Source organism: Miscanthus floridulus, chromosome 1 (genome assembly GCF_019320115.1).
Source record: "Miscanthus floridulus cultivar M001 chromosome 1, ASM1932011v1, whole genome shotgun sequence".
Taxonomy (NCBI): domain Eukaryota; kingdom Viridiplantae; phylum Streptophyta; class Magnoliopsida; order Poales; family Poaceae; genus Miscanthus; species Miscanthus floridulus.
This window is the reverse complement of record NC_089580.1, coordinates 141,476,294-141,548,382: the sequence shown is the minus strand read 5'-3', so window position 1 is coordinate 141,548,382 and position 72,089 is coordinate 141,476,294. Positions and strand designations below refer to the sequence as shown.

Here is a 72,089-nt window from a genome sequence, read left to right as displayed (position 1 = left end):
CTAGGCTACGGTGGAGATGAGGAGGAGAATCCGGTTGCCGATGGTGAGTGCAATCATGATAGTTATGAAGAGGATGATGATTATGTAATTGGGATGCAGAAGAAGGTTTGGACGATGCTAGCGGAGACTTTTCTATTGAGGATGAGCTTAGCGACGAAGATGATCTTAGTGGTGAAGAAGACTTTGGTGATGCTAGGGCTACGAACTGTTTTGACATGGAGATAGCTGGAGATGATGAATCCTTCGTAGAGGAGATAGCCGAAGACTCTGATGACGATCGCCCTGTTGGTCGTCTCAATTTTAGGGAAATAGAGATATTGTCTAGGGTCTTGCCTTGGAGAGATCCACGAGTTGGTGATTTCGAGGACCTTAGCCATGGTCACAGGGCAGTAGCTGATGATGGGCCAAATGATACAACAGTGCCTGATGTTAGCGGTTGCCTCATCATACGGAAGGGCATATTGCTCCACAAGTATGTAACATGCAATATTTTGTTCGTTTCACATGAATGAATCATTGAGTAGGCCTTCATATTGCCGCTACGGTGTAAAATTTGCAGGTTCAGCAGATGAAGGCAGGTTCACCATGAATGCTACTTGACAAAAAAACTTGTGTGCGTACTCATTTATTGAATCTGCAAAGGCTAGATGCTTCATCTGAAAAGCCTACAACCATGACTGGTCATTTCATCTAAAAAGGCTACACCTGTGTTTTGTCACTTCATCTAAATGCAGTACATCACTCTGAAATTAATTCATTGCATATACGGATACAACAGTAAACGAATCTAGGCTTTTCAGTGAGTTTTCAAATAGACTTTTCATTGACTGCAACAGTACTTGTAGCCCTTTCAGTGACTGCAACAGCACAAGTAGCCTTTTCAGTGATACAAACAGTAGCACTACAGTCTAGGATAGTTAACGAAGTACAGGGCATAAGACCATCTGAAATAAAAGCATAGTACAGTACAACATAATAAAAAAAGTCCAGGGAATAAGTTCATCTGAAATAAAAGCAGAGTGCATTACAACATAGTAAAAAAAGTCTAGGGCTACACGACATCACTCATGAATAAACCAAATACCTACTGAGTGCAACGAGGCCACTTTCCCTTCCTCTGGGCATCGGGATTCTCCTCCATCGCTGCCTTCGCTCGGCGCACACGCTCAAGCTTCTTCTCCCTCTCCGCCCTATACGCAGCAACACGCCTCCTTTCCTCCTCTTCCTTATGCTCCTTTTCTATAGCCTCCTATCTGCGTCTCTGCCCAAACCTCTCCTTAACCTCCGCATCCCACTCCTTCAGGCCTTCTAGATGCTGCTTGTCTGACTCCTTGATCTCAGTGTCAATCCACTGCTCAAAGTCACACAGTGGTGGAACGGTCTACAAGAAAAACAAATTGTTACAAAACAAATAAATAAGCAATACTTAATATCATAAGAAAATTAATTAACACACAATAAAAATTCCTCACAATCGATGAACAACGCTGTTGCTTTGTAGGTTCTCATGCATAATTGGGACACATCCAGTACCTCTGTCTATATATTTCCTCATCTTCAGAGATGTCTACCTTGCAAGGATCACCACAAAAGCACATGGGTCGAGGAACACCTTCAAGGAGAGGCTTTAGGTCGTAGGGATTTGCCCTCTGGCGACCATAGCTACAATTGAAAGAATTTAGTCATATTAACAGAGAACCAAACCTAAACCTAGGGTTTTCTATTTGTTACACAAATAATAAATAAACATTGGGATTACCTTGGAATACGAGCTTTACCACGCCTTGGCATCCTAACATTACGTAGAAAAAAAATCAATCCAAAGTACCTTGCAACGAATATAAAGCTACTAACACTAAATCACCATACCTCCCAAATAAGCTTTTCATTACAAACCCTAAGCAAATTTGAATCCCAACAAACACAAAATTTAACTCAATGATTATAAACCAGAACATATACACAACAACAACAACCATACATTTGGGTCATTCAATCATTTGAACCACCATACATTGCACGAATGACATGAACATGAACCAAACCTATAATGCCAAGTTCAAAAAAAAAACACAAACAACCGAATCTAAATGGATGAAATGAAAGAGGGGAAAGAGGAGTACCTTGGCAAAACGTTCTAGTCATAAAAAATTGAAATCTAATGACCAACAAATAACTAAAATACATACTAACCCTAATGACCAACAAATAACTAACCCTAATGACACCTACAATAAACAAAGAACCCTAATGACCAAAATAACTAGAAACCAAACTAACCTAACATGTTCAACACATAAAATAGTTAAACAACAATGCACTCAATCAACCTAAGCCATACATTTTGCAAATGCAAATACACATATACCAAAACACCATACACCCATGATTCCACATGATTAGAGACAATGCAAGCACATCTACGCGGATAGATTGGAGGAGGGGAGGGACCATTACCTCGAGGAAGCTTCGGGAGACGAGATCCGGGCACCTAGGGTCACATTTGGGGGCTAGGGTTTCATGGGGGCCATGGGGGGATTTGGGAGACAGAGAGCCGGCGGTTTCAGAATGGAGGGAGGAAGAAGAAGGGGGCCGTGGCGCGGCTTCAAGAGTCCAGACCTCAGCGTTGAGTCGGGCCACGCCGAGTCTGGTGGCTCGGCGTTAAGTGACCCCGTGCCAAGATATTAGGCCACGAAGTGTTGTTGGGCCGCCTAGGCCACGCGCCAGATGGTGCCAATAGCTCGGCGTGTAGTCCCACAGCGCCGAGGTTGGGCCTGTGGCGTTGGCTGACACAACGCCGACGTGTCGGACCCCATGCGCCACTGTGTCACCGTCGATCGGGGTCGTCCGTGACGTGGCAAGACCTTGACATCGTGTCAGTCGACGCCGACCCTCATACCTTGGCGTCATGTTCTAAGACGCCTAAAAATGGTCTATTTTTAGCAAATATTTTGGCATAGGTCTTTTTGTAAAAAATGTTTTCAAAAGGGACCAAAATGCAAAAATTTCACCCCCCGCGCACACACACATCGTCACATCGACACTGGAATATATTTGTCGTTTTCACACAACTAGTATTGATTTGTACAGCGCAGAGCCACATGACAGCTTTACTTTTCAACAATCATGCATGGTGTTGTATATACTAGTACTGTACGTTTTTTAGGACATGGAGGGAGTAGTAAACAAGTGCGACAAAGACAATGCAATGCGCATGCTTGGTGTGTTCTTTTTTCCCACGACCGTGCTGTGTTACATTAAGGGGCATTTGGTTTGGGCTATTAAAGTCTAGCCAGTTAATTTTAGTCCTATTTAGTCACTTTTTATCCAAATACTATGATTAAATAGGACTAAAAGGGCATTTAGCCAACTAGTGTCGACAGAATATCATCGGCAGTCCTCCAAGGGGTATCCCACGAAGGTAGATTGATCGGCAGAGGAGCGTGAGATCAAGAACAAGAAGGCAACAAAGACACACGAGTTAGACAGGTTTAGGCCGTCAGTATGACGTAATACCCTACTCCTATGGTCTGTTGGTTTGTATTAGCTATCGTATGATATTGTGTGAATTTGGAGGGGTCCCTGCCCGCCTTATATAGTTCGGGGAGTAGGGTTACAAGTCGGTTAGATCTGAGAGATAACTGGAAAGTAATAACTGATTACAGGAATCTTGAGATCATACATATCCTAACAGATATCGTAGTATCTTCAGGATATCTTCCAGATGCCTTGCGGAAGGCGCCGACTAGAGTCGTGTCCCGCAAGGCTTTGTCTTATGGGCTGGGCCGCCCCTGAGGGCGCAGCCCATGTGGTCTGCCGTGGGTATCCAGGGTCATACCCCCACAGCTAGTCTCCGAGCACCTTGTACCCGTTGTGCAACGCCGTCTTGAGCTTGTCCGAGCAGGTGTGAACAAAGCCGAGTAGTCAAACTCATGGTCCGACCACCGTGATGAGTTGCCGAGCAGTTGTGAGCAGTTGCCGAGCAGCGTGTACTATTACCGAGCAGCACAAACCGTAGCCGAGCAGCATAACCCAAGCACGGCTTGCCATAAGGGTGTAAGGAGCTCAAGTTCAGAATAGAAAATTTCTTTGTAGTGGACCAAGTGTGCCCGCTTAGAGTCCGACCATGAGATAAGGAATTAGTCTTGTTCAGCTTCGAGAGGCACGGAGCCTTCCAGAAAAAAGCAAGCACATTCACCGCGAGGTGAAGTGTGCCCACTTAGTCCCTGAGCCTGACAGTAGATGACATAGTCATTTGATGCTAGGGTCCAAAGTAGAAGAATAGAGGACCAGCCGAGCAGGCAGCCAGTCCCTGGGCGTAGACTCGAAAAGCACATTCACCGCAAGGTGAAGTGTGCCCACTTAGCCCCCGAGCCTAACAGTAGGTGATGGAGTCACGTGGTGCCAGGGTCAGAAACAAAGAAATAGTGAAAGACCAGCCGAGCAGGCAGCCAGTCTCTGAGCCGCAAGCGGAGATATCGGAGGAATCCAACCATGGAGAAAGAATCGGAGGAATGGTTGTACAGTAACGGTTACTGAGCCTCAATAAATGGTGGAGAAGTTGGCGATTATTCGGCGAGTAATAACTGACGGCGGCGATAAATGAGCGACGTAGGCTGCGGTTGCGTGAAAGCCTAGGTTACGGCCCATTAAGCCACGTCGAAGAATTCAGAGGAGCGCAAATCGCGGGAACGGTTCCCCAAAAACCCTCGAATGCGAAAGGGTGGGGAAAGTGCTTTATAACTACGCCGCCGCATCCTGCGCTCCCATCTTTGCCACTTTACCATTCCATCTTTATCCTCAATCCTCATGTTTCTAGATTCGCTCCCACATTTGCTTCCGCCGCCAAACCCCAATCACATCGGAGAGATGACGCTAAAGAAAGGAGCTGCCAAATCGAAGAAAACAAGCCCCAAGAAGGTGAGCGCCGGCGCCCGGTGGGACGAAGAGTGGGTGCCATCGCGAACGGGAGAGGCGAAGCTTAACAGATTGGTGGAGGCTGGCGTTCTTCCTGACCGTGCTACCGCCGGATGGCGGCTGGCCCTCGGTGAGTCCTTCCCAACACCTCATACCGATGAAGTGGTGGTATTCGAGGATTATTTCTGGCACGGGTTGGGATTTCCTGTTCATCCATTCGTGAGGGATCTGTTGGAGCTTTGGGTGGTTAGTCTGTGCAACCTCCATCCCAATACCATTCTGCACATCTCAATCTTCATCCATTTTTGTGAGGTATATCTCATAATCCTCCCCCATTTCAACCTCTTCCGTTACCTGTTCTGGCTGAAAAAGAGAGGCGGCGGTGGTTCCAAAGTGGTTGGCAGGGTGTACTTTCAGCTGCGCGATGGGATGGCGGGCGAGTACCTTACTGTGTCGCTGAACACATCATTGAAGGGGTGGAACGCTAGGTGGTTCTACATAAAACAGAGCCACCTAGCCGTCCGCTGTGACGACGACCACATCCCGGAGAGTCAGAGGAGCTGGTCGAAAACGCCAAACAGCGCTGACATGGAGCAAGTAAGGGAGCTTCTTGCCTTAATAAAGGGCACGAGAACCAATGGCGGATTGGTAGCGGCAAGCTTTATAGTACGTTGCGTGTAGCCCTATAAGGAGAGGGCGCATCTAGCCTTCGAGTTCAAGGGGGAGACCGATGGTACCTAGGAGAGGCCGGAGATGCTGTCGAGAAACGTTTGTGAAGAGCGGGCTGTAGAGCTATTCGCTCTGTTTTCCTCGTTCAACATGTCAGGGTATACAAAGCCCATCAACTACAAAAATCTGTCTCCTCAGGTAAATATCTCAGTTGTGTATTCCTGATGCTTTTTATCCTTCTTCATTACCGAGCAGTGGACTGATTTACTTATGCAAAGATCCACTCACAGGATAGGGCGGTGTACTTTTCAAGTGTGCCGAAGGGCAATTGGCCACCAGCTGTGGATGCACGACCACCGACTCAACCTGAAGGAAGTGCCATCGGCGTCTCGTCAGATTCCGGAGGTATGGATGTTGGTCGAACGGAGAGTTCTCCCCTGGTGTCAGAGAAAGCCTGAGGGAAGAGGGCAGCGGTAGACGAGCTGGCCCAGAAGAGGAGGAAGACGGCGGCTGCTGCTCCCATCAAACCAGGCAGCATCTCGCTTAGCGATGATCAGACCACTCGAACACGAAGGACCACTGTGTTCGACTGGTCTGATGACGACGAAGTTCTGACGGATCCTCCACCGAGCATGAAGAGCCTCTGCGCAGCACTCCCGTGGGGAATCAATCAAGGGGAGGTGAAGAAGTCCTTGAGCCGCAGACGATGGAAGTCCCTGAGCAATGGGCGAGGGAAGTTCCCGCACAGCAGACGACGGGAGTCCCTATGGGGCAAGCGACGGGAGTCCCCGAGCAACAGGCAGAGGCAAACCCGAAGCAACAAGCGGAGAGGGCCCCAGAGCGGTAGGTAGAACAGAGGTCGACTATGGAGGAGCCGAGACATCCCCCGCAGAGCACGAGAGTCGACCCCACGGCTGCGCCTGGGGGCTCGGGCAGGCACTACCGGTTCAAGAAATTGAACTGGCAGACCAAACCGTAAGTATCCTTGTCTTGGAGGTACTTTGCTGTTGTTAACACTGGATTTTGGTTGACTTTGGAAGATGACAGGTGGGCCCGCATGTGGGAAGGAGGACATTCGGCAAACAAAATGAGCGGTCGGCTAAATGCTTGTGCGGTCGGTTACTTTAGAAGGTGGTGACTCCATTCGGGAAAGTAGAAGATGGCAAGTAAAGCCGATCGAAAAGATGAAAGTTGTAATATAAAGGACTCTGAGAGTTTAGGGCAAGGAATCGTAGTTTCCAAGTTTGTTTAAGAGTTCCTTTGTAAATCGTAGTCTTTTAGGACTCGTGTTTTGTCTAGGGTATAAATATTGACCCTCGACTATTGTAATAGGCGTTCACAACCAAATCAATACAACCGGCCCCGTGCCTACTTTCGAGTCCTTTTGTCGTGTCGTCGAGTTCTTCGAGAGGAGTCATCGATCCGTCGACCTCCGTAAGTTTCGACAACCTTGTTATCATGTTTAGTATCATGCGGTGGATTTAGACGTGATGCAAGTAGTCTTGTTTGTTTTCAATGATCGTGCGGCGGATCTTTGCTTGACAATCAAGAAGTCTTTGCTTATGCTTTGTTTATGAGTAGATACCGTGCGGCAGGCGTTTGCTCAATATGCTTAGTGAAAGCAAGACAGTTATCGGCTCTATTAGATACGGCAAAATCTAAATAGATTCATTAAGTTATCCTGTGTTGCATGTTTTAAATATTTTATATATTTGTAACACACTTCTGCCCAATCTAGATTGATATTGTTCGGCCCTCTCCTATGGTTTTATTCGTGCTTCAATGATCATTACTTTCATATTACCTTTGCAAATAGATAACATGCTCATAATGGCTGAATTATTTTAATCTAGATTGTCACATGTTGTGGGTTCATGCATGTTAATTACGTTTAAGCTTTGACGAAACTAGGTGTCGTGCGGCAGATGCAGGTTTTAGATTAGCTTAATCGTGTTTATTTGCACGTTCCTTCTTCATGGACCCCAACTCGGCTGGACTGCTGAGCTTGGATATGCGTTAACGCATAATTAATTTCACTTGTTCAAACATGTCTTCCCATGCACATGCATTCGGCAATCAGATCTTTACGTGTGTTCATCTTACGATTAGCCGAATGGTTTATAAACTTGTTGGCAGACAGCTTCCTATAGCTGTATGTCATTGTAAGTGGCTTCAGGGCCGTATATATGGAACTGTCTGGTCTCACCCGACATGTTCCGGTTTGGCATTTAACTGTTTTATCCCTTGTTAGTTTTTTTCAGGTCAAACTGACTGGCACGTTTCCGGATCACGAAGCACCCGGGCACCCGATTGAAGCCACGCTTTCCGGCTTGCTGTGTGTGAGGCACAGTGCGTCACATTTTGTGTCAACACACTTTTTGGCACGCTCGGTGGGACCATCTGTTAGTTCAAGATGGCGTCTGAGATCAACAATGATCATGTTCTGGATGTGAGCATGGCAGAATTGCTAGATAATTACAGGGATTTAGTGCTACAAGCATGTGAGCAATACCAACGGAAGTGTTTGATGTCTTTTTCCAAAAACAAGAGCAACAAAGTGTTTCAAAAGCAGTCAATGCCAAGGGTTCTTCTTCCACATCAAACTGATTACACTGAAGAGGAGGATGCTCAGAAGATGGCAGCCCTGGTTTATAAAGCTATGGGAGAAACCATGACAAACCATCACACAGCTTTTCTGAATACCTTTCGGGCAATCATGATCAGTACTTTTGGTCTAATGGTTGATAAATACTTTGAAGAAAATGTTGGCCCACTCAGTGGACCAACACTTTTCAATGTTCCAAAGCATCAAGAGAAGCCTGTTGGAAAAGAAGGAGCATCGACTTCAAATATAGGTGGATTGACTCACACTGAAAAGCAATCACATCCCACCTATGGCCAGGGTATAGGAGTGCTTCAGGATTGCCTTCTGGAGTGTAGGTACAAGGAAATTAGGATTCAGGCATTGATGTTTTGATGCACAGGATGGCTGATATGATGCAGAATTAGTTCGGCTTGAAGCCAAAAAATCAATCCTATTCATACAAGTCTCCTTATCCAGAGTGGTACAACAGAGTGGCGTTACCTCCAAGGGTGAAGCATCCAACAGATTTGACCAAGTTTTCTGGTCAAGATGATACTAGTACCATAGAGCACGTCAGTCGGTACTTAATGCAGCTTGGAGAAGCTGCTTCAGATGAAGCTTGGAGGATTCGATATTTTCCTTTGTCTCTTATAGGACCAGCTTTCACGTGGTTTATGTCTTTACCAGCTCATTCCATTGGTACGTGGGCAGAGCTAGAGCAGAAGTTTCATTCATATTTCTACACGGGTACTAATGAGAAGAAGTTGGTCGATCTCATGAGTCTGAGGATGAGAACAAATGAGACACCATTGGAATATCTTCGCAGATTTAGGGAAACCAAGAATATGTGTTATTCTCTGAATTTACCAGATGATCAACTACCTGGAATAGCTATAGCAGGAATGTTGCCGAATATCAGGGAGAAGTTGTTCGGCATGGAGTTTGATGATCTTGGCCAACTTGCACAGCGTTTAGCAGCTATGAGTAATCAGGCCCAAGGATTCAGGAGAGATAATCGCTTTCAGAAGAACAATGCCACTAATGAGGTGTATCAAGGTTTTCTGGAGGAAGCGACTGAGTATATTGATGAAGATGAGATAGCTGTAGCTGAGTTGAATTGGGCAAAGGAGCCTACTCAAATTAGTCAACGCTGGTTGAAACAACAAAAGGGAACCTATGATTTTGATGTTACTAAGGCAGACAGGCTTTTTGCATTATTGATGAAGGAAGGACGCATCAAGCAGCCAGAAGGACATCCCATGTTACGTCCTGAAGGAGTGAAAGACAAAAAGTATTGTGGCTTCCATAACACTAATTCTCACTCTATCAATGATTGCCGAGTGTTCAGAATACGAATCCAGAAAGCTATCTAAGAGGGACATTTGAAGTTTGATGGCAAGATGAGAATTGATGATCAGCCTTTTCCACAAAATATGATTTCTTTCTCTATGAATATGGTCTTTGCCAATGATCTCAAAGGTAAAGGCAAGATGAAGGTGTTGACTTCTGATAGAGCAAAGAAAAGTGGTGCTGTTGACCCGGATCGGCAAGTTACCAGTAGAGAGCTGCAGCAACGAGTTCGGTTTCAGAATAGCCGAACCGAGAAAGGTCAAACTTCCAAACCCAGAGTTACATCACGTATTTTGCTAAACAAGTGGCAGAGAGAGCAAGAGAAGGGATACTATAAGAAGCAATGGTTTATGGAAGAATGCCGGAGGTATGAGGAAGAGGTATGCCGAAGGGAGCAAGAAGAATACATGATAGAACAGGAGCAGTCTCATTGGGGTTGTTCATTCTTTAGGCATTGTTGGAATGAAGGCTTGAGGTTGCCTGCTAGAAATAATTGTCCAGAGTGTAGTGTTCAGTACTCCGAGTATAGGCAATCTCGAGTCAACCGCCGTCCCGTCTATGAAAGACTTGGAACGAAGGTTCCTGAAGATGATCGGCGCTTAAAAATAGATGATTTTGAGAATCAGCAAAGGAAAAGATTTGTAGGTCAAGGTTGGATTCATGATAGGGTGCATGATGAAGAAGCTGATTCCTATAGATACGTATGGCAAAAAGGACAGTGGTGTCCTCCAGGCCTGAGGAAAAGTCAGAAAAGAAGAGTTCAACGGTTGAGGAATAGGGAGTTGAAACAGGAAGTTACCGAAACAAAGCAAATATGGCGTCCTAAGAAGAAGCCTGATGAATGTGGTCCTTCGGCTGATGCTTGCATGGCTTTCTTCCTCCCATCAGAGTTTATAGCTCCCAAAAGCCAAGATGTCCAAGAAGAGGTGTACTCTGATTTTGATGAAAGTGAATGTTAGGATTTGATGGCCCAGCTTGTATTAACACAGCAGGCTGTTTTTGACAAACCAATCAAGAATCGTCACTTGAGACCACTCTATTTAAAGGGATATGTCAATGGCAAGCCTTTAACTAAGATGTTTGTTGATGGAGGGGCTGCTATCAATATCATGCCTTATACTACCTTCAGAAAGCTTGGGATGACTAATGAAGAATTGTTGAAAACTGACATGGTGCTTAGGGACTTTGCTGGCAACCCTTCCGATACCCGAGGTGCTATCCATGTCGAGCTAACTATTGGGTCGAAAACTCTGATTACTACCTTTTTTGTCATTGATGGCAAGGGGGCATATAGTCTACTCTTGGGCAGAGATTGGATCCATGCTAATTGCTGCATTCCTTCAACCATGCATCAAATTCTCATTCAATGGATTGGAGATGACGTTGAAGTTGTACATGCTGATGATTCGGTAAGTGTTGCTGCCGCAGAATCTACCTACTGGGAATATGAAGGCGTCGATTGTTTCTCTGGAAAAGTGTGGAAAGAAGGTCCTGTAAATGTTTTCAGCGAGGGCCAACAGCCGATCCAAACAGTCGGCTCTCATAGTAATTTTTAATGGGAAATCCTGTCGATGGCAACAAAGGAAAGTTGGGACGTGGTTTTATGTCGGCTGATAAGTTGGAAGAAATTGATGTTGGTGATGGTTCTAAGCCAAGGCCGATGTATATTAGTGCAAAGTTAGACCTAGAATATAAATCAAAGTTGATAGATCTGTTGAAAGAGTTTAAAGATTGTTTTGCTTGGGATTACACGGAAATGCCTGGATTGGATCGTTCCATTGTTGAGCATCGATTACCCATTAAACCTGGATTTCGTCCTTACAAACAACCTCCACGGAAGATATACAAAGAAGAGGTATTGGCCGATGTGATGAAGGAGGTTGAAAGATTAATAGAAGCAAACTTCATTCGGCCATGCAAGTATGCAAAGTGGATTTCAAATATAGTACCTGTATACAAGAAAAATGGAAAAATGAGGGTTTGCATAGATTTCAGAAATCTTAATAAGGCCACTCCCATGGATGGTTACCCAATGCCAGTTGCCGATTTACTAGTAGATGCAGCAGCAGGTTATGAAGTCATTAGTTTTATGGATGGTAATGCTGGCTATAATCAAATTTTTATGGCAAATGGTCTCCAAATTGGGAAGGTCCTTTCCGAATAATAGAATGTGTACCTGGCAATGCATACATATTGAAGACTTTATTTGGGGAGGAATTTACCAGAGCTATCAATGGAAGATTTCTTAAGAAATATTACCCCAGTGTTGAGGTTGGTTCATGAACGTAGATCAGAAAAGCCGATAAAAGGAAAATCGCCTTTAGCCTAAAAAATAAAACTGAGAATAGCCGATATTGTTCATATCGCCTTCAGCACAAAATAGCCGATGCAGTTTGCATCGCCTCTAGCACAAGAATGTTTATGCAAGACCGGGGTGTTTTCAGCATTTTTCTGACAGTCGCAGGCAGAATTTTACCGAAAAGAATCAAAGAAATAAGTATTCTTCCAAAAGACAAGTTTATTTACAGAAGTCCATCCTAATACAAACTACTCCTCAAATAACTTGTTGAGGACGGACTGGGGATTTGTGGACTCGGCAAGGGCGACGGCATGATCATCGTAGACCTCCAGACGCTCATCGATGTCGTCGATCTCGTCCGGGCGTCCTCCAGCGAAGCCGACTGGCTGGAAGGAGTAGTCTTCGTTGGTTCGGGAGGTCATTGCCGCCAGCCCGAGAGAAACACCAAGGTGCACACCTTGGATGACGGCCTAATCAACACGGCCGCCCACAGCATCAAGGCGTGCCTCGGATGTCTTCCCCTGGGCATTCACCTTGTCGGCAACCTTGTTCGCCGCCGCCTTCAGGCGGTCGTTCTCCACAGAAAGAGCTGGGCAGAAAAGAAAAAATGGGTCAGCAAGTAGGGGAAGCCAGAATGATGAAACCAAATGAAGATATCAGACCGGTGATGGCGTTGCAGAGTTGCTTCCGCTGGTCCTCCCATTCGGCTTGCTCGATGCCGAATTTCTTGGAGACGTCGCCTAGCTCCTCCCAGGCCTCGTCTCTCTCCTAGCGAAATTTGAGCGCTTCCTCGTGAGAATATGGATGGTGTGCATCTGCTGGTTCTGCCGGGCCCCAAGGATTGGAATGATAGGAGCTTGAAGAGCTGGAGGATCCGGAGGAGCCGGATGATGGAGTTCCCGGTTGAGCTGCTGTCGCCGGAGGAAGGAGATGATATTGGCTGGAGCTGATGACCCTTATCCTGATGAATGAGGAAGAAAAAATCAAAACTAAGAGATGAACAAGAAAATCGCAAGGGGGCAAAAAGCCGATTCGTACCCACGGCGCCGGCAGCGCGATGCTCTGCTTCCTTCCGCCTCTCCGTTGGCAGGTCGCTTGCTACGGTCGCCACTATTCGCCATTTGCTTTGATGGAGGTTAGGGTTTTCTTCTGGAATGAATTGAACAAAGGAAGTGGAGGAGACGGATATGAGAACGCTAAAACGGAGATAGCGATGAAGGCTAACGGAAGGGTCTATTTATAAGCCGAAGCGAAGAATCGTGGTGAATTCCACGGAGTCGTGGGGCGAGAATGCCGAACGATGGAGTAGGGTTTTTCCCTTTCAGCTGGGCCGCTACTGGGCTGGGCCAGGCATGGATTAAGTCGGGCGTCGTTCAACTATCTCCCTGATTTGTTGGAGCCAGCATTGTTCGGCTATACCCTCACAACATTTAAATTAGGATTCGTTCGGCTATCGGAAGAATGGAGACAATCGGCTACATTCTAATCGAGAAATTTAAAGGAGAATGGCCGATTGCTTTTTCAAACGAATAAAAATATGTAAACATGAAGTTGATTGATCAAGGGATAGAGTATATCACACTTAAGTTTATTACAAGCCCAATGTCTACTTGTTCAGAAGCTGATTGATTGCCTCTATGGCTTCAGTCCTGATTCAGCTAACATTATCTAGCACTTTCTGATCTTCATCTTCAGAACTCTGGATGCTGGATAACTTAGTTTTGATTTGCTGATCTTCTTTGATGGCCGAAGTTATCTTTAGTGAAGCTGCTTCTATGTTCTTCGGCAAATTAGCTATATGGGCCCTGTGAGACTGAATTTTGGCATTCAGTTCAGCTAGTTGAGCTTCTAGTCTGCTTTTTTCATCCTCCATGGCTTTCAGTTCAGGCTCCAAGGTTGTCAAGGAATTTCTTGTAGTCTGGATATGAGAGTGAAGATCTTTAATCTCCAGCTTCTTCAGAGATCTATCCTTCTGCAAAGCAGCCCTTGAAGATATGTTCTTGGTTGCCCTTCTCACCATGGCAAAGTGGTCATCAAGATGGGCTGCAGATTCTAGGGGAGCCTTGAGAGCAGAAGGGATATCTTGATCAATGAGTTCAAGGAGGTCTCTTATCGGAGCTGCATCCTGAACCAGAATAATGGTATCCTTGTTCAGTAGAATGATCACCTCTTTTAGCCGAGCCTAATTTTCCAGCGATAAGGTTTGTTGAGAAGTAATCTCTTCACCTTTCTCAATGATGTAGTCCTCAATAGAGAAGGAGTAGCTGGTGGTCAGTTTAGTGATGTTCTTCTAAAAGAAAAGAGAAGAAAGGAGGTGTTAGCCGATTGGGTGAATTTGCTAAAATATAGTGTAAGACAAGGCATTACCTGCTGAACTGATTGATCATTAGGATGGGTTATACCCTAGCTTGCTGGAGGACTTGGCTGAATGTTCAGAAGGGACGGGTTTGGAGCTTGATCAGGAGAAGTTTCCCTCACCGGTTCATCTAAGATTTCATCTATTCTCAATAAAGTAAATGATAATGAGCATAAGGGATAGATGTTATTAAAAAAAAAGGGGAATTGGTTGAACGATGTTACTTATAGTCTCATCAGATTTATGAGCCTTTGAACCTTCAGCTTCATGAGTCTCTGAAGCTTCACTGTCATGGATTTCTTTATTTTTGGTAGAAACTTCAGGAGTTGGTTTTACAGCTGCTGAGGTGCTGCCTAGTCTGGGAATTTCGACTTGTGGCTGCAATGGAAGTAATGAATATAGAGGTGGTCATGTTTACTGCTAAGTGGGGTTGTTAACCTGATAGAGAATAAAAGGTTCATACCTTAAGAGATAATTTGGCTTTCTTGGTCCTTGGTTTCTTGGGTAAGAGAAAACTTTCAGGTGTTTTCCTTTTGCTTTTTCCTCTTGAAGATGCAGCAGCTGAAGTAGCAGGAGTTCTCATGAGTGCCTTTAAAGGTACTGAATCCAAAGTTGCAGGAATTTTCATGAATTCCTTTAATTTTGGAGCATCAAACCCCAGAGCAGGCTTGGGACCAGCCGAATAGTACTGGATTGCTTTGGCAGGGGGAGTAGACTCAAGATCCTGTGCATAACCAGATGTTAGAATAAGAAGTGAATTCAAAAGCAGGAAATGATGAGCATAATGAAATTACCTCACTATCAGAAGCAAAATCGGGCTGCAAGTTTTTGCATAAAGGATGAACTGATATATTGAAGATATGAGCATGCCATTCTTGCCACCAAGAGACAAAGAAGGGATGAGCAACATCTATTAGCCCAAATGGAGATGGTTTGTATGTTGGCAATTCCCATCCTAATTCAAAGATTTTCTTGGCTTCCATTCTTTCTGTTATTACTTCCCTTGACTTTATGATTGTTGAGAAAAGGAATCTTGGGGGCAGCTGGCCACATCCTAATTGTCTGGCCACCATATTTGGATAGTAGAATTCGTAGGTGGACTGCACTAATCTCCCATGATGAAATTCGGCTAGCAGAATGCAAGGTTTGATAAAGGAGTTGAAGATCTCCGTGGATTCTTGACCTGAACAACCAATTTCATAGCTAAACTTGCAGGGCAAAATCAAATTTTCATTTTCTCTGTAAGGGAACCAGAGCACATTGCCGAATCCTTTGAAAAACAGCTTGAAGAAATGACCAATGTCTATGTCAATGCTGATAGATGATGCTGCTTCCCCATAAGTCTGACAAGCCTTAACCTTTGCTGTACTGCCTTCAGCATAGTTAACTGAAGGAAAACTTAGATTGAAGAGGCTCATAGAGGTTATCTGATGCATGTATAGCTGGAGCCACATCTGAATTAGCCACCAGGGACCATTCACACAAGAGATTTCTCCACCTTGGCGCATCTGAAGAGTAATCTGATGCATCATATGATAAACAGACCCTAAGAGATATTTGCCTAGTGGGATCTGAGTGCCTGCAGTTAAGTCTTCAGCCATCACCATATGATTCAGAGTTGGTTCATTGGATTTTCCACAGAAGATGAATCTGCATAGCCACATATTCATGAAGGCTTTCAACTCTTTGTCAAAAATGGTGCCAGATGCATTCATGTAGTTCTGGATGTATTTGACCCATCCACATCCAGAGCTGATGGCTCTTTGATTACTTTTGCTCTTGTACTTATGAGGGTATACTGGTAGTGACACGTTCAAGCCAATCATCATGAACACGTCGGCTAGAGTGATGGTCATCATACCATGACCAAAGATGAAGGCATTAATGGTGTCAGACCAAAAATGGGAAGCTGCTATCAAAAGGGAATCGTTTCTGGGTGTTTCTGCTAAGGATAATTCCAGACAATGACTGATGTCTTGACTTTCCCAGTGGCTGCTGCTTTTCTCCAGCATTCTCCTGTACCAATTCCGCCATCCAGCGATTGGGGGAAATTGCCAATTCTTGAACGTGTTTGGCCATCGGTTTGGCAAGGTGATCCCAGATTTGAAAGGGATTCTTTGGGTTTCCTTCTCGATAATTTCAAAAGGGTTAGGATTTCCCATTGGGCTGAGGAAATAGGAATCGGGGTTGGCAGCATAAGGGATCAAAATCTGATTCTTGTATTCCTTTAAAGGGTGATTGAAATCAAAGAGGAATAAGCCAAAAGAAGAACGGGAAGATCAAGTGGAAATTGCCGAATATAAGTGAAGTTTACCTCTGGAATTTCATCCTGGGTCGCCATTGAAGATTTGAAGTGGGTCTGAGGTTGCGCTGAAAGCTTGAATTTTTGGACAGCGGCTGCGGTGTTGAACGGTGCTGACCTAGGAGGAAGAAGGAGCTTGTGGTCAATTTCAGAATAAAACAACTTTTATCCCAAAATTGAGGGGGCATGTGTTAACACTGGATTTTGGTCGACTTTGGAAGATGACAGGTGGGCCCGCATGTGGGAAGGAGGACATTCGGCAAACAAAACAAGCGGTCGGCTAAATGCTTGTGCGGTCGGTTACTTCAGAAGGTGGTGACTCCATTCGGGAAAGCAGAAGATGGCAAGTAAAGCCGATCGAAAAGATGAAAGTTGTAATAATAAAGGACTCTGAGAGTTTAGGGCAAGGAATCGTAGTTTCCAAGTTTGTTTAAGAGTTCCTTTGTAAATCGTAGTCTTTTAGGACTCGTGTTTTGTCTAGGGTATAAATATTGACCCTCGACCATTGTAATAGGCGTTCACAACCAAATCAATACAACCGGCCCCGTGCCTACTTTCGAGTCCTTTTGTCATGTCGTCGAGTTCTTCGAGAGGAGTCATCGATCCGTCGACCTCCGTAAGTTTCGACAACCTTGTTATCATGTTTAGTATCATGCGGTGGATTTAGACGTGATGCAAGTAGTCTTGTTTGTTTTCAATGATCGTGCGGCGGATCTTTGCTTGACAATCAAGAAGTCTTTGCTTATGCTTTGTTTATGAGTAGATACCGTGCGGCAGGCATTTGCTCAATATGCTTAGTGAAAGCAAGACAGTTATCGGCTCTATTAGATACGGCAAAATCTAAATAGATTCATTAAGTTATCCTGTGTTGCATGTTTTAAATATTTTATATATTTGTAACACACTTCTGCCCAATCTAGATTGATATTGTTTGGCCCTCTCCTATGGTTTTATTCGTGCTTCAATGATCATTACTTTCATATTACCTTTGCAAATAGATAACATGCTCATAATGGCTGAATTATTTTAATCTAGATTGTCACATGTTGTGGGTTCATGCATGTTAATTACGTTTAAGCTTTGACGAAACTAGGTGTCGTGCGGCAGATGCAGGTTTTAGATTAGCTTAATCGTGTTTATTTGCACGTTCCTTCTTCATGGACCCCAACTCGGCTGGACTGCTGAGCTTGGATATGCGTTAACGCATAATTAATTTCACTTGTTCAAACATGTCTTCCCATGCACATGCATTCGGCAATCGGATCTTTACGTGTGTTCATCTTACGATTAGCCGAATGGTTTATAAACTTGTTGGCATATAGCTTCCTATAGCTGTATGTCATTGTAAGTGGCTTCAGGGCCGTATATATGGAACTGTCTGGTCTCACCCGACATGTTTCGGTTTGGCATTTAACTGTTTTATCCCTTGTTAGTTTTTTTCAGGTCAAACTGACTGGCACGTTTCCGGATCACGAAGCACCCGGGCACCTGATTGAAGCCACGCTTTCCAGCTTGCTGTGTGTGAGGCACAGTGCATCACATTTTGTGTCAATAGCTGTAGTTTCTTAACTTTTGTGGTGACTGTTGAGTTGACTTGATGCAGAGCAAGGCGTACGATGGATCTAGTCCCACCCATCCAGACTGACGAGCAGCCAAAGGCTGGCTCTAGGACGGAAAGGATGCCGGTGGACCCCATCCTGGAGTCCCCAGGTGCTTGTCAGCATGCAGGGGAGCCAATTGCCACCGTTGGTGGACTTGGCGTCGGTGAACAGTTGTCGTCGACGGCGAATGCATCGGTGATAGCACCCTCAGCAATGATGGGCGCCGCCGGGTTCTCTAGAGTAGAAGCTGTAGTTACCAGCGTCGCGCTGGAATCTAGAGCGGAGAATCTTGTGGTGTCGAAGGAGCAGACGGCGCTCCCCGAGGCATCGGAGGGCATGGTCGGACCCGCTATCTGGCCACCGAGCCCCCAGGTGGTGCCTCCAGCTGCTGCAGAGGAGGACAAGGTGGAGGAGATCGAGCATGAGGAACCTCGACCCCAAGCTGTCCGAATCCTCCGAAAGCGCGGCGATGACATAGTAATTGTCGAAGATCACCCTTGCCGGGGTGACAAAGCAGATCAAGGTTAGTACTGCGTCTGGAATGCTCCTCTTTTACATTGGAAATTGGATTTCGACATTGTCATTGTGCATTTGCAGGAGATAACTCGGACTGCCGAGCAGCGCCGCCAGCTGATAAAGAGGATGGAGCCCCTCGCCGAGGAGGACGATAAACTCGAAGAGGTGGTGAACATCTCAGAGAGAAACATCTAGAGGGCCCGGTGCGAACGAGACCTTGCAGAGTCCAACACGTGGGACCTAGAATACCAGAGGGGGTCCTGTCTGAGCAACTGGCAGCTACGTCCGAGCAGCTACGGAGCTAGTCCGAGCAGCTGGCTGTAGTCTCTAGATAACTGAGGGGTGCCTCCGAGCAGTTGGAACAGAAATCCCAACAGCTCAGAAGTGTATCCGAGCAGAAAGCAGGTACGGTATATCGGCGAATGTACTTTTTATTGCTGAACAACCATATTTTTGTTGGTAACTGTTGCGCTTGTAGAGCAAGATGCGGAGCTTGGCCAACTGCGGTTGGTCGTCGAACAACTTCGACAGAAGAAGGCAAAGGAGTCTGAGTGAGCAGACAAACTGGCGGAAGAGCTAAAAGGTGAATACCTCTTGGTCGGAATTACTGTTGAAGTAGTTTCCTTGTATGCTGGAACATTGTAATGCTTGTAGGCTACCGTCATAAAGCCAAGGCACAGTTTGATGTGCTGGTGCAGGAGGCTAGGACCCAAAGGGATAACTTCGACGCTGTAGTCGCCGCAATTAAACCAGTGCTTGACTGCGTCGACCTAGAACCGGCTACTCAGCCCGACGGCAAGTGGCAACATTCAGACACCATCATCCAGAGGTGCAAGGCAGCGTGGGAGAACTTCAAGAGCTTCAACCGCGACGCCATTGTGTCTGTCGCTACTCATGTCCTTGTGGTTGTCCGGTCCCACTACCCAACCACGGGCGTTCAGTCGATAGGGGGCGGGTTCGCCGAAGGTCTGAGCGATGCGGAGACCCAGCAGCTGGAGGATGAGGTGGAGGATGCCACGAAGAAGCTGGCCGGCGATATAGACCTGTTCGATGAGACAGACGGTGATGGCGGAGCTCGGTGATCTGCTCAGATATTGTCATCTGTAATATCTTGACGGTGTAGTTAGAACGCGCGAAAGCGCAAAAAACAATTATGTATGTGAGGAATGTTACAAGGTGCATGTGTATGCAGTGTGCTTGTATTTTTGGTGAAAAAAAATCCTCGTAGTGTTGACCATGAAGTATTTATACGGAGTATAAGTAGAGTCTGAGCAGTTAGTTTGCTACTGACCCCTATGGCCTCAGCTAGCCCATAGTCCATAACGTCGAGCGCGGAGCCCGTGCACATGTAGGAGGAATAGGCGTGACCAAGGAACCATAGCCGACCACCCATAACACAAAGCGCGGAGCCTGTAGCACGTGTAGGGAGAGATCGGAGACTGGGCCTTCTCCATAGAGAACAGAGCAAAACATGTGCTGCTCGGCGATTGTCGAAATAACTTGGAGATTTAAATAGTATAAGCGGCGTTCGAGCAATTAGTTCTATGCTAAGCTATCGGCGTTGGCTAGCCCATAGTCCATAACGTCGAGCACGGAGCCCGTGGATGTGTAGGAAGAACAGGCGTGATCAAAGAACCATAGCCGACCACCCATAACACAGAGCGCGGAGCCCGTGGCACATGTAGGGAGAGATCAGAGACCGGGTCTTCTCCGAAGCGAACAGAAAAGAAAGTATGCTGCTCGCTGATCGGCAAAAAATCTTGGAGATTTGGAGCAAAGTGTTCGGCGATTTGGAGAAAACGTGTGGCGAAAGGCGTTGGCGATTTGGAGTAAACGTGTTCGGTGATTTGGAGAAAACTTATTTGGTGATTTTTGGTGAAAATGTGTCGGCGATTTGGAGAAATCGTTCTGCGATATTGGAGAAAACCGTTCAGCGATTTTTGGCGAAAACATGTCGGCGACTAGGAGAAATCATTCGGCGATATTGGAGAAAATCGTTCGGCGATAACGTTGGAGATTTGGAGAAACATGGTCGGCGCAGTTATGGCAATTTCGTTTTGGAGTTCACAATGGAGTAGCATGGAGCTCGGCGACCATAAGTGGAGATTAAACCATAATGGAGAAAAAGTGGAGACAAGTTATGGAGACCAAAACTTTATTCAACATAAAGCAGAGAGTACATATCTAGAGCGTTTCAAGGATAGAAACGTATAAGGTGCTCGATGTGCCATGAGTTGGGAACATCGATTCCGTCTAAGTCACATAGACGATAAGACCTTGGTCGGGTGACCTCTTTGACGACGTAAGGCCCTTCCCAAGGGGAGGAGAGCTTGTGCATCCCTTCGGTTTTTTGTTTTCTACGGAGAACGAGGTCGTCGACAACAAATGAATGACCTTTGATGTTGTGGTTGTTGTACCTCCGCAAGCCTTCCAGATATTTGGCTGTGCGGACGTAGGTGATTAGGCGTTCTTTCTCGGCCCTGCCGACGTCCTCTGTCCAAATAGCTGCGGCCTGCTCTTCATCATAGTTTTCTACCCTAGGTGCTCGGAAGGCAATGTCCGCTAGTAGTATAGCTTCTGAGCCGTAGACCAAGAAGTATAGAGACACACCGGTGCTGCGACTAGCTTGAGTACGCAGTCCCCAGACTATAGCTGGTAGCTCCTTGAACCATCTGCTCGGGTGCTTTTCTTCTTTATGATATAGTCTCTTTTTGAGGGCATCAAGGATCATGTCGTTCACCCGTTCAACCTAGCCATTGGCTCTAGGATGAGCAACAGAGACATATTTGACGGAGATGCAACGGTCTTCATAGGAGTCCCAAAAGTGATGGCCAGTAAATGTAGTTTCAAGGTCAGTGATGATGCTGTTCGGGAGACCGAATCTATGGATGATATCTTCGAAGAGCTCGACTGCTTTCTTTGCAGTAGCCGAGACGAGTGGTTTATACTCAATCCACTTGGAGAACTTATCAATGGCAACGTATACGTATCGGAAGCCACCTGGCGCTGGCTTAAAAGGGCCAATCATGTCTAGTCCCTAGCATGTAAAGGGCCAGGAAGCTAGAATGGTCTGCAGCTCTTATGCCGGCACGTGTATTTGCTTGGCGAAAAATTAGCATCCTTCACAACATCGGACGAGGTCTTCTGCATCGGAGATGGCCGTGGGCTAGTAAAAACTAGCTCAGAAAGATTTGCCGATCAGTGTTCTCGATGCCGCGTGGTTGCCGCAGGAGCCAGATTGAATTTTGAGAAGTAGCTTCACTCCCTCTTCTTAGGTGATGCATTTCTACAGTATCCCTTCCTTAGCACTTTTCCTCATCAAATTGTCGTCAACCAGCACGTAATGCTTGCTTCGATGAATTAGGCGTTCGGTTTTAGTCTTGTTGGTGGGTACTTCAGCGCTGGTGAGGTACTTGATGAATTGCTCCCTCCAATCGGCGGCCGACGAAGGTACCGCCAGTACCAGCTGCTCGACGGGGGGAACTTCCTGAATTTCCTTATCTTCTTTAATGGATGTCGCTAGGAGATCTTGAACGAAGACCCCCGGCGGGATCACGGCACGAGAAGAGCCCAACTTGGATAAATGGTCGGTGAGCTGATTCTGGTCGCGTACCACGTGGTGGTACTCGATGTCGTAGAATTTTCCTTCAAGCTTCCTGATTTCGGCGCAATATGCATCCATCTTCTCGCTGGAACAAGACCCGTCTTTGTTAAGCTGGTTGATGACCAGCGCGGAGTCCCCGTATACCATGAGGGATTTGACGCTGAGCTCAACGGCTATACGGAGTCCGTGGAGACATGCTTCATATTCGGTGGCGTTGTTGGAGGCCGGAAAGTGTATCCGGAGAACGTATCGGAGCTTATCCTTTGTCGGCGTATAATTGTCGGATGGCTTCTGGTTGATGCGGTTGAGATCATGCTTGGTGCCCGGCCGAGTACACGTAGCCATATAATTGTCGGTGAAGACTTTTTAAGCTCTTCCTAGGATCCGATGGAGTCCGGGGCAAGGCTAGTAAACCAGCTTATGGCGGGTGGCGTGAGCATGATGGGGAGATAGTTTGCCATGACACTGGTGTCTCCTCTGGCGGCGCGGACAGCAGTGGCGTAAGCCTATAGCCACTGTGTTGGATTCATCCTTCCCTCGTAGGGCTCGACCCTAGTGATTTTGAAACCATGGGGCCACTGAAGTGTTCGGAGCACCCTCGTGAATGCTGGGGGCCCTTCGGTGTTGTGGTCGGCGTCGGCTGCAGCGTTGCCGACGTCAATCGCCTTGATAGCTGAGTCCGGGTTTCCGTACTCCTGGCGGCCGCGTACTTCATCTTCATGGCGACCGAAGCGACGTTGCTCGATACGCCGTCGTGCATCCCGGAGGTTGCTGAGGTGCACTCAAGCGTCCTGTTCGACCTCCTGGTCGTGTTGGCGATGGTGTTCGGCGCGGTGGCCCCTGACTCCCCCCTGGGGAGGCAGTGACTAGTCGGCGAAATGGCTTTGACTGGGGTAGCAATTGGATCTCGGTGCAGCTAATCGATGAATCGTGCTCATAGAGCACGAAGGTCTCCGATCCTCGTGGATCTCATTAACCTGACAGTGTGCCGCTTTAAGCATTGCGGCGACCTTGGCGAGCTCAGGCGTCTGCGGGAGGCGGGCGAGCTCGTTGGCGGCCACTGCCAGATTAGCGCTTGGAGTCTTGAAAACATCGTGGCCGTCAACGCGGAGAAACTCTTCGTCGAGGTCGCGGTGGAGCGGGAGTGGCCTTCCTTGTGAGTCAAGCCGATTATTTCGAGCAGCCTCGGCCCTCGCAATGCCTGCCTCGTTTTCTCGGCGCTGCGCGCGGTTGACGTTCTGGTTCTCGCGAGCGACGCATTCCTCCTCGGTTTCACCATTTTGAGGAGGGCTGTCGATGCTGACGTTGAAGATCGCGCCACCCCGGAAGGGTGGGAGAAGGAGTTGCTCGGTGAAGGTTTTGGTGAGGGTCTCCATAGAGCCCTGAGACTCGGAGGTCGGATTTTCCTCTAGGATGGTCTGGAGGGACATTCTGGGGCATCGGCCTATGTGTAGCACGTTGACGGCTGGCGGAGGCTAGATCTTGATCTGGTCGGCGAGTGGATGGGCGCATCCCACCTGGTCGGCGAATTTGGCCCTCAGAGCGTCTTGGTAAGTAGCGGCGATGTTGGTGAGCCCGAAGGGCAGAGCTGCAACTCCTGGAGTTTTTCGAGCAGCCTCCGATAGATTTGGATCGAAGGGTGGTCGGCGCTGAACCAAAGTGTTCAGGGCCGATTCGGTGATGAAGAGGCAATTGACAAGCTTCAGACCGACCCGATCGATGGACTCGATCAGATCGTCATTGTTGATCTGCCTCCTCTGGTAGCGAGGAAGTGTCCGGCGAGTTGCTGATGAAGGTGACCTCGGAGGTGGTTTCGAGATCGGATCTGCAGTCGTAGGTGCGGGGATGATCGGCACATAAACGATCCACGCCAGCTCGAGGAGCTCTCTGACTCCATCAGCGTTGATGATCCAGGAGATCGATCCGACCATGAAGATCTGGTTGGGCTGCAGGAGGGACGAAGAGCCTACGGAAAAAGCCATCTTGTTCGACAAGGAAACAGCACGCAGTCCCCTACCTGGCGCACCAACTGTCGATAGAATATCATTGGTAGTCCTCTGAGGGGTATCCCACGAAGGTAGACTGATCGGCAGAGGAGCATGAGATCAAGAACAAGAAGGCAACAGACACACACGAGTTAGACAGGTTCAAGCTTCAGTATGACGTAATACCCTACTCCTGTGGTCTGTTGGTTTGTATTAGCTATCGTATGATATTGCGTGAGTTTAGAGGGGGTCCCTGTCTGCCTTATATAGTCCGGGGAGCAGGGTTACAAGTCGGTTAGATCTGAGAGATAACCGGAAAGTAATAACTGATTATAGGAATCTTGAGATCATACATATCCTAACAGATCTCGTAGTATCTTCAGGATATCTTCCAGATGCCTTGCGGAAGGCGCCGATCAAAGTCATGCCCCGCAAGGATTCGTTTTGTGGGCTGGGCCGTCCCTGAGGGCGCAGCCCATGTGGTCTATCGTGGGTATCCGGGGTCATACCCCCCACAACTAGTCACCAAGGAGTTGCTAAATGGGACTAAAAGGCCAAAAGTACAGGGGTGCCCCTCATCAATGCACTCCCTGGTCCCTGCCCCTATTCCTTCTCTCCTGTATCCTCCGCCCTTCCTCCCGTCGTGCCCTTCGTCGGCACCCCTTCCCTTCCTCCTCAACCGCAACGGCGCCCCTTCCCTTCCTCCACCATGACGGTGCCTCTCTCTCTCTCTCTCTCTCTCTCTCTCTCTCTCTCTCTCTCTCTCTCTCTCTCGGAGCAAGGGGCCGGCGGCGGCGAGCTCCTCCGCCTCCACCTCGGTGTCGGGTGCGGGCGAGGCAGATCCAGTGGAGGGCGAGGCCGGCGACGCGGGCGCTGCGGATCCGGTGGAGGCGCCCGCCCCTCCGACGAGCTCCCTCCGTCGACGAGCAGGTGGCGGATCAGGCGGGCGGGTGGCGGATCCGACGAGCTCCACCACTACGAGCTCCAGATCCGGTGGGCGGGTGGTGGATCAGGCGCTCGGACGCCCACAACTCCGGCTCGAGGTTGCGCAGGCCCTCGTCGGTGGGGAAGAAGACAGGTGCTGTGGGGGGTGTTTTGGTCATCCTACACATCATGGTGTCAGGTTTAGGCCCTTTTAGTCCACCCAACCAAATAGGGGTGACTAAAGTTTAGCAGCTGCTTTAGCTGGCTAAAAATTAGCAGTTTGAACCAAACAGGCCCTAAGAGGTGTGCGTAGTGTGTGTGTTTTTTCCCTCGTGCACATTTTTCCCATTCAATGGAACTCAAGAACGCGACAGATTGCCGACCGGAATTCTTTCTCCTGCTCAACGCGTATAATCGCACGAAAAAGAGTTTACCATGAACACGTTTGACGATGACAAAACATCGTAGTCTTGGTAAATTGGCTTAACCAGTTTGGTAAACTGGCTGAGATGCAGATTTGGTAACATTATCGAATCATATATTAGACTTCATCGTTTCGTAGCTCTCATCTAGATAATCTAAATGCATATATAGAACATTTGGTTTTGAATCTGAAGTGAGACTTAGTATAGCGAAAACACCTATATACATGAAACATATCAGGTCCAAACCCGACATCACTATTAGAATCGGACTCCACAAAGAGTAATTAGTAGCGATGGAGCTGACCCGACAGTGATAGCTAGGAAGATATCACTGTGGGGTCAAGGCTAGATCTTACGGTGATGGGATGAGGGGTCACTGCATGTGAAGCCTCTACCCATCAATGAGAACATGATACTCGTTGCCGAGTCAATGGCTTCATTTCGAAATTTTGTTGATATATATTATTATTACATTAATAGACGTTACAGCATACTAATACTTTCTATTTGACATTTTTAATGCATCACATATATGGCCTTGGCGTCCCTGATCTTCGGATTCTTGGGTTCGCCCTCCGTCTACGTTTGGGAATGGATGAACGAGCGCGCGCGACATCAACTCGGTGCATTCTTCCGTCGAGACCGGATAAGGTGGTCCGGCAGATGTTTCAAACTTCTATATTTGTCACTTTTGGAGATGGCTCCTCGACGAGATTCTGCACTGATTCCTGGCTCCCTGATGGCCCAATCTCCTTTCACTTAGTGCTACCACATCAATATATTTTCTTTCCTCGTGCAAAGCTCGAAATTGGACGTATCATATCTGAAGTCCGGCACAAAGTCCAGATAAATAAATATAACTGGTATTGTGACCTGCCTAGCGAATAATAAGCTGGGATGGGCTCATATATATATATATATATATATATATATATATATATATATATATATATATAAACTTATTCTATAGCCACTTTGAGTTACGATAATTACTATGTTAATTTATGAGATTATAGTAACTTCATACTAAGTGGTTTATTATAACGTTATGGTAAATATCTCCGTGTGTTATAGTAACCCAACTATCGTAAATATGTATTGACATTATCGTAAATTAGTATATAAAATTATCGTAAATGGAAGTGGCTACGGAATAACTTATTTTGTAGCTGGCTACTGAATATACTCTCCCTATATATATATATATTACTCTGTAGCTGGCTACAAAATAACTTATTATGTAGCCACTTTAAGTTATGATAATTACTATGTTAATTTATGAGATTATAGTAACTTCATACTAAGTGGTTTATTATAACATTATGGTAAATATCTCCATGTGTTATAGTAACCCAACTATCGTAAATATGTAGTGACATTATCGTAAATTAGTATATAAAATTATCGTAAATGGAAGTGGCTACGGAATAACTTATTTTGTAGCTGGCTACTGAATATACTCTCCATATATATACACACGATAATTTTATATACATTTTACGATAATGTCAACATATATTTACGATAGTTGGGTTACTATAATATATGTGGATATTTACCATAACGTTATAGTAAGCCACTTAGTAAGGAGTTATTATAATCTCGTAAATTAACATAGTAATTATCATAACTCAAAAGTGGCTACAGAATAAGTTATTTTGTAGCCAGTTACACGTAGTTGTCGGGTACCATAATAAGGGGTCCCCTAAGCAAGAACCCACGCTAATTGCTTAAACCCTTTAAAAATCAAAGCCAAGAGACAACTATTGGCTAAACCCCGGCCTCGTCCGAGGCCACCTACTCTCCGCCTCGCTAGAGGCCTCACACGAGAGGCCTCGGACGGCCTACCGATTCTCCGTCTCGCTCGAGGTCGGCTCGTGAGGCCTCGGACGGGAAACCGATTCTCCGACTCACCCGAGGCCCCGCCCGAGGCCCCGCCCGGAAGGCCTCGGACGAGTTACCGATTCTCCGCCTCGCTCAAGGCCGGCTCGGCAAACAACCCCATCACCTCCGCCTCGGTCGATCTCCCTGACAGAACGTCATGCCCAATCAATGCGACCAACCACTCCCATGACATCAGCCGGACGATGGCTCGACACAGTGGAGTGGCCGACGCGACACCAGTCACATTGAAGCCATGCCGTCCGAGACATGACAGAGCAGGGGTTACCGGCCGCTGTGCTCAGCACTATGCCCGCGACTGATACCCATACCGCACTGTGCAGCCTAACTCCGACTGCTCCGAGGACAACGAGGCATGGGGAGTTAAGTTCGGGTCCCTGTAGCCCCGGAATCAGTGTACAGGATCAACTGCTCCCTCCACGCCTCGGCAGTTTACCTTAGGGTCTCGACAACCTTGGGATTCGTGCCCGCCGAGCCCCCCACGATGGCTCAGCCCCGGCACCAACTGAGCCTCGGCACTTTGCGCGGTCAACACACAGCGACCGGCATGTCGCCCGCCAGGCCCTACGTCAAGCTATCACTAGAGCTCCCACGTCGCATAGGATCGGATGTGACCGGCGCGTTGCTCCAGCTCTTCAAGGGCAGAACCACTCCATCGACCATGCCGCCACAGCAACAGGCTACAGGGCTCGGACATGCCGCCTCTGCTCGCACAACGCCACGTAGCTAACACATGTATCACCTCTGTCCCCCCTTTAACTATAAAAGGGAGGGACCGGGGCCGTTTCTGAGGAGGCCGACTCTCACCCTCACACACACTCAGGCACATACAAGCTCACTAGATAGACGAACACATGCTATAACGCGCACACTTCTCCGTTGCTTGAGACCCACATCTCAAGCAACCCACACTGCTCTACGCCAAGACCTGGGACCAGCTCTCTCTCTCTCGCCCTACTTGTAACCCCCTACTACGAGCATTTCGGTGCAAGGAATACAGGATCGACCTCTCAGACTGGATGTAGGGCACCTATCGCCTGAACCAGTATAAACCTTGTGTCTCTTTGCATCACCATCCGGGATTAGGGCACGCAGTACATTTTCACTAGTTGGTTGAGGGCCCGCCGGTCCAAAACACCGACAGGTAGGGGCCTCTGCGTGTCAGCTTCATCATCCTAATGAGTTTCGGATGGCAGACCCCGTACGACCACTGCGTCTCGGCACGGTGATCTAGTTTGGGAGCCTAAAGTTCATGTCTCTAGGATGTGAGTATGACATGGTAGTCCTCACACCCCGAGCCCCACTGACCGACGACGACATTACCTTCGACCGGCAGCCCAGGTGCAGACAGCGCCCGGGCAGCCGCTCTCGTCGCGCTCGCCAAGCACGACGCGAGCAGGGCCACCCCGACACCACACGAGCTCATGGCGACGCACCGCATTCTGCTGATATCCTATGCCCAGCTGTTGGCACAAGGTCCCTGGTCGGGGACATGTCTAGCCTGAGCCTGGATATGGGAAAAACACCGGTGGCGTACGGCGACGCCCCGTCATTCAGCTCTACCCTACCGCCTCCGGGCTACGGCACTCCCTCACCACCTTTTACCCGAGGGGCAGCTTAGGCTCCGAGGAAGTTTTTTGCAAGAGATTTGTTCAGAAACAAGACAGAGGCTAGAGGCTCGGAAATACAATAAAGAAAAATGATTAAGAAGCATAGACGCACGAGTACTTTAAAAAGGCCTCGACGGCCACCGGCGTTGTGATACGATAACGTAATCCCTAACTTATTTACATGGCCTCATCGGCCCAGATCAAGGCTCAGGGTCTCCAACATCGGCGGACAGCGTGGGGGGGACCACCTCCTCTTCAAACAGCTTGGCCAGTGCCGTGCCGGGGCCCTCAGCCGCCTCCATCAGCTTCGCGACCTCCTCGTCGGCCTCCTTGTCGTCCTCTAGCAAGACGTAGCCGTCACTGACTGCCTCGAGGTCGACGCCGGAGTAGTGTGAGGAGACGATGGCTAGGGCACGTTTAATGCCCGCGTGCAGCACCCCCCGGAGTCGCTCGCGCACTTGGCCGCTCAACGCGACCAAGCGCTCCTAAGGGAGCTGCTCGACTAGGCACCCTTAGCCTCTAGGGCCTCGCACACGGTACGGGTGGCACCTTGCAGCGCGTTGTGCTCCCCAATCTTGGCATCGAGCACTGCCTGCACCGTGACGGAAGCCTCAGCGACCCGGGTGACCTCCTTCCCCAACTCTGCGCCAAAACAAACAGAATGGGGTTGAGCGCAAAGGAAAACAAGCCAAATGAGGGCGGCGGCCTACGGGACTCACCCTCGGCTTCCTCCTTCTAGCGCTGGACCTTGACCCGAGAGGCCTCGGCTTTCTCCTTCCAGCGCTGGGCCTCGACTCGAGAGCCCTTGGCTTTCTCCTTCCAGCCCTAGACCTCGACCTGGGAAGCCTCGGCTGCCCTGGAAGCCTCCTGCTCCAACTCTGCACCACACCAGGGAGTTAGGAGTCGAACGCAAGAGAAACAAATGGAACAAGGAGAACATGACTCACCCTCCACCTTTCCCTTCCAGACCACAGCCTCGATCCGGGAGGTCTCGGCTACCTTGAGGGCCTATGCCAGGGCGCCTTTCGCCAGCTAGTGTGCACCCTGCTCTGCCCCTAGCTGCCCAGCAAGGGCCTTGGCAGAGGCCGTCGCTTCTTCAGCCCGGGACCTGAAGGTGTCCCGATCGCCGGCCACCCGGGTCAGCTCCTCCTCCAGCTCCTTGACCCGCGCCGCCAAAGGGGTGACCTTCTCCTAAGCTGCCGCTGCCTCAGCCTTCATATCAGCACCGTGAAGGTGGATGTCCTCCACCTCCGTGCTCCGCATTGACAGAAGCTCATTGGCAACGGCGAGCAAGCCCTTTTGCCGCTGGAGCTGGTCCCAGACGTCCCTCTCCCGTCAGAGGAACAATGACTTCCCGAGGGACCGGGTCTCGAGCTCCTAGACAGGCAAAACAGGGGTCATTCACTGCGAGAAAACTCGGAAAAGGACGACACCACATGAGAAAAGAAGGCGCGAACCTAGGCGACCCCAGGCAGATCGTCAGCCACGACGGACAACACTGTCCGCAGCAACCGCTCCGCCAGCTGGTGGTATTATTCAAAGGTGCCCCAGCACCCCCCTCGGCCGTGTCCTCGAGGGCGAACAGAGGCTCCCCCTCGGGGTTGTCCTGGCTCTGCCACAAGACACGCGGGTGATCCCACCCGCAGGGCTCGGGTCGTACCACACAAGGGCCGAGCTTCCCTCGCCCGAGGTCGGTGCCGGCCGCCTCGGCATCGACCACCTCCTTCGCCCGGGAAGTATCGCCGGAAGAGATCGCATGGACCTCCACTTCCCGGGCGCTCTCCTACAACGGCGGCGGGCCGTGGACCGGCGGTAGTATTGGGGCTTGCCCCGCCTCCGCCTCCACTTCTTGGGCCGCCGGCTTCGCCACGCTCACGCCGGCTCCCACCACCCTGGCCTCGGTGGTCTCGGGGGCTTCGGTCCCCACCACGATGGCCTCGGCGGTCCTGGGCGCCCCGGCCCCCATCGCCTCAGCCTCGGAAGTCCGGGGGGCCTCGGTCTCGCCCTCGGTGGCCTCGGCAACTGAGGGCACCTTGGCCCCATCCGACTCGCGGGCCTCGGCCTAGCGGGGCATAGGCGTTCCCTCCCCCGCTCGCTCCGTGGCTGCCCCGGTAACCTCCCCCTGGGTGACCAGCTCCTTCAGGTCGGCCCTCACCGACTCCCCGCCACGCTGTACGGCGGCCCGCGCTTCCACCACCTGATGGGCGGTGGAGCCTATGCTCACCTTGAGCGACTTAAGCGGCGCCAGGGCAGGCACCTCCGCCTTACGCTTCTGGCTGAAGGCAAAACACCCACTTGGTCGGCATATGACCATAAAGCGAGCGGGAAACGATATGAACTCCGCTGAAAAAACACTCACCTCGAGTGGGGGTGCAACTGCTTCGGCACTGTGACCCGCCTCTGCAACGGTGGTGGCAGCGGTGATGGCACGGCCTCCGTATCCGCTAGCGCCAGCCGGCCCTCGCCGGACTCCAGCACCTCCTCGGTCCTCGGCGGAGGCAGTTGCGTCGCCCCTGCCGCCACCTGCTCCACCTCCGCCATCGAGCCCACCGGGCTGACGGCGTGTTTTCCCAACTCCCATGCCTCGGGCGTGTCGGCCATGGCCCCGGGACGGGCGATCGCCAGCCCTGAGGCATCCTCTCCTCCTCATCCTAGGAGTGCCGGGCTGCTCGCCGATGCCCCGGGCGCTGTCTCCCCGACGTCGAGAAGATGGTCCAGGGGACCCCGCCTCACCTCGCTCTTGTCATCTCCATCTGAAGCATCCATCAACAGTGACGGCGACAGGGATGACTCCACAGGGAGACCGTCCTGCCTTTGCTACCGGCGGCGCTTCTCCAGTCCCTCGCGCACAAGGATCTTCTTCATGCGCTTTGCCTCCTTGGCGTCCTTCCGCCTCTTCTGCGCCTCGGCGTGCGCCCGGTTCACCGCCCACCGCGCTGCGTCCTCGGGAATGGGCTGTAGCTTGGGCTGGTCCTTCTTTAGGACCCTGTACCTCCACTTCTCCGGACAGCTCTCCACGATATACCCAGTATAGGGGGGAGTCCGCCATCGTCATTGCGGAGGTAAAACCAGCTGGTGTACCAGCAGCGATTGGTTGACGTGAGCTGGGTCAGGATGTAAAGGTGCTGCCGATCCTGGCGCACTTGGAGGGTGCAGCCGCCGGCCCTCACCGCCTTCCTCGTGCCCGTCGTGCCCATCGGCTTGGTGGTGTGCCCCACCCGGAAGAGGTGGAGCCACAGCTCCCAACGGGGGCAATCCCCAGGTACCCCTCGCAGATGGCGACGAAGATGGCCGCCTACGTGGAGTTAGGGTTGAAGTTGTGGAGCTCCACGCCGTAGTAGTGCGGGAGAGCCCGCATGAACCGGTCCGCCGGTAGGCCAAGACCGTGCTTGTGGAACGACACGAAGCTCATGACGTAGCCGTCACGTGGCCTCGGCTCCAGCTCGCCCGACGGAGCAATCCACTCCGGCATGTTGGGGTCGGTAACCGGACGGAGAAGGTCGTTGTCGACAAGCGACTGCAGCGTCTCCATAGATATGTCAGACCGATCCCAAGGATCCGCCTCAACGACAAGAGCACCGGCCATGAGTGCGGTGGAGAATGCGACTACGGCGGCGAGTCTCTCTCTCTCCCTCGCCCTTCTCCCTTCTTCTTCCCGGCGCTCTCTGTTCCTAGCAACGGCTCGAGGACAGCAAAGGCGAATGCGGGCAAGGTAAGGAGGAGAGGGGCGAGGCTCATTGCATATTTATGCAGGAGGGCGCGAAACGGGCGGGCGACAAAATTGGGGAAGTTTCCCTCAGATCCGGCACAGTTAATCCACATCCGATTTAATCGCCCACGCACCCACATTTTCCTTATTAATCGCGTGAACAGTTATGTCCCATCCGCTGACACAGCGTCACGTCCGAGCCGCTGTAGCAGTAGGCGCCGTTCCGCCTCCCCGAGAAAATCGCCTCAAATGGCGCGCCTGCCGTTGTCGAGCCGATGGTGGGGGAATATCCCCCACCTGATTCCTTTCAGGCGAAGGAACTGGGCACCGAGCCCGTTACGGTCCAGGGGTTCGAAGGCTGGGCCCCCAAGGGTTTCGACAGCCGCCCTAGGGCAACAGAGTCAGGGACGACTACGGGCGAGTCCATACGGGGCCGAGGCCAAAGCAAGCGAAACGCTTGGGATGCCCTAAGTCGTGTCCGAGACCGGCAGGGAAGTCTCCGAATGGGATCCCACCGTAGGGAGGCACCAAGCCACCGGGGCCCGTCGAACGGCCCCGGCACCCACTAGAGAAGCCCTCTGGTACTCTTGGAGTGTGTCTCTAGACTGCTAGCTGAACCCTATCGAATGGGGCACGGGCCTCCACTCGAACTTACACGATAACAGCTCACCGAAAGTGTCACCACTCGCGCCCACCGAGGGTAGCCTGGCATATTTCACCCCTCCTTCCGAACAAAAAGGATGCGTGAGGGTCGCACAAAAAGCCAGGGGAACCCCTGATGGCACTCTTGCTCCGAGCAGAGGCTAGGGGGCTCTTCCTGCAAACTTGCCGAGACCCAGCGACCTAGGCTCGCACCCGAGGGGGCTCGGCAAACAACCCCTTCTTCCAAACAAAAAGGATGCGCGAGGGTCGCACAAAAAGTCAGGGGAACCCCTGATGGCACTCTCACTCTGAGCAGAGGCTAGGGGGCTCTTCCTGCAAACTTGCCGAGACCTAGCAACCCAGGCTCGCACCCGAGGGGGCTCGGCAAACAACCCCTCCTTCCGAACGAAAATGATGCGCGAGGGTCGCACAAAAAGCCAAGGGAACCCCCGATGGCACTCTCGCTCAGAGCAGAGGCTAAGGGGCTCTTCCTGCAAACTTGCCGAGACCCAGTGACCCAGGCTCGCACCCGAGGGGCTCAGCAAACAACCCCTTCATCCGAACGAAAAGGACGCGCAAGGGACGCACAAAAAGCCAGGGGAACCCTTGATGGCACTCTCGCTTCGAGCAGAGGCTAAGGGGCTCTTCCTATAAACTTGCTGAGACCCAGCGACCCAGGCTCGCACCCGAGGGGGCTCGGCAAACAACCCCTCCGTCTGAATGAAAAGGACGCGCGAGGGACGCACAAAAAGCCAGGGGATCCCCTGATCGCCCTCTCGCCCTGTGTAGAGGCTCGGGGGCTCTTCCTGCACCCAGGACAAAGACAAGCGACCCAAGCTCGCACTCGAAGGCTCGGAAAAACGCGATAAAGGGCATCGAGCCCGTTACGGTCTAGGGGTTCGAAGGCTGGGCCCCCGAGGGTTTCGATAGCCGCCCCAGGGCAACAGAGTCAGGGACAACTATGGGCGAGCCCGTACATGGCCGAGACCTGAGCAGGAGACTGCTCGGGACGCCCTAAGTCGTGTTCGAGACCGGCAGGGAGGTCTCCGAATGGGATCCCACCGTAGGGAGGTACCGAGCCATCAAGGCCCATCGAATGGCCCCGGCACCTACTAGAAAAGCCCTCTGGTACTCTTGGAGTGTGTCTCTAGACCGCTAGCCGACCCCTATCGAATGGGGCACGGGCCTCCACTCGGACTTACCCGATAATGGCTCACCAGAGGTGTCACTGCTTGCGCCCATTGAGGGTAGCATGGCATCCTCCACCCCTCCTTCCGAACGAAAAGGATGCGAGAGGGTCGCATAAAAAGCCAGGGGAACCTCTGGCCGCCCTCTTGCTTCGCGCAGAGGCTCGATGGCTCTTCCTGCAACCAAACCGAGGCTCAGCGACCTGAACTCGCACTCATGGGCTCAGCAAACGTAATAAAACCCCCTACACGGCGTGAAGAAAAGCCCCTGAAGGAATCAATCCATTCCTCCAGGGCCTCGGGGGCTACACCCGGCGGGTGCGCTCGCGCGCACCCACCGAGGCCTCGAGTACGAAACACCATCCCGCCAGGAGCTGCTGCGAGCCGAGTCTCATCAAAACCTCAAGGAGAGCGCTCACACTCTCCCTGAGGCTCGGGGGCAACTGTCGGGTACCATAATAAGGGGTCCCCTAAGCAAGAACCCAAGCTAATTGCTTAAACCCTTTAAAAATCAAAGCCAAGAGACAACTATTGGCTAAACCCCAGCCTCGTCCGAGGCCACCTACTCTCCGCCTTGCTAGAGGCCTCGCACAAGAGGCCTCGGACGGCCTACCGATTCTCCATCTCGCTCGAGGTCGTCTCGTGAGGCCTCGGACGAGAAACCGATTCTCCGACTCGCCCGAGGCCCCATCCGGAAGGCCTCGGACGAGTTACCGATTCTCCACCTCGCTCAAGGCCGGCTCGGCAAGCAACCCCATCGCCTCCGCCTCGGCCGATCTCCTTGACAGAACGTCACGCCCAATCAATGCGACCAACCACTCCCACGACATCAGCCGGATGACGGCTCGACACAGTGGAGTGGCCGACGCGACACCAGTCACATCGAAGCCATGCCGTCCGAGATAGGACAGAGCAGGGGTTATCGGCCGCTGTGCTCAGCACTGTGCCCACGACTGATACCCATACCGCACTGTGCAGCCTAACTCCAACTGCTCCGAGGACAACGAGGCATGGGGAGTTAAGCTCGGATCCCTGTAGCCCCGGAATCAGTGTACAGGATCAACTGCTCTCTCCACGCCTCGGCAGTTTACCTCAGGGTCTCGATAACCTTGGGATTCGCGCCCACCGAGCCCCCCACGATGGCTCGGCCTCGGCACCAACTGAGCCTCGGCACTTCGCGCGGTCAACACACAGCGACCGGCACGTCGCCAGCCAGGCCCTACGTCAAGCTATCACTAGAGCTCCCACGTCGCACATGATCGGATGTGACCGGCGCGTTGCTCCAGCACTTCAAGGGTAGAACCACTCCATCGACCATGCCACCACAGCAACAGGCTACAGGGCTCGGACATGCCGCCTCTGCTCGCACGACGCCACGTAGCTAACACATGTATCACCTCTGTCCCCTCTTTAACTATAAAAGAGAGGGACCGAGGCCGTTTCTGAGGAGGCCGACTCTCACGCTCACACACACTTAGGCACATACAAGCTCACTAGATAGACGAACACACGCTGTAACGTGCACACTTCTCCGTTGCTTGAGACCCATATCTCAAGCAACCCACACTGCTCTACGCCGAGACCTGGGACCAGCTCCCTCTCTCGCCCTGTTTGTAACCCCTATTACGAGCATTTCGGTGCAAGGAATACAGGATCGACCTCTCAGACTGGACGTATGGCACCTATCGCCTGAACCAGTATAAACCTTGTGTTTCTTTGTATCACCATCCGGAATTAGGGGCACGCAGTATATTTTCACTAGTTGGTTGAAGGTCCACCGGTCCAAAACACCGACAGTAGTATATATATATATATATATATATATATATATATAGGGAGTAGACCGGGTTAGTCTAGTTCTGAAGCAAGTTAGTGATGCATACGGTGAGTACCGAGTAGGGCTGTCACAAGCATAGTACGCACGACCGGCTGAACTTTTGGTCTCGCCAGCCTGCAGAAGATCCTTAGAAATAATCCGCATAAGCATATTCACTAAGCACCAGATTAGCTAATCGCGAAAGCGACATATCAATATTTATATTCGCTAATCACTCGCTCGCTCAGCCTGTTCATATCCCGAATTTGAATAGTAACCGCGAATTTGAATAGTAAATCTGAATTTGAATAGTGCTGTGAATAGTAACTCGAGAATTTTAATTTCGAATTTGAGTTCCGAGTTCGCTTCTCTTTAGAAGGTACCCCCGTTCGCATTGGTATCGGAGCCTGGTTATTATATTTTGAATTTAAGGGATTTAATATAATCTGTTGAAGATTGAAAAGTTACATTATTTAAATTTGGAAGTGAATACAGGAAAGACAGTCACTACTAAAGAGAATATAAATATAAGGTGTAGATTAAATAGTTCTGAAGAACATACTTGGCATACATCTCACGGACAGATAAATTTAATAGTTGATTTGATACATAACTTTTACATATCTTGGGGAAAGAGGCAAGACGACCTAGAACTAAAATTTGATAAGTTGCAAAAGGAACATAAGCACCTTCAAGAGCAATATTCAGCTACTAATAATAAATTAGATTTAGCTTTACAAATTTTAGAAGAAAGTAAAGTTTCTCTAGGTAAAATTAGCCAGAATAGTGATTATATTAAAAAAGATATAACTTTCCTATATAAGAAAACTGATAATAATATTGTTGAGCATAACAAAGAAATTGTGTTATCATCAGCAGGAATAGTTGAGTCCACTAGATCTTTAAATTCAGAAAGATGGAAGTATCTGAGAGCCTATCTAGAAGAGACAAGTCACTCCAGCTAGTAAATAAAGACATAAGACCTCTAAGTTTTAAAGATAAACTAAAAGGAGGATGTGAGGATATTGAAACCTTAGAAGAAGTGATAGACTTAGAAAGAGATCTTGAAAGATATCAGAAAGATACTTTAAGAAAAATAAGGCCTCAACAAATATATCAAATGGGATGGTTTGAAAATAAAAATGGATTATATAGAATATCTAGGGAAGTAGAATTAAGTGTATTGGCAGAACCAGTTCTGCTAAGAATTGTTAGTAAACAATTTGAGAATGCTTTAAAATATTCAGGGTATAAATATATACACCAGGGAATGTATATCATTAGAATTAAAGGAATGACAAGGAAAAAATTAGGAACCAAGGTTCTAATAACTTTATTAGATAAAAGATGGGACACAATAAATAAAGCAGCATTAGGATTTTTAGAAGGTGATATGAATGAAAATATGTTGATAACATATATAGCTCCAGACTTAATAATGCCAGTTAAAGAATTTATAGATAAGATGGCATTCGGATTTCAAACTAAAGGATATGAAGAATTTAAAGGAACGAATTTATTAGTAAGCATAGAATTTATAGGAAGGTTAACCAATAGAAGTGGAACCAGATATAAGGTAAATGTGAACAATGTTGTAGAAAGTATGCAATCTAAAGGAATAAAATTTATGAGTCCTCTTAAAATAAGTTCTGAAGAAAGAGCAGGAGAAGAATGGAATATAAGCTCATTAATAGAACCAAAAATTTTAAAACAACCTAAAGATTACATAAGCTATGAAAATAATAGAGGGTTGACTAGTATTAGGTTTGTAGATTATAAAGAACAAAGTTTAGATGATTTAGAAGCATCCAGTTCAGAGTCAAAAGTAGAAGAAAATAGAAGGCATAGCATATGTGAATTTATGGAAAAATTAGATATAGATAATGAAATAAATCATTATAAGCAAAAGCTAAGCAAAATTCATGATGAATATAAAACCTCCATGATATGCAAATGGGCTGCTATAAGAGAAAGGGAACTCTACTTTAGACGAGAAATATGTAGACTTGAAAATATCAAGAAAGATAGAGAATTAAATGCTAAGAAACTTAGCATTCCAATAAAGAAAAATGACTTTGTGTCAAAACAAATAGATAACAGGGTAAAAGAAGTCCAAAAAGAATTAGAACATAGCAAGGATAAGATAAATGACATAGAAGATAATGATATAAGCGAAGATGAGCAATGGGAAATTAATAATAAGCTCTTACTAGAAAGCTATGAAGAAGAGGATGAAGATACAATTGAGATATGCAGTAATAACTCAATAACTCTCATAAACCCCTTAGAAAATAAAGAGTTACCTAAAAATAATGCCATAGAAGCAATGGAAATAGATCCAACTACATCAAAAAGAAGACGAGGTCCTGAAATAAAGATAGAAGGAGAAAGTGAGAGACTAACTAGACAACCAGGAACTTGGCCTCCAGAAAAAGAAGAACCTGCATATAGATATATACCTGGACAATATAAGCATATGGGTTCAAAAAGAAGAGAATTTGAAAAGAAGGTGCAATTCCAGAATTATAAAAGTGATGGTGCTATACTAAATTTAGCAGCACATGATCCTATAGATTGGTCAAATATAATTAGCATATGGAAAGGATTGATAGTCCAAAAGTATATACAAAATCAGCATAATATTGGAAATAGAGTAGAAGATATGATTACATATTTAGAAACATTTTTAGGTGAATCAGTCAAAGTTTTATGGGAACAATGGGTAGAAGCTTTCCCTAACCATTATGCCCAATTAAAAATGGCTGGTAGTAATCCATATAATTTTGCAAATATTATATCAAGCATTGTAATAGGTGAAGATCCTGAATTAGGATTTACTGTTTTACAGAATGAAAGATTAAAAGAAATAGAAAAATTGTCACTGACAAGCTGGAAAGGAATAAAAGAATTTTCTCAACACTATTTGTATAATGCTACTACTGCCAAGCAAGGTTATAACCAAGGTATAGTAGAAAAATATTTTAATAAATTACCAGAGCCTTTAGGTTCTATGATATTAGAAGAATATAAAAAGGAAATTATTGGTAAAGAATATAATATCTCTCAGGCTATAACATTCGTTTTCAAACAGTTAAGAAAAATATGCACGAATATACAAGCCCAAAGATCAATGAAGCAATCAGATTATAATTTCTGCAATAAAATAGTTCAAATACCATTGACATATGGAGAAGAGAGATCTAGAAATAAGAAATATCCTAAGAATTATAAGAAAGGAAATGTAAAGACAAAGAGACGTTATTTCCTTAGAAGATCAGACAATAGAGCACCATTCCTCCACAAAAGGAATGTAAGAAGATATAATCCTAGAAAAAATTATGATAGTTCATGTAGATGCTTTATTTGCAACTCTCCTGATCACTTAAGCAAAACATGTCCTAACAAAGACAAGAACAGGTATTCCAATAAGCAAGAAGAACAAGAAAAGGTTCAAATAATAGATAGTGTGAATGAAAATATCTTAGTCTGTGATGATGATATAATGGACGATGAATCAATATATTCAATTATAGAGACAGATGAAATAGAATATGATGAAGAAAAAGAATCAAGTGATGAAGAGTTAGATTTAATTAATGAGTTAGCAGGATTAAAAATAGAAATGATGGACCAAATAAACTGTGAACACAAGTGGGATCATAAAAAAGGCGATCCTAATATAAAATATGTATTTTGCATATATTATCAAGATCCAGCAGAAAGAGCAACATGTAGGCTATGCTTAAGACAAGCATGCATGTCATGTTTAAAACAGCAAAGCAATATGAAAAAGAATTTAGAAGATAAAATAATATATGAAGAAAATAAAGTGCAATCAGAAAAGGAAGTAATTCTAGAGGAAAAAAGAAACAAATATTTAAATAATATTCCACAAGAGTTTCTCATTCCTAGATTAAGTTTTAAGGCTGAACAAACTTTGTCATACTTTACCCGTGATGTTAAAGATTTAATTTGGAAGAAATATGCTGAAAGGCAATACAAAACCTTTCATGATATACAAAAATATTTTATGAAATTATACCAAGGTAAAGAAAGACATCTAGGAATAATTGTGAATGCAAATACTTTTCCTTTACTTCATCTTGATGATAAATTAATTGTTAAGCCTCATCAAAGATTCTTAATATTGAAGGCTGATATAAATTTGAAATATTTCAGAAGTATACAAAGAAATATTGGAGATGATATATCTTTGCAGACTATTATTGATCATGGATTAGTTCATGATATATATGGTACACTTGAAGAGATACTCCAATCAGACCTTGGAATAGCTATCAAAGAAGCTTGTAAGAAATTAGCATGCATTCAAGGTAGATACAAAATTAAGTTTTGTTCTAATCCCCCAAAATTTACACAACCAATAAGACCAGCATGCCATGATATATATATTACAAAGGGATCATATAAATTTCCTACTACATGGAATTCAGACTCATGGCAAAATTATGAAGAATTGTTCGTAAAAGACACGAACCATGATAATTGGAGAATTTTCAGTGAAGCAAAAGAATTAGAAGGGAATACCAAATTTGCTTCTGAATATTATATGATGTACCAAAATAAAATAATAAAAGTATTCTTAAGAGAATACTATGGAAGATATAGTATAATACAAAGAGAAGTTGGCAGACTAATAAAGCCAAGTTATGGCAAAGAATGTCAATTACGAAAAGAATATCGTGAATTGTTGTCCTGGTATGAAATATGGCAACCTGAAGAAGTGGACAACGAAGAAAATATTGAAGAGTCAATATAGATTCAGTTCAATATCAATATATTCATACAAGAAATATACTCCTTATGTTGATAAGGTTTATCAACAATTTGTCCGGGGGAAGATAATAATACATGCCAATGCCAATGATAATGCTACATGCCATGGAGATAATACCGCATGCCTACATGCTAATGATAATGCTACATGCCATGGAGATAATACCGCATGCCTATCCTTGATTTGATGTTTGCAACATCAATCATTCGATGGAGGACAGCGCAAAAGCAATATACAGTCACTCTACTGTAGCCTACAGTAGCCAGGACAATTATTCTCTGTCCAGCTGTCCAGGCAACAGTACGAAGAGATAATTGAAGACGCCAGACGCTTCCTTAAGCACGAAGGCTCCTCAATTAAATAATTGAAGACTTCGCCTCGAAGGCTTCTTCAGAAGATAAGGCTCGCTCATTCAGACGATAAGAAGGAAGGACGCTCCCTCAGTACTATAAAGGGAGACGCCGGGCGCATTCATTGATCATCGAATGCTCAAGCAGAAGACAACCACCGAAGCCTCAGACACCCACTCTCATCCACCACCCACTCCACCAACTCCACACCCACACACATACACATGAAGACATGATCTCAGAAGCTCTCTGAGAATCATCCACCACGAATAGTAATCACCCACTACCGTTGTATCACTCTACTTTGTAAATTAGAGAATAAAGGAGGTCCCCATGATCATCCTGAGCTTGTAAGGTAATCCCTAAGGTTTGTGCTAAGTGCTTGGGGTTTCCCGAAAGGGAAAGCCGTATGTAAGCTTGCTCTGTGGAAATGAATTAAGCTTTTCCGTTTGAATCCCTGCCTTCCTTTAAGCTCGTTCATATGGGGCGATGTCTCTATGCTAGGGACCCTAGAGGAGAAACCTCTGCGTGTGTTGTTCTCGTGTTAGCCTTGATAGTGGCGTTTGTAGAGAACCCTATGTGCGCAGAGAATTGTTCCCCTTGGGTGGAACTGCCTGGGGAGACGATAGAGCCTGAGTCCTGTGTGTTCGTGGCTGGGGATAGCAAGGGAGTAGACCAGGTTAGTCTAGTTCTGAAGCAAGTTAGTGATGCATACGGTGAGTACCGAGTAGGACTGTCACAAGCATAGTACGCACGACCGGCTGAACTTTTGGTCTCACCAGCCTGCAGAAGATCCTTAGAAATATTCCGCATAAGCATATTCACTAAGCACCAGATTAGCTAATCGCGAAAGCGACATATCAATATTTATATTCGCTAATCACTCGCTCGCTTAGCCAGAGTCAATAAAATATTCACGCGCGAAAGCGACATATCAATATTTATATTCACTAATTGAGTGCTCGCTCATCCAGCGTGCATAAAATATTTGAGATTGAAAGCGACACTTGCCTTGAATAGTGAAGTAGTTGAGCCACTCCCGGTGAGTGCTCGGGTACTGTTCATATCCCGAATTTGAATAGTAGCCGCGAATTTGAATAGTGAATCTGAATTTGAATAGTGCTGTGAATAGTAACTCGAGAATTTTAAAATTTCGAATTTGAGTTCCGAGTTCGCTTCTCTTTAGAAGGTACCCCCCGTTCGTATTGGTATCGGAAGACCATACCAAAGAATATCCACCTGTGCGCGATGGAGGACAACGCAAAAGGAATATACAGTCACTCTACTATACTACTGTAGCCAGGACAATTATTCTCTGTCCAGCTGTCCAGGCAACAGTACGAAGAGATAATTGAAGACGCCAGACGCTTCCTTAAGCACGAAGGCTCCTCAATTAAATAATTGAAAACTTCGCCTCGAAGGCTTCTTCAGAAGATAAGGCTCGCTCCTTCAGATGATAAGAATGAAGGACACTCCCTCCATGCTATAAAGCAGGACGCAGGGCTCATTCATTCATCATCGAATGCTCAAGCAGAAGACAACCACCGAAGCCTCAGACACCCACTCTCATCCACCACCCACTCCACCAACTCCACACCCACACACATACACCATGAACATATGATCTCAGAAGCTCTCTGAGAATCATCCACGAATAATAGTAATCACACACCACCGCTGTATCATTCCACCTTTGTAAATTAGAGAATAAAGGAGGTTCCTATGATCATCCTGAGCTTGTAAGGTAATCCCTACGGTTTGTGCTAAGTGCTTGGGGTTTCCCGAAAGGGAAAGCCATATGTAAGCTTGCTCTGTGGAAATGAATTAAGCTTTCCTGTTTGAATCCCTGCCTTCCTTTAAGCTCGTTCATATGGGGCGATGTCTCTATGCTAGGGACCCTAGAGGAGAAACCTCTGCGTGTGTTGTTCTCGTGTTAGCCCTAGTAGCGGCGTTTGTAGAGAACCCTGTGTGCGCAGAGAAGTGTTCCCCTTGGGTGGAACTGCCTGGGGAGACGATAGAGCCTGAGTCCTGTATGTTCGTGGCTGGGGATAGCAATGGAGTAGACCGGGTTAGTCTAGTTCTGAAGCAAGTTAGTGATGCATACGGTGAGTACCGAGTAGGACTGTCACAAGCATAGTACGCACGACCGGCTGAATTTTTGGTCTCGCCAGCCTGCAGAAGATCCTTAGAAATAATCCGCATAAGCATATTCACTAAGCACAAGATTAGCTAATCACGAAAGCGACATATCGATATTTATATTCGCTAATCACTCGCTCGCACAGCCAGAGTCAATAAAATATTCACGCGCGAAAGCGACATATCAATATTTATATTCACTAATTGAGCGCTCACTCATCCAGCGTGCATAAAATATTTAAGATTGAAAGCGACACTTGCCTTGAATAGTAAAGTGGTTGAGCCACTCCCGGTGAGTGCTCGGGTACTGTTCATATCCCGAATTTGAATAGTAGCCGCGAATTTGAATAGTAAATCTGAATTTGAATAGTGCTGTGAATAGTAACTCGAGAATTTTAAATTCGAATTTTGAGTTCCGAGTTCGAGTTCTTGTTATTAGGTACCCCCGTATACAATGGTATCAGAGCCAAGTTATTAAAATTTGAATTTAAGGGATTTACTTATATTGTCAAGTTTGTCAGTACAACCTTAGTCAAATACTTTACTAATAATGGAAGATTTAGACAGTCAGATTCAATATTATGAGAAAAAATTAAGTATGATTCATGATGAATATAAAACCTCTATGACATGTAAATGATCTGCCATAAGAGAAAAAGAACTATTCTTTAGACGAGAAATATGTAGACTTGATAATATCAAGAAAGAGAGAGAACTAAAGAATAAATATTTTAAAACACCTGTTGTGATAAAGAAACAGGAAGATGAGTTAAAAACTAAAGACAAAGAGACTCATGAAGTTAAAGAAGTTGTGCAGACAAATAATATTGAATACATTACCAGTGAAGATGAGCAATGGGAGATTAATAATAAGTTTTTATTAGAAAGTTATGAAGAAGAAGAAAATAATGCTGAGAGTTACCAAGATTTTATAGACTCTTTAGATGATGAAGAGTTACTCAATCTTGATAATGCTATGGAAGGGTTAGATATAATATCTGAAGATATTAATAGTTCAAAAGAAACAAAATTAGAATTAATGAATCAAGAAGACTGTGAACATGATTGGATAAAAGGTAGAGGTGATTATAATATAAAATGTACTTTTTGTATATTCTACCCTAGTCAAGAAAATAGACTTACATGTATTAAATGTCTAAAGCAAGCATGTGCTTCATGTCTAAGAACTAATAACCAAAAATGGAGACAAGAAGTAGAACTAGAATCAGAGGATAAATTATTAGCAAGTAGAGTCAGAAATTTAGAGAATAGAATAAATAGCTTAGAAGCAGAATTAGAAGAGTTAAAGAGTAAAATAGAACTCAATGAAGCTAATAAGATAGAAGATAATTATAAAGGTCTTACCGAGTTAAAGGATCAAGCAATGGTAAATAAAAATAATAATAAAGCGTTACAATTAAAAGAAGCTATAATAAACTATGGTAGCAAATACATAGTTAAATTACCATTTAAAGAAATTATAGGTATAAGAATACCTGTAAAAGTAAAATTAACGCCTAATATCTCTTATAAAATATTAGCGCTAGTAGACACTGGTTGTACAAAAAATATTATACATGATAAATATTTTGTAAAATGTCCAGAAATAGTTCATACAATAGATCAAGATAAAGCAGAAATATCTACTGATATGTCTGGGATAAAAAAGGTTCATAATCAACTAGCTTATAATGTTGAAGTACAAATAAATAACACAAAATATATAATGGATGAAATTACAATAAGAGATCTATCTATGATACATGATGATATGATATTAGGATTAAGATTTCTACAGTTCTCTTTACAAACAACAATCATACATGAGCAAGTAATAACATTTGTCCCTTATCAAGACAATGTTCCATATATAATAGAAGTAAGAAAGACTATAAATTCTAATCCAGGAAAGACCAATTTAGAACTCCAAGGATCTGATAAAAATGTTTCTGATAATTATATAGATGAAGAGCTAGGTGAATTTATAGAAGAATTTCATATAGCAAACTCATGCATAGAATGTATCAGTTTGCAATCATTTGCACCAAATTGGTATAGAGATATAAAATCTAAAAAGGATATAGATAAAATTGTAACAAGATTAGAAGATATTCAGATAATAGGAGAAATACCAATGAAGCATTGGGACAAGAATAGTATATTATGTAAAATTAACATAATAAATCCTGACCATATAATTAAGACAAGTCCTATAGAAGCAACACCTAAAGATATAGAAGAATTTAAGATGCATATTGAAGAATTACTAAAATTAGGAGCTATAAGAGATAGCCGAAGTCCTCATAGATCAGCTTCATTTATAGTTAGAAATCATGCTGAAATAGCCAGAGGAAAGTCAAGAATGGTTATCAATTATAAAAGACTAAATGATAATACCATAGATGATGCTTATAATATTCCAAATAAGCAAGAATGGATAAATAGAATACAAGGTAGTAAATATTTTTCAAAATTTGATTTAAAAGCTGGATTTTGGCAAGTAAAAATGGCAGAAGAATCAATAGAATGGACTGCTTTCACATGTCCTCAAGGTCATTTTGAATGGCTAGTAATGCCCTTAGGATTAAAAAATGCCCCTGCTTTATTTCAAAGAAAAATGCAAAATATTTTTAATGAAAATCAAGAATTCATATTGGTTTATATTGATGATTTATTAGTATTCTCAAAATCCTATAAAGAACATATAGCTCATCTGGAAACCTTCTTTAGAAAGGTAGAACAGCATGGGTTAATATTGTCTAAAAGGAAAATGGAGATATGTAAGGAAAAGATAAACTTTTTAGGTCATGAAATAGGAGAGGGAAAAATCTATTTACAAGATCATATTGCAAAGAAAATCTTAGAATTTCTAGATGTCATGAATGATAAGAAAACCTTGCAACAATTCTTAGGAATAGTCAATTATGCTAGAAATTATATTGAAAATTTAGCTAAGTTAGCTGGTCCATTGTATGCAAAATTAAGAAAAAATGGGCAAAAACATTTTAATTCTGAAGATATAAAGTTAGTAAGAACTATTAAAGAAAGAGTCAAAGGTTTAAAACCCCTAGAGTTACCTTTAGATGATAACTATTTCATTATAGAAACAGATGCATCCAAGTTAGGATGGGGTGCAATATTAAAGCAAAAACCACATAAATATTCTCCAAAGTTAGAAGAACAAATATGTAGGTATGCTTCAGGAAAATATAAGTTAAAAGCAATAAACAATACGGATAGAGAAATTTTGACTGTTATAAATGCAATAAATGCTTTTAGACTATATCTAGGATTTAAAGAGTTCACAGTTAGGACAGACTGTGAAGCTATATGTAGATACTATAATAAAGTAAATAGTAAGAAAAGTTCAACTAGAAGATGGGTTTTATTTGAAGATATTATTACTGGAAACGGATATAAAGTAATATTTGAGCATATAAAAGGCAAAGATAATACATTGCCTGATATATTTTCATGATCTTCTATTTTGCAGGAATGAAGAGAGGAACAAGCCCCATTGGGGGTGAATGTTTCAATTTCGAAACTGAAAATAAGTTAAGAATATTTCCGCCGAATACTTATAAATTCAAACCTAGAGACCATATTGTTCTAGATGATATACAAGAATGCATTCTAGACAATTTTTGGTTCCAATATAATAATAAAAGAGAAGATAAAGGATATATGCTAGCAATATTAAATAGTTTGGCTGAATATTTTCATATGATCAATGAAAAGATACAACCGAAAGAATCATCTGCCAATATAGAGAAAAGACCCATATATGTTATATATAGGGGAAAGACACCCGGAATATATGTAACATTCGAATCAATTATAGCTCAACAGGTAGAAAGAGAAAATGATGGAGGTGTATCATGGAAAAAATATTCAGATATTGATCAAGCTCTCTCATATGCAAGAAGCATTTTGGGAATAAATTATTTCATAGAACCAGCAGCAAAAGATTATATTCAAAAATATAAAAGGGCAAAAGAAGTGAAGATAAATTTGCTAGGTATTAATATAAGAGAAGAAGCACCTTCAAGGGTATCCACATATAAAGATGTTGTGAAAAGAGACACAGAATCATTGAATGAAGAAGTTCTTGAGAAAAAAATAAAAGAAAGACTTGAAGCAAGAAGTTCTTTATTGAAGAAAGATATAAAAGAAGAAGTCTTACAAGAAGTAAGACATGAAATAAATGAAAAATTTGAAAATATAAGGAAAGACTATGAAGAAAATATTAAGAAAGACTATGACTCAAAAATGAATATACAGATATCTGATGACGATGATAATGATGATGAAATGTTGGATATCCGTGGTCATGGACAAAGACCAGAATATTAGATTTCAATATGATGAAAAGAATATCATGAGTTGTTGTCCTGGTATAAAATATAGCAACTTGAAGAAGTGGACAACGAAGAAAATATTGAAGAGTCAATATAGACTTAGTTCAATATCAATATATGTACATACAAGAAATATACTCTTTATGTTGATAAGGTTTATCAACAATTTGTCCGGGGGAAGAGATACATGCCACGGAGTTAATACCGCATGCCTATCCTTGATTTGATGTTTGCAACATCAATCATACCGAAGCCTCAGACACCCACTCTCATCCACCACCCACTCCACCAACTCCACACCCACACACATACACATGAAGACATGATCTCAGGAGCATTCTGAGAATCATCCACGAATAATAGTAATCACACACCACCGCTGTATCATTCCACCTTTGTAAATTAGAGAATAAAGGAGGTCCCCGTGATCATCCTGAGCTTGTAAGGTAATCCCTAAGGTTTGTGCTAAGTGCTTGGGGTTTCCCGAAAGGGAAAGCCGTATGTAAGCTTGCTCTGTGGAAATGAATTAAGCTTTCCTATTTGAATCCCTGCCTTCCTTTAAGCTCGTTCATATGGGGCAATGTCTCTATGCTAGGGACCCTAGAGGAGAAACCTCTACGTGTGTTGTTCTCGTGTTAGCCCTGGTAGCGGCGTTTGTAGAGAACCCTGTGTGCGCAGAGAAGTGTTCCCCTTGGGTGGAACTGCCTGGGGAGACGATAGAGCCTGAGTCCTATATGTTCGTGGCTGGGGATAGCAAGGGAGTAGACCGGGTTAGTCTAGTTCTGAAGCAAGTTAGTGATGCATACGGTGAGTACCGAGTAGGACTGTCACAAGCATAGTACGCACGACCGGCTGAATTTTAGGTCTCGCCAGCCTGCAGAAGATCCTTAGAAATAATCCGCATAAGCATATTCACTAAGCACAAGATTAGCTAATCGCGAAAGCGACATATCGATATTTATATTCGCTAATCACTCGCTCGCTCAGCCAGAGTCAATAAAATATTCATGCGCGAAAGCGACATATCAAGCATAGTACGCACGACCGGCTGAACTTTTGGTCTCGCCAGCCTACAGAAGATCCTTAGAAATAATCCGCATAAGCATATTCACTAAGCACAAGATTAGCTAATCGCGAAAGCGACATATCAATATTTATATTCGCTAATCACTCGCTCGCTCAGCCAGAGTCAATAAAATATTCACGCGCGAAAGCGACATATCAATATTTATATTCACTAATTGAGCGCTCGCTCATCCAGCGTGCATAAAATATTTGAGATTGAAAGCGACACTTGCCTTGAATAGTGAAGTGGTTGAGCCACTCCCGGTGAGTGCTCGGGTACTGTTCATATCCCGAATTTGAATAGTAGCCGCGAATTTGAATAGTGAATCTGAATTTGAATAGTGCTGTGAATAGTAACTCAAGAATTTTAAAATTTTGAATTTGAGTTCCGAGTTTGCTTCTCTTTAGAAGGTACCCCTTTTCGTATTGGTATCAGAGCCTGGTTATTATATTTTGAATTTAAGGGATTTAATATAATCTGTTGAAGATTGAAAAGTTACATTATTTAAATTTGGAAGTGAATACAGGAAAGACAGTCACTACTAAAGAGAATATAAATATAAGGTGTAGATTAAATAGTTCTGAAGAACATACTTGGCATACATCTCACGGACAGATAAATTTAATAGTTGATTTGATACATAACTTTTACATATCTTGGGGAAAGAGGCAAGACGACCTAGAACTAAAATTTGATAAGTTGCAAAAGGGACATAAGCACCTTCAAGAGCAATATTCAGCTACTAATAATAAATTAGATTTAGCTTTACAAATTTTAGAAGAAAATAAAGTTTCTCTAGGTAAAATTAACCAGAATAGTGATTATATTAAAAAAGATATAACTTTCCTATATAAGAAAACTTATAATAATATTGTTGAGCATAACAAAGAAATTGTGTTATCATCAGCAGGAATAGTTGAGTCCACTAGATCTTTAAATTCAGAAAGATGGAAGTATTTGAGAGCCTGTCTAGGAGAGATAAGTCACTCCAGCTAGTAAATAAAGACATAAGACCTCTAAGTTTTAAAGATAAACTAAAAGGAGGATGTGAGGATATTGAAACCTTAGAAGAAGTGATAGACTTAGAAAGAGATCTTGAAAGATATCAGAAAGATACTTTGAGAAAAATAAGGCCTCAACAAATATATCAAATGGGATGGTTTGAAAATAAAAATGGATTATATAGAATATCTAGAGAAGTAGAATTAAGTGTATTAACAGAACCAGTTCTGCTAAGAATTGTTAGTAAACAATTTGAGAATGCTTTAAAATATTCAGGGTATAAATATATACATCAGGGAATGTATATAATTGGAATTAAAGGAATGACAAGGAAAAAATTAGGAACCAAGGTTCTAATAACTTTATTAGATAAAAGATGGGACTCAATAAATAAAGCAGCATTAGGATTTTTAGAAGGTGATATGAATGAAAATATGTTGATAACATATATAGCTCCAGACTTAATAATGCCAGTTAAAGAATTTATAGATAAGATGGCATTCGGATTTCAAACTAAAGGATATGAAGAATTTAAAGGAACGAATTTATTAGTAAGCATAGAATTTATAGGAAGGTTAACCAATAGAAGTGGAACCAGATATAAGGTAAATGTGAATAATATTGTAGAAAGTATGCAATCTAAAGGAATAAAATTTATGAGTCCTCTTAAAATAAGTTCTGAAGAAAGAGCAGGAGAAGAATGGAATATAAGCTCATTAATAGAACCAAAAATTTTAAAACAACCTAAAGATTACATAAGCTATGAAAATAATAGAGGGTTGACTAGTATTAGGTTTGTAGATTATAAAGAACAAAGTTTAGATGATTTAGAAGCATCCAGTTCAGAGTCAAAAGTAGAAGAAAATAGAAGGCATAGCATATGTGAATTTATGGAAAAATTAGATATAGATAATGAAATAAATCATTATAAGCAAAAGCTAAGCAAAATTCATGATGAATATAAAACCTCCATGATATGCAAATGGGCTGCTATAAGAGAAAGGGAACTCTACTTTAGACGAGAAATATGTAGACTTGAAAATATCAAGAAAGATAGAGAATTAAATGCTAAGAAACTTAGCATTCCAATAAAGAAAAATGACTTTGTGTCAAAACAAATAGATAACAGGGTAAAAGAAGTCCAAAAAGAATTAGAACATAGCAAGGATAAGATAAATGACATAGAAGATAATGATATAAGCGAAGATGAGCAATGGGAAATTAATAATAAGCTCTTCCTAGAAAGCTATGAAGAAGAGGATGAAGATACAATTGAGATATGCAGTAATAACTCAATAACTCTCATAAACCCCTTAGAAAATAAAGAGTTACCTAAAAATAATGCCATAGAAGCAATGGAAATAGATCCAAGTACATCAAAAAGAAGACGAGGTCCTGAAATAAAGATAGAAGGAGAAAGTGAGAGACCAACTAGACAACCAGGAACTTGGCCTCCAGAAAAAGAACCTGCATATAGATATATACCTGGACAATATAAGCATATGGGTTCAAAAAGAAGAGAATTTGAAAAGAAGGTGCAATTCCAGAATTATAAAAGTGATGGTGCTATACTAAATTTAGCAGCACATGATCCTATAGATTGGTCAAATATAATTAGCATATGGAAAGGATTGATAGTCCAAAAGTATATACAAAATCAGCATAATATTGGAAATAGAGTAGAAGATATGATTACATATTTAGAAACATTTTTAGGTGAATCAGTCAAAGTTTTATGGGAACAATGGGTAGAAGCTTTCCCTAACCATTATGCCCAATTAAAAATGGCTGGTAGTAATCCATATAATTTTGCAAATATCATATCAAGCATTGTAATAGGTGAAGATCCTGAATTAGGATTTACTATTTTACAGAATGAAAGATTAAAAGAAATAGAAAAATTGTCACTGACAAGCTGGAAAGGAATAAAAGAATTTTCTCAACACTATTTGTATAATGCTACTACTGCCAAGCAAGGCTATAACCAAGGTATAGTAGAAAAATATTTTAATAAATTACCAGAGCCTTTAGGTTCTATGATATTAGAAGAATATAAAAAGGAAACTATTGGTAAAGAATATAATATCTCTCAGGCTATAACATTCGTTTTCAAACAGTTAAGAAAAATATGCACGAATATACAAGCCCAAAGATCAATGAAGCAATCAGATTATAATTTCTGCAATAAAATAGTTCAAATACCATTGACATATGGAGAAGAGAGATCTAGAAATAAAAAATATCCTAAGAATTATAAGAAAGGAAATGTAAAGACAAAGAGACGTTATTTCCTTAGAAGATCAGACAATAGAGCACCATTCCTCCACAAAAGGAATGTAAGAAGATATAATCCTAGAAAAAATTATGATAGTTCATGTAGATGCTTTATTTGCAACTCTCCTGATCACTTAAGCAAAACATGTCCTAACAAAGACAAGAAAAGGTATTCCAATAAGCAAGAAGAACAAGAAAAGGTTCAAATAATAGATAGTGTGAATGAAAATATCTTAGTCTGTGATGATGATATAATGGACGATGAATCAATATATTCAATTATAGAGACAGATGAAATAGAATATGATGAAGAAAAAGAATCAAGTGATGAAGAGTTAGATTTAATTGATGAGTTAGCAGGATTAAAAATAGAAATGATGGACCAAATAAACTATGAACACAAGTGGGATCATAAAAAAGGCGATCCTAATATAAAATGTGTATTTTGCATATATTATCAAGATCCAGCAGAAAGAGCAACATGTAGGCTATGCTTAAGACAAGCATGCATGTCATGTTTAAAACAGCAAAGCAATATGAAAAAGAATTTAGAAGCTAAAATAATATATGAAGAAAATAAAGTGCAATCAGAAAAGAAAGTAATTCTAGAGGAAAAAAGAAACAAATATTTAAATAATATTCCACAAGAGTTTCTCATTCCTAGATTAAGTTTTAAGACTGAACAAACTTTGTCATACTTTACCCGTGATGTTAAAGATATAGTTTGGAAGAAATATGCTGAAAGGCATTACAAAACCTTTCATGATATACAAAAATACTTTATGAAATTATACCAAGGTAAAGAAAGACATCTAGGAATAATTGTGAATGCAAATACTTTTCCTTTACTTCATTTTGATGATAAATTAATTGTTAAGCCTCATCAAAGATTCTTAATATTGAAGGCTGATATAAATTTGAAATATTTCAGAAGTATACAAAGAAATATTGGAGATGATATATCTTTGCAGACTATTATTGATCATGGATTAGTTCATGATATATATGGTACACTTGAAGAGATACTCCAATCAGACCTTGGAATAGCTATCAAAGAAGCTTGTAAGAAATTAGCATGCATTCAAGGTAGATACAAAATTAAGTTTTGTTCTAATCCCCCAAAATTTACACAACCAATAAGACCAGCATGCCATGATATATATATTACAAAGGGATCATACAAATTTCCTACTACATGGAATTCAGACTCATGGCAAAATTATGAAGAGTTGTTCGTAAAAGACACGAACCATGATAATTGGAGAATTTTCAGTGAAGCAAAAGAATTAGAAGGAAATACCAAGTTTGCTCCTGAATATTATATGATGTACCAAAATAAAATAATAAAAGTATTCTTGAGAGAATACTATGGAAGATATAGTATAATACAAAGAGAAGTTGGCAGATTAATAAAGCCAAGTTATGGCAAAGAATGCCAATTACGAAAAGAATATCGTGAATTGTTGTCCTGGTATGAAATATGGCAACCTGAAGAAGTGGACAACGAAGAAAATATTGAAGAGTCAATATAGACTCAGTTCAATAACAATATAGTCATACAAGAAATATACCCCTTATGTTGATAAGGTTTATCAACAATTTGTCCGGGGGAAGAGATAAAAATAATACATGCCATGGAGATAATACCGCATGCCACATGCCATGGAGATAATACTGCATGCCTATCCTTGATTTGATGTTTGCAACATCAATCATTCGGGCGTGGAAGACCATACCAAAGAATATTCAGAAGGATACTATCTGCGTGCGATGGAGGATAGCGCAAAAGGAATATACAGTCACTCTACTGTACTACTGTAGCTAGGACAATTATTCTCTGTCCAGCTGTCCAGGCAACAGTAAAGTATAATAATTGAAGACGTCGGCCGCTTCCTTAAGCAAGAAGGCTCCTCAATTAAATAATTGAAGCTTCGCCTCGAAGGAACTCCAGAAGATAAGCACGAAGGACGCTCCCTCCATGCTATAAAGCGGGACGCCGGGCGCATTCATTCATCATCGAATGCTCAAGCAGAAGACAACCACCGAAGCCTCAGACACCCACTCTCATCCACCACCCACTCCACCAACTCCACACCCACACACATACACATGAAGACATGATCTCAGAAGCTCTCTGAGAATCATCCACCACGAATAGTAATCACCCACTACCGTTGTATCACTCCACTTTATAAATTAGAGAATAAAGGAGGTCCCCGTGATCATCCTGAGCTTGTAAGGTAATCCCTAAGGTTTGTGCTAAGTGCTTGGGGTTTCCCGAAAGGGAAAGCCGTATGTAAGCTTGCTCTGTGGAAATGAATTAAGCTTTTCCATTTGAATCCCTGCCTTCCTTTAAGCTCGTTCATATGGGGCGATGTCTCTATGCTAGGGACCCTAGAGGAGAAACCTCTGCGTGTGTTGTTCTCGTGTTAGCCTTGATAGTGGCGTTTGTAGAGAACCCTGTGTGCGCAGAGAAGTGTTCCCCTTGGGTGGAACTGCCTGGGGAGACGATAGAGCCTGAGTCCTGTGTGTTCGTGGCTGGGGATAGCAAGGGAGTAGACCGGGTTAGTCTAGTTCTGAAGCAAGTTAGTGATGCATACGGTGAGTACCGAGTAGGACTGTCACAAGCATAGTATGCACGACCGGCTGAACTTTTGGTCTCGCCAGCCTGCAGAAGATCCTTAGAAATGGCCCGGGAGCGTACCGGCTGCACAGAAAAACTCCACAGACACACGTGAGAGAGAACGGTAAATACTGTAGCAATACTGTAGCGCGAAGAGAGAAAGAGGGAAGGAGTGGAATAAAATATGGAATAGTGGGTATAGAGTATGGGATAGAGATAACACGGTGCGGAAAAAATAGGTATAGAGTACAGAATCTCGATGACTATGATAAAATATTTCTTTTTAGAAATAAAAATAGAGGTGGACAAGTACGAATACATAAGGAGCTTGAGCCGGAGCCGTTTTTTTAATGGAGCTAGAGCTCTGCGAAGCCAAACAGGCCTACATGTCCATAGTATATATAGAGGTGCCAACGCAGGCATCTTCGGGCAATCCATCACACTTCGCCAAAAAGCAGCAAGAGCTAGCTAGAAATGATGGCGTCGGAAGGGCTGGCAACAGTGGTGACAGTGAAGCTCGGCTCCTTGAGCTGGAACAACTACTCGAGCGGAGGAGCACTCAGGCTTCTATCCCCTGCGCAACCCAGGTACTCCTATACATAGGGTCTCGTTTAGATTATAAGTTTTTTTACTCTTTCTTCATCACATCAAATCTTTAGACATATGCATGGAGTATTAAATGTAGATAAAAAAATAACTAATTACACAGTTTGATTGTAAATTACGAGACGAATCTTTTGAGCCTAGTTAGGCCATGATTGAACAATAATTGTCAAATACAAACGAAAGTGCTAGTATTTGGCACCGTAGCACTTTCGTTTGTATTTGACAATTATTGTCCAATCATGGCCTAACTAGGCTCAAAAGATTCGCCTCGTAATTTACAATCAAACTGTGTAATTAGTTATTTTTTTATCTACATTTAATACTCCATACATGTGTTCAAAAATTTGACGTGATGGAGAAAGAGTGAAAAAACTTGCAATCTAAACCAGACCTATGAGTATTGTTGCCACTGAAATTTAATTAGCTTGGTTGGCTACTGCCTACTGGTTAGGTTAACACGCAAACGAACTGAACGTACTGATCGATTTCTTGGCCGGGTGCAATGCCGGCGCCTGCTAGTGTGCACGCACTGCGTGCATGCTCATCATCCAGCTGCAGCAGAGGCGTGGCAGGGAGATGGAGCGCGGCCGCCTCATCAGCCACCTCGGCTCCGGTCGACAGCAGCTCGGAGTTGGAGTGGCCGCCGGTGCCGCGGGAGCAGGTGGAGGCCATCCGGTCGCTCAACGGGTGGGTGGCGGAGAACATGCTCCCGCTGCTCACGCCCGTGGAGTCCGCCTGGCAGCCGCACGACTACCTGCCGCGCTCCGCGGCGGCCGGCTCGGAGGCCAACAAGGCGTTCACGGAGGAGCTGGCCGAGCTGCGGGCCGCCGCGGCGTGCCTTCCTGACGACGTGCTCGTGTGCCTGGTGGGCAACATGGTGACGGAGGAGGCGCTGCCCACGTACCAGAGCATGTTCAACCGCACCGAGGGCGTCGGCGACGACACGGGGGCCAGCGCCCTCCCCTGGGCGCGCTGGCTGCGCGGCTGGACCGCCGAGGAGAACCGCCACGGCGACCTCCTCAACCGCTACCTCTACCTCACCGGCCGCGTCGACATGCGCCAGGTGGAGGTCACCATCCACCACCTCCTCCGCAACGGCATGGTACGTATACGTGCGTGCGCGTGCATGTTCATGTTCAAAATTAAACTGATTAAACGACTGATTAATAACCATGCATTCAAAAAATTAAAGGAAATGCTGATGCCCAAGAGCCCCTACCACAGCATCATCTACGCCTCGTTCCAGGAGCGCGCCACCTTCATCTCGCACGGCCACACGGCGAGGCTCGCGGTGAAGCACGGCGACCGCACGCTCTCCAAGATCTGCGGCGTGGTGGCCGCCGACGAGAGGCGGCACGAGGCCGCGTACACCAGGGCGAGCGCCGAGCTCTTCGACGTGGACCCGGACGGCATGGTGCGCGCACTGGCCTACGTCATGCTCGGGAAGGTCACCATGCCGGGCCTGCTCATGTCGGACGGCCTCGGCGACGGCGACGGCGACGGCGGCGGCGACAGCCTGTTCTCGCGGTTCTCCGCGGTGGCGCAGCGCGCCGGCGTGTACACGGCGAGCGACTACGGCGACATGGTGGAGCACTTCGTGCGGCGGTGGCGGGTGGCGGACCTCGGGGGCCTGTCCGGCGAGGGCCGCCGCGCGCAGGAGTACGTGTGCGGGCTGGCGCCCAAGATCCGGCGGATGGAGGAGCTGGCGCACCGGAGGGCGGCCCGCGGGGAGCCCGGCATGGCCCGGTTCAGCTGGATCTTCAACAGGGCCGTAGTGGTGGGCTGAGCCTTTTCCTCAGGGAATAAACTCAGACTCTTCGTGGGCCGTGTGTTGTATCCATGCTTGCTTTCTTTTACCGATCGAGTATTGCTTGCATGAAGGTCATATAGACCGTTGTATCTACTCTGCTGTGTTGCCGTCTACTTCCTCAGTTTGAAAATGTAAGTCTGTCTTTGTCTTTTTCCTTACTACGTGAAACTTCTCTGACTTCCTTCAAATTGAAAGAGGGACAAGAAAAAATAGAAGAGGAGAAAGAGAGGTGAATGAGCCGGCCGGCCTCTATCCATTGGTCCTAGTGTTCATGTACAAACTTTTTTGACCCTTAGGGCGCCGCTAAGATACTTATTATCTACCATAATAATACAAAGATGCGAAAATCTTTTGTGTGATCGGAAAAAAAAACAAGGAACGGAGGGAGTACTTATATTCTTCCCTACAACTATGTGAAATGGTTGAAGTTAACAACGAACAAAGACAATTACGTTTTCTTGTAGGCCGTGTAATAGCATGCTTGTAATTGTAAGATCATTTTTTCCCTAAGAAATAGCCAAATAGGAGAGGAAGGACCCTACTGATCTATTTTTATTTTTTTTAAAAAAGTAGTACTACCAAAAATTTCGCGTATGGTACATACAAAGAGAGAGAGAAAAGGAGCTGGACAAAAAAAAGGTCATCCTGACATCCTTTGGATGGCCAATGCTAGAATTGAGTTTTGAATGGCATTTATTTGTTGCTTCATAAGTTTGTAGTAAGTGATCTTATTCTCTTAGTCATAAGAGATGAAGTCGATTTTATTTTAATTATCTAAAAAATTCTATGTTTTCCCATATCCTCAAAAAAGTGAAGCCGCTTAGAGTGGATTTTTTTTTCTTATAATAACTTAAGAGTGGGTTTGGGCTCGTCTTTATGATGTGTGATGTGCGGCCTGATTCTGGAACATCAACTCTATCCTGTAATAGCTGGTAACCCCAGCACCCTGTTTTTGGTCTCCATGAAGCTGGAAGAAGCCTTCTGTCCAAAAAAAAAAAATGTCTAAAGAGTAAAACTTTCATTAGCAAACAAAGTATTCTGATGGTGAATCCAGAATCATATATCTTAATGACAATATTGACTTACTTGCTTCTATCTAGGCCGGTGATTGAATTTTCAAAACATTGACTTGTCGGAATTCCAAAATGAAATATATTTTAAATTCGATGGAGTATTTGAAAATATAGAGCCCCAAACGGTTTAGAACCAAAAGACATTCCAGATGCCCTTTACATGGATTTTGATGGGAGCAGTCGAGCAGCACAGAAAATATCGGAAGCGTATGCGGTATTATTTCTTCCTAAGAGCTTGTTTGGATGCTTATGTACCTATCTCAATCCATATGTGTTATGATGGGTTGGTGGGTTATTGTAACATCTCTGGTGTTACGAGCTTACCTAGCTCTGATGTTAAGGCCTCGGGGGGGGGGGGGGGGGGGGGGGGGGGGGGGGGGGGGCGAGGGTAGCAAAGCAAGTTTTCGGGCTAACAAGTTAAAACGCATATGATAGGAAAAATAAATTCTGCAAATAAAAACAAAATACGACTGGTGTATAGCGCTTAGGTAGAAATGATGAGCAAATGGGGTAGATAACCTTTTGTAACTTTAGATGGTTGATATAAAAAAATGTGTGTTGAATGAGAAGCTATTACACCACTCATGAATATCAAGTAGGGTTTAAAGCTAATTTTTATTGGACAAAAATACTATGAAATTTATACATGGCACTGAAATAAAGTTCGGAGTAGGAACCTTGTAGATAGCAATGAAATACTCGCGGTGGGAAAATGACATTGCTAGCTAACATTTCTACTAGCATATAAATGCAACTTGGAAATCAAGTTTAGTCAAGACTTGAGAGATTTTCAAGTTTGAAAACAGTGCGACGATGCTTTGTTAGCCAATTAATTCCACGCAATTTAGCTAGACAGTTATGCCATGTTTCAGCTCTTGTTGGTAGCTCGAGTGAAAGGTCCTTGTGTGGTTTTGGTAATTGAGTGACAACCTAGGTGGACTAATTGTGTTTATATGAGATACACAGGTGATTAGTCCATAGGTACATGTGTGTGAGCAACATATGCCATGAAGGTGGAAATGGCTCGGAGATGTTGCAAAGCTCACACATGTGATGATGAAGGAGCTCATTACACATGAGACATGACATTGAGTCATGTGATCAAGGTGGAGAAGATCAAGACATGACTTGGCTTGATGGACCGGTTGCAAGCGTGAAGGGCAAGTTGAAGGCTTTGGAGCGATGGACCTCGTGGCAGTGAAGCTTGAGCAAGACTTGACGCCGATAGACGAAGGCAACAGTGAAAAGCAAGTGAAGTCAAGATCGATGAACCAATATGATCACGTGATGATATTAAGTGGATCATACCATTGTTGATCATGTTGGTGCATGTGTTACATCGACATTGGAGGAGATGAAATGGAATGCGCAAGACAAAGGTATAACCTAGGGCATTTCATTTCACCGGTCATAGGTGTGTAGAGAAGTTGATGACCGGGTTTAGGATAGATGGCCATACTATCAAGAGGGGCAAACTTGTCTGCATATCGATCATCTAGTGCCACTCGAGTGATCTAACTTTGCATCGTCGCTAGGATCGAGTGGCGTGACAAGTTGAGTGGCTAATCCTTTGGAAAATGTTTGTGAAAAGCTAACACACATACACATGGTGGTGTTGGCACATTTGCAAAAGAGAAGAAGTTGGAGTTGATGTGGATCAACTCGGTGAAGACACGGAGGCGAAAGGTGATACACATTGTGTTTAGCACTTTGGAGCAAGGGTTTGAAACTTCACCGGTGGAGTGTTCGCCCATAGAGTGCAGCTAGTCCGACGATGCCACTGGCGCCCTGTATAGAAAAGACAGGGTTTCACAGAGTGCATCGGACGCCGGTCACGCAGTGACCGAACGTTGGGTCCTACGTCCGGTCAGTGGCGCGCAGTGAAGGCCGCCCTTGGTCTCTTGACCGGATGCAGGCGACCGGACTCTGGCTAAACACTGTTCAGCGTCCGGTCCCACTGACGTGGCAGCACAAAGAAGAGGAGAACCGACCGGACACTGATGCTGCGTCCGATCGTGACCAACCGGACGCGTCCGATCATGACTGGAACCTTACTCGAAGTAACCGGACGCTGGGTCCTGTGTCCGGTCATTCACTATAGTGCGTCCAGTCTTGGCACTGTGCTGCGTCCAATCATCACTTGACCGTTGAGATCAAGCGACTGAGGTTGAACGGAGGCGACACATGGCGTGCATCCGTTGACCGGACGCTGGCAGGGTGCATCCGGTCGATCTGACCAGAGCGTCCAGTCGCCCCGAGCTGTGCTCAGTGAAGGGGTACAACGGCTCTATTTTCATGGAGGCTATAAATAGAAGGTGGTTTCAACCATGGCTGTGGGGGGAGCACCTAGGGGACTTTGTGTCCATGCTTAAGAGTGCTTGGGAGCCCTCTAACTCACATCTGCTTGATAGCTGTAATAGAACCGACCAAATTATAAGAACGTAAGTACAAAAACAATCACCGAAGTGATTAAATTCCTGTACTTAAGCTCCCATAATCCCGGTAGTCTGGAAATCACGAAGGACTTCAAACAACTCCCGACATACAAACCAAGACCGTAGTGATTCAACGCAACACATCATTCGTTACAATATTTCACAAGTGGCATCCGGATTACATCCATCAGAGTTCAAATAAAATATTACAAACCAAGTTCAAATTTACGGAAGCAACATAGTTTAGTACATAACTTCATAGTTTCAAATACATTGCCAGATCTTAGTCATGTCCCACCAAAAGCATCTTCAGGTACGAGAAGTAGGAGAGACCACGCAAACGGTCTAGTCTTCATCCCCAGCCGGGAGAAGGCAATACTTGCAGCAACCAAAGTAGAACTGGTCATCTGCAACAGGTGGGAGATAAACCCTGAGTACGGGAAGGTACTCAGCTAGACTTACCCGTCAAAACCAGAAATAAAGGACACCAAGGGTCATGCAAGGCTTATGAGGTGGGCTAGCTTGACGCAGTTGCATAAAAGAGCTTATGAATATAGTGACCAATTTAAACTTAGCATCAAGTTTATCATCATTTACATGTCCACTAGATTAGCACATGTACTAGAGCACTCACTTATTAGGAGCAAACAATATTAACCATAGCAGGTATAATAAGGCAGTCATCATCATACCATCCTTCCTAAACCATTATGTCATTTAGTGTATCTACTTTAGAGATAAGCCCGTCAAGTTCTCACTAACCGGTGAGAGATGGCGACTCAAATCAAATTACAACTCAGCTGAGGGGGTATTCCTAACTCTCACCCTGGCATACGTTGCAAGGGTAGCCGTGGGTCACCTTTTGGACAACTCAGGAACCAAATTCGCGGGTTCGATCAGCGCCAGCACTCTCAGGGATTACCCTTCTGCCAGGACGATCAGGACTTTTAAATCACCTGCCCTTGGACTCACGCCTACGGCTCCCTTCCGAGGCGTACTTTATACTTATCGACTCCCGGCCTGAGGTGAGCTACTCAGCTTCGTGGTCGGTCTCTAGACCCGACCAACTAAGAGAGAGGCATGCGTTCAACATGAACAGGAAAGGCTCCAAGATGCAGTCCTTAAGCGACACAGACAGAGTCACTACAAGCCGGCAAGCCTCCGCCCGGTCTTCAATTTAAATTAAGACAGGTTCTTTTCCACGATAGCAAATATAGCCAACCGTGCCATATGTATATCCCTATAGCTCGCAGGTGACAGGAAATCTCCTGACTTCTACCACGTTTAAGCAGGGCTAAGCACTACATGAGCCTGAGCTACATAGGATTCAGGGTATCAATATCTGGATAAGGATTGGATAACCAATGCAGCAAGTGTTTGCATCCAACACCTAAACTTAATGTAACAATATATATGTAACAATAATACTTTAATTGCATTTCAGAAGTTAAGAGGCTTAATATGCTCCGGGGCTTGCCTTTCACAAAGTTGCACGGACGGTGATCCGGGCACTCAACGGCGACCTCGTTTGGCACTTCTCCCGAGGGCTGCACCTCCTGAACCTCCGGTGTTGGCTGCTGCTGCTCCCCGCTTGGTTCCTCGAATTCCAGCAGTGTCACTCCTTCCGGTACACCTATTGGATGCAGATGCACAAGATAAATATCATGGATGCATAAGGAATGACATGATGCTCATGATGAATGGACAACAGTAAGTATTTAATGAAAACATCTCTGGACACTCGTTTACCGATTAAGAATAGCTCTATTCAAATCACTTTAAAACATGTATCTAACTTAACTCGAAGAACAAGATCAACTTACCTAACTTGCATAACCTAAGATAAAGATGATCATCTTCAGTTAAAGGCCTAACACCTAGGAATATTACCATAAGCTTAGGAATAGTAAAGGCATACTTAAATCAACAGTTAAGGTTTCATATGCAAACGAGCAGTTCCTTAATTCAATCACAACAAGAGTTCTACAAATTCAAATGACTTGCAAGAGGACATTCTGGAAAGCTTATGAAATTCTCTACAAATCATTTATAAACATCAAAGCATGATTCTTACGTTAACCAATTCGAATTCAAGTAAACATAGAATCTGTCCAGAAATGGCAGGTTTACTAAATTAAATATTTAGTGATGATGCAAAAGCATAATTGGACCAAACCAAGTTTACCAACTGGTTGTGCATACCAGAGAAACATCAGAAAGTATAGTGCCAACTTCTAAATAAATTATTTAATGTCCTTTTCTAATTTATTTAGTTAATTACGTGATTAAAGCAACATATAGTAAAACTATACAGAAAAATCTACAAAAATTACAGTAGCTACCTCATGCTTCACATAGACTACCATAAAAATTTCAAAGCAATTGGACAAGCAGAAGTTGCTGTATCAAAAATAACAGATGGCAGGTCTATTTCTACCATAATTAGGAAACCCTATTGAAAAGTGTCAAGCAACAGATTTCACATTTTTCCTAGTATCATTCTAGCATAAGAATAGCACTCACCAAATTTTACCTTTACTGGATCTATAGAAAAATTATGAAAATTCACACAAGATCCATTCATGCAAACAAGAGAATTACATAACTCCTACATACAGTGTCCAAAGTGTATGAAAATTTAACTACAAGCTATTCATGGTATGAGCAATACACAATAAAAGTTTCATGCCATTTGGAGCTACACAGAAAAAAGATATAATTACCCCTATTTCCCACATGATTAAAAGAGATAATTAGCAACTCCATTTTTCATAATAGAACATGTCATAAATTATATTTTTAATATAAACTAGACATTACCAGGAACTCAACAAAATTGGAACCACATCATTTGGATCTACCAACCAAGAGATATACATTTTTGAATTTGTACTCAAATCTGTGAAAAAGAATAAAACGAAACAAATTGGAAACCCTATCCACTACTGCTGGGCCAGCCCGGAAAGCCACTGCGGCCCGCGACGCGCACGCCAGCACACTCAACGTGGCCCAGAAACACGGCGCGGCCCAAGGTCGGCTCCCGCCTGCGCGCGGCTGCTGACAAGCGGGCCCCGCTAGTCAGAGAGAAAGACAGGGGAGGGAAGAAGAACGACGACGGCAGCTCGCCGCCGGTGGTAGCTCCGGCGAGGCCACGGGTACCAGCGTGTTCACCTCACCCATGCGCACCTAGGGGTACCATTAATCACAGTAATTTTGGTGGCTAGGGGGAATGGCGACGGCCATGGCGGCGCACGGCCGCGGGTTGGCCAGCTCTGGCGAGCCGACGGCATCACGGCCCTAATGGTCTACCCTACGAGCATCAGCATCACTCACTGGACCAAAAGCAAGGGAAAGAGGGGGCAGTAAGAGGCTCGAGCAGCATAGCCACGTGCGAGCTCGGCCGGCGGCGGACATGATGACCCGGTGGAGCCGCCTTCACGGTGAGCCCTACCTGAGGCGAGGACGAGGTTTCGGTGAGGTCGAGGACGTGGAGGAGCTCACGGTGGTGCTGAGGTTTAGGGGAATCGAACAATGGCGCTTGGTTAGGTGATTTGGCTCGGCGGCGTCACGGTGTTCCCAGTCACCGCGCTCGTGTGGAAGAGAACGGCAGAGGGGAAAATGGCGAGAGGAAGAGGGAGTGAGCGAGGCGCTGGCTTGGCTTTCATCTGGGAGCACGGGCGCGCGACGTGGAGGTGCTAGCAGAGCATGCACGCCACGCGGTGGATAGCCTCTGAACCGGTCAGCCACAGCGTTCTCTGAACATTTTCTGAAACGGCTGAATCGAGGTCCGGTGGCACGACTGACAGCACCATTTCATCACCTCATAGCTCGTAATCCAGCCCGGGTTAACGGTAGGTAGTAACAACAAATTTGTAGAGCTACAGGAGTACTACAACATTGTCAATTGGGGCTTGGACTAATTCGGTCTGGATTGGGAGATACAAGGTCGCAAAGAGGGGCTCATGAAACTGTAAGTCAGGACTTTGACTGAAAAAATTTTCTAAGTCTGAAATCAGCAGGGAAACCTGACTTGTGGGCCCTATTTGAGCATGTTCTAGCCATTTTCATGAGATGGTCATATTGAGACTTTTGTTCTTTGATAAATTGGCTACAACTTTGGTAAAGGGTGCACATCCATGCAAGGTCTCTAGGTTGGACTTTTTAATCAGTCAAATAGAGTCACTCTAGAGGTCATCCTAAAGTCAAACCTCCACCTAGAGGGCAATTTAGTCATTTTGGTCCACATGAACAATGTCCCATCAATTACCCTAAGTGTAGTTAAGGTGTATTAGACCATAATTAACCACTCTACACAAGTGCTACACCAACTTCTAAGTATCACATGTGATGAAACAACAAAACACTCAATTTACTCTAATGTTGCATATACATGTTTCAGTTGTTTCATGACTTTGTTGTAATTTTTAAACTTGTCATATTACTACCATGTTGCCATGTTTCAAGGTATGAGAAACTCATGTTGCATTTACATGTGGCACTAACTACCATTCATAAGCAATCAAGTATGAAACAAACATAATTGAAAATGTTGCATATACATGTTTCAGTAACAATGACATGATGAGGTAGATGATGCACATGTTTATGAAATGAAATGCAATTTTGTGGGAGCCAAACACCTAGGGTGTTACAGCTCTCCCCCCTTAGAAAAATCTCGTCCCAAGATTTGGAAAGCATACCATTTAGTATAGAAAGTCAGATGATTTTCCTTTAGATAATCTTCCCGCTCCCATGTTGCATCCCGATCACTATAATTACTCCAAACTACCTTGTATAACTTAACTACTCGCCTACGAGTCACCCTTTCATGAGTATCTAGAACCTGCATGGGCTTCTCTATGGCAGAACCTCCTAAATTATAGGACCCACATGCACTTGTCACTGTCCATCGACCTTTGACAACTATGCATATGTTCCTGATAAGCTTGGTATTCAAACCTCTCATAAACCACCTCTTCTTCTTGGCATCAGTATTAACATGTTCGAATGCATATTGTGACAGGTGATTGAATCTTCCCACATACTGCATCACCGTTTGATCTCCTTGTTTCAAAGCAAGGAATTCATCTAGCTTCATCGCCATCACTCCTTCAGGGATATAATGGGCTCTGAAGGCAGTACGGAACTCAGCCCAAGTTATTGGAATGCCAGCTGGTTGCATAGCCACTAAGTTTGCCCACCAAGCACTTGCTACTCCTCTAAGTTGCTGGGCGGCAAACACAGGTTTCTGATACTCCGTGCATAGAATAAGGTCAAATTTCTGCTCCATGGTTCGAAGCCAGTCATCAGCCTCCAATGGTTCATCTGCTTTGGTGAACACTGGTGGTCTTGTGTCTATAAAGTCAACATATGTAGCCTCCTATCTGTTATGGTGACGACCACGGTTTCCTTTCATCTGATTCTGATTACTTAGAGCGATCTCATGAAGCAAACGGGAATTTTCAGCTGTCACATTGACAAGTGCGGTTATAGCATCAGCTAGATTTGTTGGAACTGGTGGCGGATCTGGAATACCATCCTCATCTTGCAAAGTTCTAGGAACATACGAACCCCGCGTACGACGCATCTGCTCATAACAAACCAAACTTTATTCACAAGCCTTTATTGAATTGCACAAAAGCTTACTCTAGACACATTACATAGGGTTTACTACTATAAACACCAGAACCTATAAGTACCAAAACAAGATACATAGCTTAACCATAATTAACTATTATACAACTCTACTCTTTTCCATGATTACTTCAAACTTCAGACTCGGTATCCATTCCGGAATTATTACCGCCTTCATCATCACTTTCATTGATCATTACTAATTCTTTAGGATCTTCTTCTTCTTCCTCTTTCGATTTGTTATCATCGGCAAGGATGACACCGGGGTCCATGACATCAGCTTGAGGCTCATAATTCGGGTTTAGTAGATTGCTAAGCCTATGAATTTCCTCATGTAGATAGGTATTATGTTCTTCTAAATCTTCTACATAGAATTCTAGCTCATGAGTTCTAGCTCTAGCTACATTTTCCCTATGCCAAGCCTCATTTCGTCCCTCCACCATACGAACTAACATGCTTTCGCAGTTCCTGTGTGCGGTGGTGAGACGCCTCAATTGATCCTGTAATTCTCCTACCTGTATAGCATCCAAAGCCCTATCTCTAGTAGCTTGTGCTAACTCTGCCGAAATTCTCTGTATCTTTGCCTGGGGATTAGGCCTAGAACTACTACTGCTAGCACCATCATTTCTAGGGGCAAGTTGGTGATGAGGAACTCCTTTGGGTCCAGTGGACTTACGGGGCGTCATCTTGGCACGAGCCATACTGTAGGAAACCAATTTAATCCAAGTAAGACCATTTGATTAAAATCTAAAAAGTAGCTAAGACGGATTACATTCCTCAAACCAGACTCACTACTTAACTCTAGACTAAGAGGTGAAGGAAGGAACGAGTGAATCATTCATGATGCATGAATCGTTCTTACGAACAAAAAACATCAAAGTTTATAATGCACATAAACAACATTTATTTTTATATAGGGCACAGTAAGATTACTACTCCACCACACAAGACCCTTTTAATCAAATAAGGAAGGGTGAGAAAGAAATAAGATAAGTCAGAAGCAATTTGGACCAAATTATCAAGTTAAATTTAGTCATCCCAAATCATTTTGAAGTTTTTGTAAAACAATACAACAAAAACCTTGTAACGATTGCTCCGATACCATTCTATGGCAGAACCTCCTAAATTATAGGACCCACATGCACTTGTCACTGTCCATCGACCTTTGACAACTATGCATATGTTCCTGGTAACTTAAGAAGTCTGTCGGGTGTCCTCGGGGAACCCCGAATCATCCACGATTTCCGAGCAGGATCACGTTACAGAGTCATTGTAGTATTACAACATTTATTCAAATATCAATACCAGAGTAAAAACAGCGGAAGTCTTACGATAACATAGTTTACAAACTAGTTGTTTTAAACCTTACAAACTAAGTTCGATAATTATTACAAACCATAGTAGTAGTGGAGTGGCATAATTAACATATACATAACACACAAAATAAACATCCTGCCCAAGGATCACACATTTACTTCACATCGTCAGAACGAACGATAGTCATGCAGCACAATCCAAAACAGATCTGCTCATGAGGCTCACCTACAACAAGGGGTCAACGAACCCTGAGTACAAAAGTACTCAACAAGACTTAACCGAAATAAAACTAATAGAACTCAGGAATGCCGGTTCATAGGATTCAAGGTATGGCTTTAACAATAATCAAAGTTTTTTTGCGTAAAAGCTCTTTAACAAAATTCTTTATATAGAAAACTTCATAAAATCATATACAAAGCTGACACGATACATGATGAGATCATGAAACTTCATATCCAACACCTTCACAAGCATTATTCAAGTACCAGTTATTAATCTACGATGATGAACAGTGAGTTGAGTCTCCATAACCGAGGAGCAACGACGATTCGAACCGATTAAAAACCCAGCTAGGAATTCCAGACCACACGACATATGCAAGTCCCCGACCTACATATACCAACCTACCCTCGGATCCTCTAAAACAAGAATGGGTCCGCGCCACCCGAGAATACAGTACTCCACCAATCCAGCCCATTGCCACGTGGGTACACGCTATTCCCGCCATCTCTCCACTCCCAGTGCGCGAGTAGCCATTCTCGTAATAGAATTGCCAAGTTCAGGCTTACCGGAGTATGTGGTTAGTACTACAAATTCTCACCTCATGCAATTCAACAACGGACGTGCCTTAATCGACACAGGTGGAAAGAACTCGCTCACAAGACCTCCATGTCTTGTGGCTCACACACACCGAGTCCGCCCGGTCTAGATTTATTACTCCACATTCCCATATCACATGATAACATAAGTAACCAAGGTTCCATTTGAAACTTGCATGTGACAGTTAATCACCTGACTTCATCGTTCTACGCATAGCTAAGCAAAACTAGGCATATACGAATTTAAAACTGGTAATATGGTAAATATGGAATAACAAGGTTGGTAATGCACCAATTAGGCTCTTACTTAACTCCTAATCACTTAATGCAGTAATGGAAAGCAAAAGTGAAATTAATTTGTAAAACACAAGGTAGGGTTGTATGCATCCGGGGCTTGCCTTCATTGACGGAAAAGTCCGGCTCCTGCGACGTTTCACAAGTATTCGATCCGACCTCAACAGACGGATTAACCTCCTCAACAATTTGATTAACTACCACGTTTTCACCTTCGTTCACTACACGTAATAACAATGCCATGTTTAACATGATGCGGAATACGAAACATGATGCTCGATGATGGATGAAAAATTAATAATTTGAATACAACTTTCCTTCGTGGTACAGTTGCAAGTTAAACAAACTAAATCTTTTTCGTAACACATACATCAATGGCCAAGGATCATTATCAACAAATGACCCAATGTCATCACTCAATCCAAAATTGCAAACAAAACCTAAATCATTAAAGGTTACTATTTGCTTTTATGAATTAATTATTTAATTCAAAATTATGAAATAAATCAACTTATTCTAATTGAACTCAAAATTTTAGTACATGTTCATTACATGATAAGTAAGTGGCAAAACAAATTTCATAATTTTTGGACAATTAAATAAGCCTAGAAAAATCATGGAAATCCATTTATTAATAAATTGAGCAATTTTTATCACATTCAAAAATACTGAAAAACATTATTTCATATTTTTATTAAATACTATACATCCTAGAGAAGTCACACAAAAATTTTCATAATTTTTGGAGCTCTAAATAAATCTACACAAAAATAACAAAAATAGACACTATTCATTCAAATCTGAAAATAGAAAAATCCATTTGAACGCTGAGTCACTGACAACGGGTCCCACCTGTCATCCCTAACCTCGCGCGTTTGACCACGATGGCGACGGCACTGACCGACGTAAACTCGTCGACGGTGAGTCCAATGGTGACGGCCAACGTACCAAAATGATCACCAAGACTAGGCGCATCGATCGACGTCCCTATCAGCACTGATTACGGCCATATACTAGCTCGTCGTCGGCCATGGCGGGCGCAGTGGCACGGCAGCGCTACGCCGGCGGTGTGCGACTGGTAGAGCTCAAAAAAGGGATCCAGGAAGCACCAGTGGCTCACCCCGAACGCGTTGAAGCAAGGAGCGAGGTCGGAGAAGCAACGGTGACGTGGGTCGATGTCCACGGTGATCACGGCGGCGCAAGGGTCGTCGGTGATGGTGTGCCAGCAACTGAAGTGGACAAAACGGCCAAGCAACAATGAAATTAGCACTATGGCATCGAGACGAAGCCAAAGGTACACCAATCAAGGGCAATGGCTCACTAACGGGCTCTGGCCACGGAGAGGTCGGTGGTGGCGGTGCTTCGGCCGGCTCTGAGGAAGAAAACAGCGTGCGGTGACACTGGACTGCTAGAGGCGAAGCAAACAGGCCAGGAATGAGCAAGAGTGCGGGGCGGAGAGAATGGCAGACGCAATTGGCATGAGGCACGACGGTGAGGACGAATTCCGTGAGCGCAGCAAGGTCACCGGCGATGGCGGAAACAGAGCAAGGGAGAAGAGCAACGACGACGACGGTTCAGGCTAAAAAGGGTGGCCAGGAAGCTCAAGGAAGCCATGACGAAGCCTTTACCGTGCCAACGCGATGCCCAGATGGCCACGCGTGCGACTAGAAGCTAACCGAAGCTCGTCGGCGGTGTAGCGCAAGTGGTGAACACTGTTCATCGAAATTACAGAATTGCCATTCACCAAATTTCACAAATTACTCCCAAATTTTCATAACAACTCAAAAATCTCCAAAAACAAAAGTTGTTCAAAATCAAAAGTTCTACAACTTTGCTTCTATAACCATCTCCTAATTCGGTCTAGATTTTGAAATGAACTTTTGAATTTGAATAGGGAAATTTAACGAATTACGCCTTTTCGAATTACTCAAAATTTTTCTAAACAACTTGAAAAACTCCAAAAACAAACTTTGTATAACTTGCCAAGCTCTACACTTTTGCTTTTGGGCTCAACCCCAAAATATGCTTATATTTTGAAATGGATTTTTAGGGTAGGATTTAAATGCTGAAAATCAGGGTTTTTTCGAAAAATTCAAAATCCAAACAAACTTTGAACTTAAGTCAAACAATACAATTCAACACATATCACATAAATATAAACTTGTTTTAGTGTATGCATCTCAAAGTTTTTAATATGATCAATTGCCTTGCAATGCATATGATGATATGGCAGTTTTAGTATTTTAAACACCCGAGGTGTTACAATCCTTCCCCCTAAAAGAAATCTCGTCCCGAGATTTAAAGCCATAGAGTAAGTAATGGAAAAGGAAATATGTCAATCCAAAAACATCCAAAACTTGCCCATAAAACAGCTGAGGTTCCTTTACAAAACACAACTTATAACAACCGAGCTCAACTAACATTATTCTATTTTATATTGACGCTAGAAACTCTGGAAACTTTTCTAACAAGTAATCTTCTGATTCCCAAGTAGCTTCCTCTTCTGAATGTTGATTCCATTGTATTTTAAACAACTTGATTGTCCGTCTTCGAGTAACATGGTCTTTCTGATCTAACACTCGGATAGGATATTCAGAATAAGTTAAATCCGGTTCTAGTTCCACTCCTTCAACTTCAACATTCTATTCAGGCACTCGGAGACACTTCTTCAATTGAGAAACATGGAACACATCATGCACAACTACGAGATGTTCAGGTAATTTCAAGCGATATGCTACTTTTCCATACCTCTCTAAAATTTGATACGGTCCAATGTATCGGGGTGCCAACTTTCCTTTAACACCAAAACGGTTACCTCCCTTCATTGGTGATACTTTCAGATATACAAAATCTCCTTTATTGAATACCAATGGTCTCCATCGTCTATCCGTGTAACTCTTTTGGTGGGACTGAGCTATCTTTAGATTACTCTGTATTTGCCTAACCTTGTCTTCTGTTTCTTTCACAAGGTCAACTCCAAAGAATCTTCTCTCTCCCGGCTCAGACCAACTCAATGATGTTCTGCATCTACGACCATAGAGTGCTTCAAATGGAGCCATTCTAATGCTTTCCTGATAACTATTGTTATATGAGA

At 44.6% G+C, this 72,089-nt stretch overlaps 4 protein-coding genes across 4 annotated transcripts; 3 read left to right on the top strand and 1 right to left on the bottom strand.

Moving 5' to 3' along the window:
* Positions 1–21,880: 21,880 nt before the first annotated feature.
* On the bottom strand, positions 21,881–22,345 carry LOC136464364 (uncharacterized). The gene has a single exon (XM_066463326.1). It carries the CDS (start codon positions 22,343–22,345, stop codon positions 21,881–21,883), a length of 465 nt encoding a protein of 154 aa, XP_066319423.1.
* Positions 22,346–38,340: 15,995 nt separating this feature from the next.
* LOC136464353 (uncharacterized) lies at positions 38,341–47,172 on the top strand. Its single transcript, XM_066463315.1, has 2 exons — positions 38,341–40,039; positions 44,738–47,172. Exons 1-2 carry the CDS (start codon positions 38,341–38,343, stop codon positions 47,161–47,163), a joined length of 4,125 nt encoding a protein of 1,374 aa, XP_066319412.1. The 3' UTR covers positions 47,164–47,172.
* Positions 47,173–50,785: 3,613 nt separating this feature from the next.
* Positions 50,786–53,378, top strand: LOC136464343 (uncharacterized). Its single transcript, XM_066463304.1, has 2 exons — positions 50,786–53,183; positions 53,317–53,378. The coding sequence occupies exons 1-2, from the start codon at positions 51,002–51,004 to the stop codon at positions 53,376–53,378; spliced, it is 2,244 nt and encodes a 747-aa protein (XP_066319401.1). The 5' UTR covers positions 50,786–51,001.
* Positions 53,379–54,381: 1,003 nt separating this feature from the next.
* On the top strand, positions 54,382–57,680 carry LOC136542636 (acyl-[acyl-carrier-protein] desaturase 4, chloroplastic-like). The gene is made up of 3 exons (XM_066535164.1): positions 54,382–55,595; positions 56,134–56,716; positions 56,807–57,680. Exons 1-3 carry the CDS (start codon positions 55,483–55,485, stop codon positions 57,398–57,400), a joined length of 1,290 nt encoding a protein of 429 aa, XP_066391261.1. The 5' UTR covers positions 54,382–55,482; the 3' UTR covers positions 57,401–57,680.
* The last annotated feature ends 14,409 nt before the right edge of the window (positions 57,681–72,089 follow it).

What these genes read in the sequence shown, in the direction of transcription:
- LOC136464364 (XM_066463326.1), bottom strand. Translation starts at nt 22,345, where the DNA reads ATGGTATACGGGGACTCCGCGCTGGTCATCAACCAGCTTAACAAAGAC.
- LOC136464353 (XM_066463315.1), top strand. Translation starts at nt 38,341, where the DNA reads ATGATATGCAAATGGGCTGCTATAAGAGAAAGGGAACTCTACTTTAGA. An exon ending in AATGATGGACCAAATAAACT is followed by an intron (nt 40,040 to 44,737) that starts GTGAACACAAGT and finishes TGAATCAAGAAG; the next exon opens with ACTGTGAACATGATTGGATA.
- LOC136464343 (XM_066463304.1), top strand. Translation starts at nt 51,002, where the DNA reads ATGGAAAAATTAGATATAGATAATGAAATAAATCATTATAAGCAAAAG. An exon ending in CTTTATGAAATTATACCAAG is followed by an intron (nt 53,184 to 53,316) that starts GTAAAGAAAGAC and finishes GAAATATTTCAG; the next exon opens with AAGTATACAAAGAAATATTG.
- LOC136542636 (XM_066535164.1), top strand. Translation starts at nt 55,483, where the DNA reads ATGATGGCGTCGGAAGGGCTGGCAACAGTGGTGACAGTGAAGCTCGGC. An exon ending in CTATCCCCTGCGCAACCCAG is followed by an intron (nt 55,596 to 56,133) that starts GTACTCCTATAC and finishes GGCGCCTGCTAG; the next exon opens with TGTGCACGCACTGCGTGCAT. An exon ending in ACCTCCTCCGCAACGGCATG is followed by an intron (nt 56,717 to 56,806) that starts GTACGTATACGT and finishes AAAAAATTAAAG; the next exon opens with GAAATGCTGATGCCCAAGAG.